The sequence below is a fragment of the Arachis ipaensis genome, chromosome B9 (genome assembly GCF_059453495.1).
Source record: "Arachis ipaensis isolate K30076 ecotype BB chromosome B9, ASM5945349v1, whole genome shotgun sequence".
NCBI classification, from domain to species: domain Eukaryota; kingdom Viridiplantae; phylum Streptophyta; class Magnoliopsida; order Fabales; family Fabaceae; genus Arachis; species Arachis ipaensis.
Window position 1 is genome coordinate 144,272,184 of NC_142444.1, and position 71,840 is coordinate 144,344,023.

The 71,840-nt window shown below is 39.0% G+C and overlaps 4 protein-coding genes and 1 long non-coding RNA gene across 6 annotated transcripts in view; 1 reads left to right on the plus strand and 4 right to left on the minus strand.

The window, feature by feature from the left end:
* The window catches only part of LOC107618219 (protein CHUP1, chloroplastic), a 5,011-nt gene extending 3,036 nt beyond the window's left edge, over window positions 1-1,975 (minus strand). The window contains exons 1-3 of the mRNA XM_088498238.1: window positions 1,377-1,975; window positions 1,113-1,204; window positions 246-974 (exon numbers count right to left, since the gene is read on the minus strand). Of these exons, the coding sequence (XP_088354364.1) occupies window positions 246-974; window positions 1,113-1,204; window positions 1,377-1,461 (906 nt within the window). The 5' untranslated portion in view covers window positions 1,462-1,975. The remainder of the gene's footprint in view (window positions 1-245; window positions 975-1,112; window positions 1,205-1,376) is intronic.
* A 2,322-nt stretch (window positions 1,976-4,297) lies between these two features.
* LOC107618009 (protein decapping 5) lies at window positions 4,298-8,925 on the minus strand. 2 transcript variants are annotated; one of them, XM_016319920.3, is made up of 8 exons: window positions 8,597-8,925; window positions 7,413-7,513; window positions 6,939-7,010; window positions 5,851-6,864; window positions 5,611-5,688; window positions 5,139-5,336; window positions 4,932-5,042; window positions 4,298-4,851 (listed from the first exon to the last, which is right to left on the minus strand). In XM_016319920.3, the coding sequence occupies exons 1-8, from the start codon at window positions 8,745-8,747 to the stop codon at window positions 4,711-4,713; spliced, it is 1,866 nt and encodes a 621-aa protein (XP_016175406.1). In that variant the 5' UTR covers window positions 8,748-8,925; the 3' UTR covers window positions 4,298-4,710. The 2 variants fall into 2 exon arrangements, with proteins under 2 accessions (XP_016175406.1, XP_088356118.1); XM_088499992.1 differs by having other exon boundaries at window positions 5,851-6,858; window positions 8,597-8,917.
* A 1,648-nt stretch (window positions 8,926-10,573) lies between these two features.
* On the plus strand, window positions 10,574-12,203 carry LOC148546650 (uncharacterized). The gene is made up of 4 exons (XM_088499281.1): window positions 10,574-10,673; window positions 10,897-11,153; window positions 11,353-11,584; window positions 11,683-12,203. Exons 1-4 carry the CDS (start codon window positions 10,574-10,576, stop codon window positions 12,201-12,203), a joined length of 1,110 nt encoding a protein of 369 aa, XP_088355407.1.
* Window positions 12,204-24,408: 12,205 nt separating this feature from the next.
* Window positions 24,409-29,086, minus strand: LOC148546651 (serine/threonine-protein phosphatase 7 long form homolog). Its single transcript, XM_088499282.1, has 3 exons — window positions 28,897-29,086; window positions 28,800-28,804; window positions 24,409-25,164 (listed from the first exon to the last, which is right to left on the minus strand). The coding sequence occupies exons 1-3, from the start codon at window positions 29,084-29,086 to the stop codon at window positions 24,409-24,411; spliced, it is 951 nt and encodes a 316-aa protein (XP_088355408.1).
* Window positions 29,087-29,965: 879 nt separating this feature from the next.
* LOC148546652 (uncharacterized) lies at window positions 29,966-31,427 on the minus strand. The gene is made up of 2 exons (XR_015900118.1): window positions 31,108-31,427; window positions 29,966-30,693 (listed from the first exon to the last, which is right to left on the minus strand). It is a non-coding gene; the product is annotated as an uncharacterized LOC148546652 (long non-coding RNA).
* Window positions 31,428-71,840: the final 40,413 nt, after the last annotated feature.

Genomic DNA, 71,840 nt, shown 5'->3' on the forward strand with positions numbered 1-71,840 from the left:
TGTAGTTACAGACAAAACATATATTTATGTAGCTTTTGAAAAGAATTTTCTGCTGAATTAACCCCATTTGTCAACATACTCCAAAGCATTGTAGACAAATGCTAAATGTAAAAACTTATAACATGACACATTCAATTATTATATAATTATATAATGACTAGTGTAGTTCAATGTTTAATATTCATTCTTGTGATGCACTGCAACTTTAGTAATTTCAATTATCAGTTATTGAGATAGACTCTGACCTCTGTAATATTGGATATTTCTGTAATTCTAGATTCAGCAGCATTTAGTTTAACGGTTAGTTCTCGCTTCTCATGTTGAAGTTCTATGTTTTCTCTCTTAAGCTCCGCAACTTCAACCTCCAAATCATTTGCAGCCTTCAATTTCCTTTGAATCTCAGCATCATTCTTAACAGCCTCTTCTTCTTTCGCTTGTAGACCAGAAACTTGTTGTTTAAGCAACAATAGCTGGCCTTTTGTCTGGTTAGCCTCAACCTGTATCTGCCTTTTCAACTCCTTGATCTTGCTTCTAGCCACCTCAAGCTCGTCCCTGGCTGAAGCTCGGTCTGCGAGCTCTTCTTGTAGCTTCTTCCTCTCTTCCAACAAGGAATCAATGGTTACATTAAGCATATCTATTTCCACCATCTTATTTTGTAACTGCCTTTGTAAATCTACAATGTTTGATTCCTGCTCCTTCAAACCATAGTACTCAAGCAATTCGCCTTCAAGTTTCACTTCCCTCTCCTCCAATTCCATGACTAAATTCCTCATCCTTTCCAATTCACTAGCATCGTTTGCCTTTTCATTTTCATGAACCCGGTCTTTCTTCGCTTTATCAATCTCGTCAAACTCAACCTCCCCGGATAGAAAGCGTTCAAATTCAGGTAGAATATCATCTTCAAAATCATTATGCTGATTGATTATATTGCTAATTAACTTAACCTCCTCTTCTTGCTCCTCCTCCTCCTTCCTCTGCAACAATGTCAAATCATACCACAAAGTTCAGGAGAAAGTTCCTGTTTCACTATAGCCATAAAGCAAAATTTGCAAAAGAAATCCACATAACCATTAAAATAAAAAATCAATGTTCTAAAAGCCTAATATACTCACATTGTTCCGGTCAAGACCATTAGTAGAACAAGTTGTCTGTTCATGTTCCGTGCCCCCTTTTTGATGTTCTCTAATCCTTGCTTGGCCATGTTCTGTGCCATATTGATAATGGAGTTTAACATAAAGACCAAGATTATAGTTATACTATAGGATTGAACATAATATGAAACAAGTAGAAAAAACCTCTGTACAATGATTAGTATGTATAATTATAAAATATTCTCAAACAAATAAACAGGTAAAACACTAAAACTCACAAAATACCTGATTTGGAGTTATTCAAATTCAGCTGCTGAATTTTAAAGGCTGCAATTGAAGCAGCTACTAGGAACCCTAACCTAACAATCATGAAGCTACAAGTGATAACAGTGTACTAACAATGCATTCATTAAAAGGGGGAACCCATTTCCAAAACCACCCTCCACCACCCATTTCACCCAACCTCCATAACTATCTTCTCAAAAGCCTCAAACCATTAGAACCCCAGAAAATTGAAGACCCTGAGAGGAACAAAGAATTCGCAACTCAGGCAGACGAGGACAAATGAGCAAGACCCAGATTTGGAAACTTGAACCTTGCAAGAAGATTCCTTGGAAATTTTCAAACTTTATATTCAGCTTACTTATGCGGAGATTTCAACATAGAGACAAAAAGGTAGCTATAAGAAAGAAAGAAGTTGAATTTGTTGCTCAAGTTTGAGTCTATGTGGAACAAGTGGCCAATTTTGGGCCAGAGAGATTATCAATTGAGAAAATTTAGAAACAGGAGTTGGTCTACTATGGTTCTTGTCCCTTCCTTCCTTGTTTGGTTTAAGGTTAATGAAAGTAAATATGATAATGATTTTGGTTGTTTGAATGTTAGATGAAAAAAAGGGAAAAAGGTAAGAATCTTTAGTTTTATTTTTGCTGTTGCCGTTTTTTGCCGTTGGTCTTTACTCTTTACTCCTCACTTGTTAAACGTTGGGAGGACTAAGAACTTTTTAAACAACTTAAAATAATTCTATAATCAACAATTAGAATAAAAATGTGAAAAACTCAAATAAAAAAGATAATGGTAAGAGTAATTTACTTTTCCCACATCTTGATTGTACTTGATGGCTGTATGATTGGATTTAGTTGTTTAAATGTTAATTTAAATTTATTTCCTATATTTTTATTGTAGATGTTGATTGTATGATTTTTTTGTTGTTTAAAGAATAGTTTTCTAATTGATTGAATTCTTGTAAGCAGAGACTGACCTAGAGGGGTGACCCCCAAAATTTTAAGAAATTATACTTTATATATGAGATATGTGTTTAAAAAAATAAAAAATATTATGTAATTTAATAATTTTATATATATTATTTTTTATTATGTGATAAATTTATATCTTAATTGTTTAATTCACTAATATTTTTTATTTAACTAATTTAATATTATATCCTAAAATCTTTGTACTTTTTAAATTAGTTTTTATATAATAATCTCTATATTTATTTTAAAAAGATCATTTGTTTTTTTTATATTAACATATTTAATATTTATATTATTATATTAATAATGACTTACGTAATTATATTTTGGTAACACATTAGGTACTTTAGATATTCTTTTTTTTATAAAAAATACTCTTTTTTTTTCCTAAATTTACGTTGTTAAAAGAAAATTTTTTATAAAGATATCTTATATCTTGTATTCTATAAAGGTACTGTATTTTTTAAATAATTAATAATTTATAATTTATTTTCAATTTTTTAAAAATTTTTGAAAGAATTAATTTAATTAATAAGATATGTGATAATTTTTAACTAAATATGCTATAAATTATTGGTATTTTATAATTTTATAATGTACTATTGATATTGTTGTATTTTTTTATGTAACTATCATATTAAAAATAAAATTGTGAAAAAGAATTTATAATTATATATATATATATATATATATATATATATATATATATTGATAAATCTTTTTAAAAATTAACTCTAATAACTATATGCTAATTATTTTTATAGAATGAAAAAAAAAATCTAAAATTCGGTCCCTTCATATTAAAATTTCTAGATCTGTCCCTACTTGTAGGTTTGAAAAATAATTACTTTGTAAAATTTAGTCTTAAGGGATTCACATAAAGAAAAAAAAAAGCTATTGTAAATTCTTTTAAGAATTTAATTTTAGTATGTAAAACATTTTTGCGAGCAATTATGCATGCTAAAAAAATTGACATGGGACTAGTACATTAAATGACTTGATTCTAGTGATGATCTCTTGTATCCTTTTCTTATTTTTATTTTTTCTAAATCATTCTTCTTTTTAAATATATTTAATGGATTTGATATCTTTATATTTTCAAGTATTAAATTCTCCCTCTAATATCATCCAATAAATTTGTCCGACAACCAACAACAACAACTAAGCAAGATACCAAACTCGAGGAATACAGAGAAGTTTCCCTTACAATCAATACAAATCCAGCAATTAGAAGATAACATCCACATCCGTAAATCTACATTATAGACCAGATCCAGAAATAATAAATATCTAGATCGGTGGCCGTACTTTAGAAAAATACCACTATTATACACTGCTTTAGTAATTAAAATATATTTTTCAAGGTTCAAATGTATTTTCTGTTTCCTATAAATATTTCGAACTATTTGGTTTTCTTTAAGCTTCAAGTGGTTTATAAAATAGGAAGAGTTTTAAGTATAGCGAAAACACCGGTGATCCAATTGTTTTAACTGTTGATCTAAATTATAAAAAATATATATATTATATATTAATTGAAATCAATGGTTAAAACAATTAGAGGGGTGTTCCGGTATACTTAAAATTTTTCCTATAAGATATATAGTTATATACATAAATGTCAAGGACATTTGACGTGATAATAGGTGGGATTTTTGTCCTCATTGTCCTTACATCTAACAGGTTTCTAAAAACACAAGAAATCCATAAAACACAAGAAAGGGGCATGCGTTCAGATTGAGTGATTCGATAGTTTTTTTTTTTTTTTTTCACTGAATTTGTGCTTAATTAAAAGGGTTCACATCAAAATGTAGAATGGAATGTGCTGTATTTTTTTCAACCTATGTGCGGATGCTGCTTCCAAAACACAAATCCACTTGCAATGACCGTACAAGTGTTTCCCATAACTGTGTACTACATTTTAATCATAATGGTCAGCAAATATCACACACCCCATGTTAGAATCTGCTACTTGCATAACAAAAACTGAAACTTGCATTTACAATGCAAACAAATAACAATACAACATAAGACATCCCTGAAATCGAAAACTTGCTCTTCCTTACATGCATAAACAATACACCACGAGACACTAGTCTAAAATCTAAACTTCTGTTTCTTCCTGATCATGAACTAAAAACAAAATGAGTAGACACCTTTTCACCAAGACAGATTCCTTTGAGTAAAGAGATGGTAAGGAGAAAGCGAGATGACAAGAAATGACTATCCTACTTATTCTGTGCCAAAATAGGAAGAGCGGAAATACATGAAGCATAGCCTCAAGAAACACTGCTTCAGTGGGTGGCTTGGCTTGGAGTATGATCCACATCGCCACCACAACTTAATGAACCGCTGGCTGTTGCTGCCACCTAAGGACGACTAGACATGCCGCGGCCCCTTCCTCTTCCTGCATAGCCATAACCGTAACCCCTTCCATAATAACCACCACCTCGAGAGCGTCCACCACGGCCTCCCCAGCCACCACGGTGCCTTGAAAAATCACCAAAAGTCTGCAACACAAAGTAGTAGAACAATTTGAACAATTTGAACATTGTCCATGGATATGAGGTCAAGACAAGATACACATTACCTCAGTATCAATCTTGATTTGTTCAGAATATCTAACCCTTCCATTTTGTGAATCATGATCAAGTGCATTACAAGAAAGCGTGTCGAAGAAATCATCCTTGTTATAAACAGGCTGTGGAAACAATTAAAAACAGTCATAAGACAACAAAATTAAGTTCTCGACATAATTGACAGCAATGAGCTACACACACAATCGTAAGAGAACTACCTTGGCGTCCGTTTTTGATGTATCACCGTTGTCTTCATATTGACTGTCATCTTCATCACTTGCGTCCTCGCCATCTCTATCTTTTGAATGGGACTTATTGCTTTTACCTAGATGACCCCATACTTCATCCTTTTTGAACTTTTCATTCATTGCCATGAAATCAAAGTCTTCAGTGAATTTTGCAACTGGGCGTGAACCCTGTAAAAAATTAATCCAAGATTACAATACCTAAAATGGATTGTTACACTAAGTTATCAATGTAAAAGCATCAAGTTAGTGAGAAAACAACAACAGGCAGAGTTACTCAAATTGCTTAACATCTGATAAAAAAAACTCCGACACAAGAAGAGTGTAAATTCTTAAACCAAAAGGTTAACTACCCTATTGCCTGAAACACACATGAAATTAACTTGAAAATTGCAAAATCTTCTAACAAGTTGATAAAACTTAGAAGTGTTGAAGAGAGCATTACCCCAGTCCCTCTTCCTCTTCCACTTCCACGTCCCCTGTATCCGTAGCCATGTTGAGTATGCATAGGAGCTCCCCCAGGCTGAAGAAAGCATGACCAAATGTCAAGAGAATTTTCTCCGACAAAAAACCAAAGTATGAAAAGGAATAGCTTAATGTGCTCAATTATTTTATAATTGCCACTATTAAGCCCAATTGACATGTGATATCCATTTATTAATTAAAGAGAGAGCAAGAGGTGTACCCTCTGATTAGGCCGCGATGTTACTGGCAGTGGCAGTATTGGTGGCTGAGCTTCAGCAGAAACTGGAACAGATGGCTCTGGAGGTAATGTTGATAATGCAGGAACCACCTCAACATCCTTATGAGTTTGTGAAGGCTGAGATGAAGATACTACAGTTGGTCCAGATTGCAACAATTGACCTGGTGTTACCAAAGGAGGGGCTGGTGCATCCATATGTATAGAATTTGATGATCCAACAAGTGCAGGAGCTAATGGGGATGCACTTTGATATGGCAAGCTTGAACCAGAAATTGCATTAGGTTTGTTGACTGGTGGTACTACAGCACCTATATCGGGAGCTCCATTGGTAAAAGGAGTCAACGATGGTCGGTTAGTGGTGACTGGGGCTGCTGGAAGCGAAACAGCAGCAATCTTGTTTGGAACTGATACTGGCAAAGATTCAGGTGCTAGAGCAGTAGAAGGAGCTGGAGGCAAAGTTGATGGCATATTAGATGGAAATACAGAAGTGGCTGTCACACTAGCAGAACTAGCACTCAGTGGGTGCAAAGTTGATGGGAGATTAGATGGAGGTATAGAAGTAGCTGTTACATTGGCAGAACTAGTACTCAATGGGAGCAAAGCTGATGGGAGTTCTGGCAAATTTGAAGGTGCAGCTGGCAAAGAAGGGCTATAATTAGGAAACTGCATTGGCTGCTGCATAGATGAAGGCATTGATAACCCAGGTGGTGGTCGAAGCAAAGATTGCTGTTGTAACTGAGGAAGCCCATTTGGAGCACCATAATATCCCTGCCAATACATTGGTGGCATAGCTAGTCCACCACCATTTGCATTTGGGGCATTTGGAGAAGCTCCCCATGATCCTATGTTCCCTCCAGGTTGATATAAAGGTAATGGTCCTTGATAATTTGATCCATGGAGTCCTAGCTGTGTGTTTTGAGAACTAAAATCTGTCAAAGATCCAGTTACTGGAGGTATATTTGTAGATGTGGTGGTGACTGGGCGAGGATACTGAGACTACAAGGCAATTTCACATGTTAGTATGTGATTTTAAATCGATGCGTTGCGTATTCAAAAAGTTGCTTATCAACCTGAATAATAGCTGGATCAGCATTTATTGGTGGAGTAGGCTGGACAGGTGGAGAAGATTTAACCTGTAAATCCTGCAAAAAGTATTATAGGATGTTTCAGCCAATCTGGTTTAAATAAATCATTCAGAGTCCACATGCAGTAACATAAAGCAGATGTTGTGTAATAACAACATCGGAATATTCAATAAAATGACATAAGAAAATCCGGATGGGCTTCCTCCCTACTTCAATGTATACAAGATGTGATTTGCTGACAATTACTAGAAATAAACCTCTACATAAAATTGGGGATGAAGATAAATGCTAGAATATTTGCATCAATTACCCATTATTCCAATTCTTGTAGTATTAATTAGTCCTAGAGATAAAAATATCACATAATAACATGCAGTTCTTTCAAAAGAAAATTAACACAATAGACAACACCACATCAGCTATTCAGTAAGGTAATAGTATTTGATCTGTATATGATACCTTGATGTCAGTCCCACGGAATAGTATATACTCGTACACCTTGTCACTTGGAGGAATCTGTGGACCATCTTTTTTCCTTCCTTCAGTTCCAAAAGATCGCACTGCACCACAAAACCCAAAGACTAAAGAATCAGTACATCAAAGCCGCTTTTGACGGTAAGACACCTATGAAGAAACCTTTGTCATTGTTTAATTACGTAAACAGAAATAATAGACTTCAACATTGAAAATGACATCCAATTTTATGCATTCACAAGTTCATGACATCAACTAACACGCTCTTCATGTTCTTCATGAGCCAAATACATGTTATAATCAGCAAAACAAATTAATGCCTACTGCTTCCCCGACCATATGATGGGAATTTTAGAGGCTTTTACCATGACCAACACATAACTAAAGACTCACAACTCACAATCATAATATTAAGTGGGGCACCAAACAAAAACACAAACCAAATGTCCAAAAGCCAAAGCATCGTCCAGTGAGAATGAAAATCGTAAGTCATAAAGAAAGCAACACAACTTAGAAAACCAAAAAGCCAGATAGATTATCAAAAAGCCTTCAAACCACTGAAAACAATCTGAGATGTGGTAAAAACATTTCAATTTTATTGTATAAATAGAAAAATGAAACCTCAATGGTAACAGAAAGTGGAAACCTTTTGAAAATTAGTTAGTGCTTACACCTTTTATAGAAAAGAACCCTAAACAATCAGAAGTACAGAGCAATTTCTTCCCTTCAGAACAGATAATCATTTACAAAGCAGCATCACTAACCCTTTTATCGTTAGTAGCCATAATATAATCAATGATCAAACATACAATTACACTATAAACACTTACACATCAAAATTGCACGAAACAGCAAGAGAAGCACAATAATTCATAAAACTAAAACATAGACAAGTCACCACAAAGCTTTCAAACCAACTAAAAACACAATGACAAGAACCATATAACACCATACGAAGCTCAGATTCAAACTCAAGGTCAATCCACATGATAAAACCTTGCAATAAAAAAATCAACTCTTCATTGGAACACCCAAAAAAAAGGAAATTCACACGAATTTCACTCAAAACAGATAAAACACGAAGTTTCTTTTTACCATCATTTCAAAGATCTAAGACACACATAACACCAAATTAAGCTGAAAATCGAAAGGGTTTTGAGAAAAAGTACCGTTTCGGAGGCCAATACTGGACTCATCGGTGTTGATATTGTAGAGAACACCTTCGTATCTGATCTCGCTCTTGGAGGTCAAGCTGATCAAGCAACCAATGTAGGAATCCGCGGCGGAACTCGAGCGAGAAGAGGCAGTATCGGAAGCCATAGCCTTAGCTTGCGAGGGAGAACAAAAACCATGCACTGCGTTCCGCTGATTTTTGTGACGGGAGAACGAATTTAGGGTTCGATCGGTTTTTGCTGGGTCAGTGAGAGAGAGAGAGTGTGTCTGTAGGGGATAGGAAGTGAGAAAGCATTAACAAAAAAGAAATTAACAATAAAAAAAAAGATTTTTTTTTATTATAAATTAAAAAAAAAACTTTATTTTCCAAAAAAACTAATCGAATTTTAATTTTTTGAAATACGATTTTCTTTTGTTTGACATTTAGGATAAATTTATTGTACTTAACGGCGATTTTTGGTTGAATTTTTTGGTTATGGAAGTTGTGTATGTATTGTGCTTCGTTATGAATTTTGGAGGTGCTAGATAAATATGTGGGACAATTTTTGCTGCATTTTGGTGTGAAAAAATTGGTCCGATTTTTTTGGGTGAAAAATTTTATAAACAAATTAGAGAGTCCGTTTTTCATGAAGGAAATATTTGAATTTTAATGGAAGCTAATCGGACCGTCTGTTTTGTATATGTAGTAATTTTTTTTATTTTCTGAAAATTAAATCGAACGGCCCGAGTTGATTATTATATATTATTTTTGAATGAGCTTAAACTAATCGCTGGGTCCGATATATATATATATATATATATATATATATATATATATATGAAGGTGTGTAACGTGTAAACAGCTTATCAGATCCAATCTTCATCTTCCTCGGCTTGCTCTTCTTCTTTCTTATGCTCCTGTATCTCTCTTGTTGGGTATGAAGAAAAAAAAAATTGATAGTGAAGTTTCTGTTTCTGTTTAAGTGAGTGAGAGAAATGGATGATAGGGTCCTTTTGAAAGTGTATTATTTTGGTCAGATTTTTTTGCAAACATTTGAAGGAGTAAAATTTATTTGTGAAGATCCGTTAGATGTTATTATTCCCTTCACAATCTCATTTGAAGAGTTCAAATGTGTGATTTATGAGAAGATAGATTCGGAGATGTCAAGAAAAATATCATGTATTTTATACAGATATCCCATACCAGTATTTGGTGGATTCGTTCAATTTCAAACCAAATATATAACGGACGAAGCGAGTATGCAAGAGATGTTTTCAATGTATATTGAAAGTCGTGCTCAAATCTCGTTCATCGGTTGTACATTGAATTCGAACAATCTGAGGCCAACCGAAATATTATACGGGAAGATTACAATAGTGACAGTGAGGAAGAGTTCGAAAACAATTACGAAGTTGTTGTCCAAAAAGAGATAAAGATCAAGGTGACGACAATGTGGCTCCAAATGTGACAGACGTGGCAAATGCACTCGCAAACGAAGTGCCGTTTGAGGAGCCATCTTTCATGCGAGTTTTGGATTTGGAAGCCATGCATGCTTCGGAGTTTCCGGAATATATGAGTGCAAGTACATAATTGCCTATATTTATAAGAAGGATTAGAATTTTGTAATAGTTGATATTGATCGATGGACCAAATAGTTAAGTGACATGTAAAAATATACTCAATTGACATTTGTAAAAGTGTTTATTTAGTCAAGTTTAAGATAATAATATTTTTAGTTAATTAGTATTTAGAAATCAGTATTTATTTAGTTATTTAGTTAATTAGTATTTATTTTAGTATTTATTAAGTTATTTAGTTAATTAGTATTTATTTTTAGTTATTTAGTTAATTTGTATTTATTTTTATGTTTTTATTTTGTTAAGATTGAGATAATAACCTAATGTAAAGTTTATTTATATCATTATTAATGTAGTGAGTATTGATTTACTTTTAATTTCGGTTATTAAATAATCGTGTATTAAATATTTATCGTATGGCTGCCGTCGTGGCAGAAATTCCTATTGTCGCAGATATTGAATTCGCTGTGGGATGGAATTTAGTTCTAGGGAAGCTGTTATTAAGGCGACGAAAGAGTATACCCTCCGAAGAAGTGTAGACTACTGGTGTATGAGTCGGAGCCGTTGACATTTTATGCCAAGTGTACACAGTATGGATCAGGGTGTGATTGGCTTATCAGGGTTAGCATGATCAACAGAAAGTACTGTTGGGTTATAAGGAGGTATAACGACAGTCACACTTGTACCAGAGCCACCATTTCTTAGGATCATTCGAAGCTAGATTCGAATACAATTTCAGAAGTCATAAAGCCATTGGTTGAGGGTGACCCCTCGTTAAAGGTAAAATCAGTTATTGCACAAGTGCAATCGAAGTTCAACTACACCATCAGTTATCGAAAAGCTTGGTTGGTTAAGCAAAAGTCAGTAGAAAAAATATTTGGAGGTTGGGAAGCATCGTACGAAGCGTTGCCCATATGGTTTGAGGCCATGTGTCATAAGGAGCCATCAGCTGTCGTCCATTTTGAGACTATGCCTGCATATCAAGGCGATGACTTGGTAAGTGATATCCGAGTATTGCATCGAGTCTTCTGGAGTTATTATCCCCTGCATTAGAACATTCAGACATTGTAAACCAGTTGTCCAGGTAGATGAGACTCACTTGTACGAAAAGTATAAGAGTTGCCTGTTAGTGGCCGTTTCATAGGATGGTAACAACAATATCGTCCCAATTGCATTTGCTATTGTGGACGGATAGACTTCTGAAGTGTGGCACTTTTTTCTTAGTAACCTGCGACAACATGTTGTGACTCGGGATGGTGTGGGACTGATATCGGACCGATACGAATCCATCAATGCAGCTGTGGCACGCAGTAACGGAGCTTGGTCACCTCCTAGAGCGTTCCACATATTTTGCATCAGACATATAGAGTCGAACTTTCTGAGGAAATTCAAGGAACCGTACCTGCAAAAACTTGTCATAAATATAGGTAACGTTAAGTAATTCAAAGTTCGTTATTAACAGAGTTACCATTAATAAGTGTTTGTCATCCTTCTTTTTCTCTGTTTGTTATTTGATATTGTGCAGGATATTCGAGGAAGGTTCGCGAGTATGAAGTGTGTTACCAGCGTTTACGAGAACAGGGCGAGGCTTACACTAACTGGTTAAACCGTATTTCCCGCGAACAGTATACATTGGCATTCGATGGTGGTTACAAATTGGGTCACATGACGACAAACCTAGTGGAATGCATTAACTCAGTCTTGAAGAATGCACGCAATCTCCCCATCACTGCACTTGTCAAAGCAACATTCTACAGGCTTAATGAGTTGTTCATCCGGAAAAGAGCTGAGGCGGAGGCTCGGATTAATGCTGGCCATGTTTTTTCTGAGCTTGTGACCTCAAAATTGCATGCAAATCAACTTGCAGCAGGAAACATCCAGGTTAATTGCTTCGACAGGCAGAATGAGGTCTTTGAAGTGCGTGAGATGCCAAGTAGACTAGAGCATGTCGTCGATTCTGTCGTCAACAATGTGACTGTGGTGAGATCCAGGTGGACCGGATTCCTTGTTGACATGTGTTTGCATGTTGTGCAAATCAATGACTAGATTGGCAAGTGTATGTGCATGATGTTTATAAGATGGACCAAGTTCGACGGGTTTATCAAGCTAGGTTTAGGCCACTCGGGAATCCTACTACATGGCCTGCTTACAACAGGCCTTGATTCGTATCGAATCCGTACCTGAGACGCGTTACCAAAGGTTGTCCCAGGATGACACGCTTCTTGAACGAGATGGACATGCGAATGTTACGTTGTCCTAGGCGATGTAGGCAATGTGGGGCTGAAGGACACAGTCGTAGTAGATGCCGTCAGGCAGGTGGTGCAAGTGCCGACAATAATGCTAAGTAAAATTATATTTTATGATATTTGAAACATTGTAACTTATATCATTCTACTCTATGAAATATTCGACTTTAGATTCTGTCCATACATTTTACAATATTCGAACATAGAATAGTTAATTGGTACTTAGGAAAGTTAACTGATACATAGAAAAAACTAACTACACCATAACTACTTTTTCATTGCCCACTTTACACCTTTCACAAGATTCTTGCATTTCTTGGCGATCTTATTGAACACAGACGGAGTGTATCGACTAGCGCTACGACGCAGCGGATCAACCCTGAGATTGTAGCCTTTGCTTGTCTCATCTGGTGTACACGCCTCACCTGTATACACTTTAATTAATCAGACTATCCTAACAAGAATATAATGACAACAATTGATGAAACAAGTATATGATATAATCCAACTAATAGAGATATCATATATGAATATAACAACATCAACTAACCATGCAGGTATATAATATAATCAATTGACCAAACAAGTAAAGCAATAATAGGACCTGCATCATTACAGGATTCTTCATTCTCGCCTATGTCCTCAGCTTCATCCTCCTCCTCGTCCTCGTCATCTGGTTCATCCACTAGATACTCATCAGTCTCATGCTCAAGCGTCTTAGCATTTTCTTCAATCAGAGTCATGGAAACAAGGTGAGGGTTTTGACTATTAAAAATTCCTCGACCACCGTCACTCCTACTAGAATCACCAGATGCTAACCCTTCAGAAGCACCGGAGGAAGTGCGACATGGATGCCTCGCGTCCAAGGAATACCTACTCGCCATAAAATCAGGCTGATGGCTATATTGTGCTTGGCCGGCATCTGAAGCCATGAACCCAAGCAACTGGCTAAAAGAAGCTCCATCTCCTGAGTCAAAATGTGGCATACCCCAATACTGCTGATGTATTGGAAACGATGGGGTAAACTGTGTTTGAGGTACATATTGGCTTGAGGACTGAGGTTGTCCTTGTGGAGGTGGAGGTGGAGGTGGCGGTGATTGTGGCTCATGCTTTTGATTATCATCATCCATAACCTGATTACCCTGAACATCCTCTTGAACCACAAGATCCGACAAGTTCAAGTGATTGCCATATTTTGAAAGGTACCAGTACATGTAAATATCTAAGGGATGTTGTGGAGCCATGGGAAGCTCGGTGAGAACGTGATTATACCTGTTTGTCCACTGCATCACCCAAAATGGATGAGTCGTGGTTGTGGCCCAGTTAAGATTCTTAGGACCAGTCAAGACTTCTCCGTGTGCCTTGTCTAGATTTCATTCCTGATGAGGAACTCTCTGAACGAAGCTGAACTGTCGTCTAAACCTATCGGTTGCATCCATTCAATACATTCAAAAGACACCAACGGCACCATAGCACTCCACACAACCGAGTGCATTTAGATGTCTATAGCAATTATGTTCGGATCAACGCGATCAACAACATACGCAACCCACACAAACTGGGAAAAATAAAGCAAACAAACGATTACAATCCAAATAACAATATCACTAAACCTGAAACAAATACTACTTTAATGAAAACACACATGGCCTACCTAAAGATCATCCAAGGCCTTCCTAAAGTGAGCAAGCGTAAGATATCTATAGCATTGGTCTCCACGCTCCCAGTTACGCCACCAAATATGACTTATTTTATTAACACAATTGGATTCTAAATATGAAGATACGGGATAAATGTAAGATAATGTTACCTGTTTGCAAGCAGAAAACTGCGGGGTTCCCTAGAAACTAGCGTTAGATATGGTAGGTGTTCCGAAGGTTACCTGAAACTGGAGGTCGATCTCGGACGAGATCTTCTGCACTGGTCGGAGCCGACGTGTCCGGTCGGTGGATGACGGCTGGAGCGGGTGCGTCCGACGTGTTGGATCGACTACACTACTGATCCTTTGTCACCGGAGGGTGGGGGGTACCTGCAAAAGACTCCGATGCTTAAGTTAGCATGGGTATAAAGCAGATTTTATGTAGAATCAGAGTATGAGTTATACCTGGGTGCTCCAGTGTATTTATAGTAGTTGTAGAGTGACCTTTTTAGATAAGATAAGTTAGTTATCTTATCTTATCTTTATCTTTGAGTTGAGGTCAGCTTATCTTCAAGGGAACCGCCTTTATCTCTATAGGCTTGGATTGCCTTTGGACGTGGGTCGTGTTCCTATATTTGGGCCCTTTACTGGGCTTTTCTGTTGTTTTGACCGATCTCTTTAAGAAGAGATCGGGTAGGCGGACCTAAAGAGGTTGGTCATCATGTCGTTAAAACATCCCGGGTCGGATAGCTCGACCCAGGGTATGAACAGTGCCCCTGCTTGAGCTCGGTCTTCTGCTTTGAAGTCGAGTTTTTTGACTTCGAACTTCTTACAGCGAAGCCGAACTCGAGCACTTTTGTCGATTCCTTTCTACGTAGAGCTTTTGAATGTAGAATGTTTTCCTCTAAAAGCGCGCGCTTTTATATCAGCGCTTTGTTCTTGGGAACGTGAGAGGGTTTAATGCCTTCATTAATTGGTTATTAATTGCCCTCATTTTCTCTTGGCTTTTATTTTGATGAGTGCCGGGATGTAGGCTGTAGAAATAACTTAAAGACCTTACTTGTTTACTACCTCCAATGGATGCCCCAAGACTTTTTGTCTTGAGTCTTGGGGTTTTCCCTTTTTTGTTTATCCGCCCGTCGAGATGTTTTGCTCCCTGTCTGGGATGTTTTTAAGTAATCCATTCTTCTTTTCTTTTTGTAGGGTTTAGTTGACCTCATGTCTTCCCGAAATAACGTTGTAGAGATGCCTTCCCGGGTTTCCGCGGGTATGGCCGAATGGGTGGACTCCATGGTTCTCATGTGTGTCTCACTGGTTGATTCTGAATTTTGCGCTCAGCTTAGGCAGTTTCATAGTGTCTGTAGTAATTCTGGTGATGAGAAGAACTATGAACTTGTCCCTCCCTCTTCTGACGAGAGAGTCTGCTTTTCGACTCGGGTTGTTGATGGTCGCCCTTTCTTTTATGCTTATGATTTTTTCTTTGGTCACCTGGGTATCACCCTTCCTTTTACCCAATTTGAAACCGACCTGTTATGGTCTTGTAATGTTGCCCCTTCTCAACTTCACCCCAATTCCTAGGGTTTTATTAAAATTTTCCAATTGTTGTGCAATGGTTTTGGTGTTCCTGCTTCCCAATCTCTCTTCTTCTATCTGTTCGTCTTGACTAAGCCCGGTGTGGTGAAAAAGAAGTCAGCTTGGGTCTCCTTTTGTTCTACCCAGGGAAAGAAAGTTTTTTCCATGTTTGACGAGTCGTTCCGTGATTTTAAAAACTACTTTTTCAAGGTCCGAGCTGTTGAAGGAGCTCGGCCTTTTTTTCTGGATGAGAATGACGAGCCTGCTTTTCCCTTGGAATGGCAAAAAGACGTGAGGGTCTCTAGGTATTCATGGGAAATGTTGGATGAGGCTGAGCGAGCTTTTGTGACTATCTTGAAAGAACGCTGGGGTCAACCTCCCCATCTTGACACAAAGAAATTTCTAACCAATCCTTCTCTTCTTCAACCTGAACTGGGTATCTTTGTGTTTTTTATTATATTGTTTATGTTGCTTGTAGCTGTCTTTCCGACTTGTCCGACTTGTGGCTGAATTTTCTGTTTTATTTGCAGAGGCAATGAAGAACAGTGAATCCATGAAAGCTTTTAAAAGGGCACAGAGGGCGACTGCTGCCAGAAATGTTGCAGCCAAAGCAGCTGGGGAGGGGTCCTCCCAAGTGCGCGAGAAGCCATCAGTGCCGAGTTCTCCCGGGGTGAAGAAGGTGATCCCTACACCCCGAGTCCGTTTGGTGGATCTTCACCCCACTCCTGCTGCTCCCTCTGTTGCTCCTCCCAATAAAAAACAAAAGACTGCTGAGCCCTTTGACCTCGATGCTCCTGATTTTAATGCCATTGAATTTGTGGATCAGCAAATCGGTCCCTACGGCCCCCTTTCATGGATGATGTGTCCATCCTCCATCACTTGGAATTTATGGCCCGAAATCATGTGAAGATGGCATATATGGCGGCTGCCATTCATCAGACTACTCAGAATCTCCCTCTCCACGCCACTAAAGCGTTTATGGAGGAGGTGAAACAAGAGTTTGATTGGATGAAGGAGTTGAAGGAGGAACTTGAGATAAAGGTAGCCAAGCTGGAGAAGGACTTGAAGAACGAGGAGGCGAGTTCTCAATCACTGGCGGCTTCTTTGAGGTTGGCTGAGGACGCAGTCCTGATGCATAAGGATAGTTATGTTACATCTTATCGAGAGGTGATGCGCCTGAGGGGGGAGCTCGACCATGCCCGGGAAGATTATTCTGAGCTTCAAGGTCATCTCGTTGGCAGCGTGACTGCTGCTTACGAGAACTTAAAGGAGCAAGTTCGAGTCATTGCTCCCGAGGCCGATCTCACCCTTTTTAGCCTGGATAATATTGTCAGGGATGGCAAGATTGTCCCTGATGATGAGGGTGATGATGATGAGGTTGTTCTTCCCCCTGTGTCCTCTACCAAAGTGCCGACCTCTTCTGCTCCTCCGGTTGCACCTGATTCGGATTACTAGATTCTGAACCGGGAGGATGGAACTGTAGACGCTGTACCGATTCAGACTCGTCCTCCTTCTCCTTGTCCTGATGCTGCCAAGAAGGCTCCTGATGCTTGCTGATCTCTTTCCTGAGAATTTGTGTAGTTGGCCCGGCTTGTGGGCTTTTTAAAACTTTTTTATTTATTTACTGACGCTTTCCTAGTTGCTTTTCTAGCAACTTTTATTTTGAAAAACAAAAAAGGTAGCTCGCCATCCTTAGATTTTGCTGGCCTTCGAGGCTTTTGCAACTTTTGTAGATTTTATATAATGCCTTTTGATTTGACATTTTTCTGTTTTCTGCTGATGTGTAATATCTTGCGGCTCGACCTCCTTGGGTTATTTTGTTGTTTGTAGCTTGAATCCTTTGAGGTTACGATTTGTGGGGTCCAACTTGTTTCTCGGTTTTCTGTATTTGTGACCGATTCCTTTGCGTTGGTCCCTTTCTAAGTTATTATTGTAATCCTCTCTTTCTGAGATTACTTTTATAACTTGTTTGTAGGAGATTGACTTCATCAGGTCGATCTCTTTTTAAGTTATTTTTGTAATCCTCTTTCTTGGATCTTTGTCAGATCTCTTTCAGGGACTACTTTGATAACTTTTTGGTAGTAGGAGTCCGACTTGGTTATGTCGGTCTCCCTTAAGTTATTTTTTGTAGTCCTCTTTTTTGGATCTTTGTCAGATCTCTTTTAGGGACTACTTTGATAACTTTTTGGTAGTAGGAGTCCGACTTGGTTATGTCGGTCTCCCTTGAGTTATTTTTTGTAGTCCTCTTTTTTGGATCTTTGTCAGATCTCTTTCAGGGACTACTTTGATAATTTTTTGGTAGTAGGAGTCCGACTTGGTTATGTCGGTCTCCCTTAAGTTATTTTTTGTAGTCCTCTTTCTTGGATCTTTGTCAGATCTCTTTCAGGGACTACTTTGATAACTTTTTGGTAGTAGGAGTCCGACTTGGTTATGTCGGTCTCCCTTAAGTTATTTTTTGTAGTCCTCTTTCTTGGATCTTTGTCAGATCTCTTTCAGGGACTACTTTGATAACTTTTTGGTAGTAGGAGTCCGACTTGGTTATACCGGTCTCCCTTAAGTTATTTTTTGTAGTCCTCTTTCTTGGATCTTTGTCAGATCTCTTTCAGGGACTACTTTAATAACTTTTCGTTTTGGGCTGACTTTGTTATGTCGGGCCCTTCTAAGTTAAAGTAATCCTCTTTAATAGGGTTGGCCAGACCTCTTTCCAGGGTTTACTTATAACTTGGTTTGACTTGGTTCGACTTCTTAATGTTCGACCAGTCTTTAAGTTATTATTTTAGCGATCCGTAAGACCTCGTCAGGTTCTTTTTTAGATCACTTTCGATAACTTCTTACATTATTCTGTGTTCATCTTTGTCGATTTGTAGAAAGTGGTTGTCATCTCTAGATCGTCCTTTGGGTGAATCGCGTTTTCACCTTTATCGGACGGTTGTCTTTATCGTGATCGTGCAGTGAAATTCTTTTTCACTCTCTGCCGATCTGTTGCTTTATAATCGGACGATGAATGCTTCAGATTAATGCGTCTTAAAATCTTTGTAGAATATCTAAAATATATTTTATTTAAAGGAAAAGTGCAAATAGATACATATGGGATTGTCTGAGTCTCAACTTGGTGCCTCATTAAAAAACCTTTTCAGGAAAAAGAGTGCATGCAATGATGAGATCTTTTATCTCTTCTTAACTGTAGTACCTTCTTAGGTTGCAAGCGTGCCACGACCTGGGAAGCTCTCGTCCATCGAGTTCAGACAGTCTGTAGTAGCCCTTTCCAAGTACTTCTACAACTCGGTAGGGTCCTTTCCAGTTTGCTGCCAGCTTTCCTTCTCCTGGTCGAGTTGTTCCGATATCATTTCGGATTAGGATGAGATCATTCTCTGCAAAACTTCTCGGCACTACCTTTTGATTATATCTGGAAGCCATTCGGCGCTTTAGAGCTTCTTTCCTGATCCGAGCTCTTTCCTGGAGTTCGGGTAGCAAGTCGAGCTCTTCTCTCTGAAATTGGGAGTTTGCTCCCTCATTGTAGTGAACTACTCTGGGCGATCCTTCCTCAATCTCTACTGAAATCATCGCCTCTATTCCGTATGCTAATCGGAAGGGGGATTCCTTCGTGGTGGAATGTGGCGTTGTTCGATATGCCCATAGGACCTGTGGAAGCTCTTCTGCCCAGGCTCCCTTTGCATCTTGTAATCTCCGTTTTAATCTGGCCAGTATGACTTTGTTAGCAGCTTCGGCTTGTCCGTTGGCTTGTGGATGTTCAACGGAGGTGTACTGGTACTTTATATTCAAGTCGGCTACTAGTCTTCTGAAGCCTGCATCTGTGAATTGAGTGCCATTGTCTGTGGTTATTGAATATGGAACCCCGAACCTCGTGACAATGTTTCTATATAAGAATTTTTGGCTTCTTTGAGCGGTGGCATTGGCTAGGGGCTCTGCCTCGATCCACTTTGTAAAGTAATCTACCATACTATGAGGAATTTAACTTGTCCTGATCCCTGTGGGAAGGGGCCGAGAAGATCGAGTCCCCATTTTGCAAACGGCCAAGGCGAGGTCACGCTGATGAGCTCTTCTGGCGGGGCGATGTGAAAGTTGGCATGTTTCTGACATGGTGGGTATGTCTTTACAAATTCTGTGGCTTCTTTCTGTAGAGTTGGCCAATAAAATCCTGCCCGGAGTACTTTTTTGGTGAGAGCTCGTGCTCCGAGATGATTGCCACAAATGCCGCCGTGTATTTCTTCTAGCACTTCCCTTGTGTTGGAGGTCGGCACGCATTTTAGCAAAGGTGTTGAGATTCCTCTTTTGTACATGATGTTGTTTATGATGGTGTAGTACTGTGCCTCCCTTTTTAACCTCTTTGCCTCCTTTTCTTCTGTGGGGAGCGTTCCTGTTTTGGGGTAGTTGGTTATAGGGGTCATCCATCCTTGGTCCTGACTTGTTATAGTCAGGACTTTTTCTTCTTCCGAGATTGACGGGTTCTGCAACATTTCTTGGATGAGGCTTCTATTGTTACCCCTTGGTTTGGTGCTGGCTAGTTTTGAGAGTGCATCAGCTCGGACATTTTGTTCGCGGGGTATGTGGCAGATCTTATACTCCCCGATTTGTCCGAGCTGTTCCTTGATTTTATCCAAATACTTTTTTAGGGTGGGATCTTTGGCTTGGTAGCTCCCTGTTATTTGTGATGTGACCACTTGTGAATCGCTGTAAATGTTGAGTTTTTGAGCTCCGACCTCTTTAGCCAGCTTCAAACCAGCTAGTAATGCTTTATATTCCGCCTGGTTGTTTGAGGCCGGGAACCCGAACTTAAGGGAGAGCTCAACTTGGGTTCCTTGGTTGCTTTCTATTATTACGCCTGCACCGCTTCCAGTTTTATTTGAAGAATCGTCCACATAAAGGTTCCATTCTGTGGGGGTTTCTAGGGCATTTGTGAATTCTGTGATAAAGTCGGCCAGATATTGTGATTTGATTGCCGTCCGAGCTTCATATTGGAGATCAAACTCTGACAACTCGACTGCCCATTGTAGAATTCTGCCTGCTAGATCTGTTTTCTGCAATATTCCTTTTATGGGCTGGTTAGTTCGACCTTAATGGTGTGAGCCTGGAAGTACGGACGGAGTCGTCGAGATGTTAGGATAAGAGTATAGGCAAATTTTTCTATTTTCTGGTAGTTCAGCTCGGATCCCTGTAGTGCCTTGCTAATGAAGTAGACAGGTTGTTGCCCATTTTTGTCTTCTCTGACTAGTGCCGAGGCTATTGCCCGGTTCCCTACTGCGAGATACAATATGAGCGGTTCTCCTTCTCGTGGTCGGGATAGGATAGGTGGCCGTCCTAAGAACTCCTTGAAGTCTTGGAAGGCTTGCTCACATTCTGTCGTCCATTTGAACTGTTTTCCCTTTCTTAAAGTAGCATAGAAGGGGAGGGATTTTATTCGCAGCTCCTACTAAGAATCGGGATAGGGCGGCCAATCTCCCATTGAGTTGTTGTACTTATTTGACACAGGTTAGGCTCTTCATGTTGAGTATGGCTTGACATTTGTCTGGATTTGCTTCAATTCCCCTTTGTGTGAGCATAAAACCTAAGAATTTGCCTGCTTCTACTGCGAAGGTGCATTTTGCGGGATTGAGTCGCATGTTGTGCTTCCTTATGGTGTCAAATACTTGAGCCAGGTCGGATAATAATGTATCTTCGCTTTGTGTCTTTATCAACATGTCGTCCACATAAACTTCCATGATTTTTCCGATGTGATCTGAGAAGACTTTATTCATTAGCCTTTAATAAGTAGCTCCTGCGTTCTTGAGACCGAAAGGCATCACGATGTGGCAGTAGTTTGCCTTTGGTGTTAAGAATGAGGTCTTTTCCTGATCTGGTGGATACATGGGGATTTGGTTGTATCCCGAGTATGCGTCCATAAACGAAAGGTATTTGTATTCGGAGGAAGCATCTACCAGAGTGTCAATGCTTGGGAGTGGGTATGGATCTTTTGGGCAGGCTTTGTTGAGATCGGTGTAATCGGTGCACATTCGCCACTTCCCGTTTGATTTTTTCACCAAGACGACGTTGGCTAGCCATAGTGGGTACTTGACTTCTCTTATAAATCCTGCCTCCAGTAGTGCTTGTACTTGTTCTTCCATAGCTTTGGATCATTCTGGCCCGAGTTTCCTTCGTCTCTGCTGCACCGGTCGAGATCCTGGGTAGACCGCCAACTTGTGGCATATTAGCTTAGGGTCTATGCCTGGCATGTCCGCGGCTTTCCATGCGAAGAGATTGACATTATCTCGTAAGAATTGTATCAGTAATTCTTTTGAGTCTCCTCTGAGGATCGTGCCAATATTGGTCGTTTTGTCCGAGGTGTCTCCGATTTGAATCTTCTCTATCTCGCCTTCTGGTTGTGGACGGAGTTCTTCTCGTCGCTGGACTCCGCCCAGTTCGATTGTATGAAACTCTTTTCCCCTGCCTCTAAGGTTTAGACTTTCGTTATAACAGCGGCGTGCCATCTTTTGATCTACTTTTATTGTGGCTATCCCCTCTGTGGTTGGGAATTTTATGCATAGATGTGGAGTTGAGACTATTGCGCCGAGTTGATTAAGTGTTGTCCGACCTATTAGATCATTGTAGGCTGAACTTACGTCGACCACAATGTAGTCTATCTTGAGGGTCCGAGATTGGCTCCCTTTTCCGAAGGTTGTGTGTAGCGATATGTATCCCAGTGGTTGTACTGGGGTATCTTCTAATCCGAACAGACTGTTCGGGTATGCTCTAAGCTCCTTTTCGTCTAAGCCGAGTTTGTCGAAGGCTGTTTTGAATAAGATGTCGGCAGAACTCCCTTGGTCCACTAATGTGCAATGCAGATTGGCGTTTGCCAGTATGACAGTAATGACTATGGGATCATCGTGTCCCGAGATGATGCCGGATGCGTCCTCTTTAGTGAATGTTATCGCAGGGATGTCGGGTGCTTCCTCCTTTCCCTCGACCTGATATACTTCTTTGAGATATCTTTTTTGAGATGATTTGGAGATCCCTCCTCCTGCAAATCCACCGTGTATCATGTGGACGTGTCTTTCTGGTGTCCGAGGTGATCGTTCAGTTCGTCCGTCATCCTCGTCCCTTCGTCTTTTTCTCTGGTCATCATCTCGGGTAGCCAGAAATCGATCTATTCTTCCTTCTCTCACCAATTTTTCTATGATATTCTTTAAGTCGAAGCACTCGTTGGTGGAGTGCCCTCGAACTCTATGGTATTCACAATACTCCTTCTGGTTTTCCCCTCCTCTTTTGCCTTTGAGTGGTCGCGCCGAGGGGATTTTCTCTGTATGGCAGACTTCTTTGTACACGTCGACCAGGGATGCCCTGAGAGGAGTGTAATTATGGTACTTTTTTATTTTCTCCCCCTGTCGATCTTCTTTCTTTTTGGATTCCTTGTCTTTATCTCGGTAGGGGTTCCCAGATTTTGAGGTTTCTCCCAACCGAGCGTTTTCTTCCATGTTGATGTATTTTTCTGCTCGCTCCTGTACTTCGTCTAATGAGGTAGGGTACTTCTTTGATATAGATTGGCTAAATGGTCCCTCTCGTAGGCCATTGATGAGTCCCATGATGGCGGCCTCTATTGGTAAGCTTTGTATGTCCATGCATGTTTTGTTGAATCTTTCCATGTAGTTGCGGAGGCTCTCCCGATCTCCTTGCTTGATCCCCAGTAGACTGGGGGCGTGCTTGGTTTTATCTTTCTGGATGGAGAATCTGGCCAAGAACTTTTTGGCCAGGTCGTCGAAGTTTGAGATGGACTTTGGAGGTAAGTTGTCGAACCATCGGATTGCTGTCTTCGTGAGAGTTGTTGGAAAAGCTTTGCAGCGAACGGCGTCTCAGGCGTCGGTAAGGTACATTCTGCTTTTGAAATTGCTGAGATGGTGGTTGGGATCTGTGGTACCGTCATATAAAGTCATATCTGGGAGTTTGAAGTCCTTTGGGATTTTGGTTTTCACGATCTCCCTGGTGAATGGATCCTGTTCTTTACGTGAGCTTTCCTCAGGAGTGATCCGATGGGCCTTCGATTTGAGATCGGCTTCTAATTGCTGTAATTTTTCTTCCAATTCCCGACGTCGCCGTACCTCTCTTTGTAGATCCTTTCTGATTTCTCGTTGTTGTTGGGTTTCTTTTTCAAGTTGCTTCAACCGATCTTGAAGTGCTTCTATTGCTCCCGGATTTGCTGGATTTTTGTCTCCGTTGGATTCCGGGGTGTCTTTTAGTGGGGTGTCCGCATTTTTGTGCGGTATTCTGTTTTCTAGATCTGAATCGTGATCGTTGTCATGGTCGTCCGCCATGGTGTTGGGATGACTTCCAGGTCCCCGGCAACGGCGCCAATATTCCGAGGGTTACCTGAAACTAGAGGTCGATCTCGGACGAGATCTTCTGCACTGGTCGGAGCCGACGTGTCCGGTCGGTGGATGACGGCCGGAGCAGGTGCGTCCGACGTGTTGGATCGACTGCACTGCTGATCCTTCGTCACCGGAGGGTGGGGGGGTACCTGCAAAAGACTCCGATGCTTAAGTTAGTATGGGTATAAAGCAGGTTTTATGTAGAATCAGAGTATGAGTTATACCTAGGTGCTCCAGTGTATTTATAGTAGTTGTAGAGTGACTTTTTTAGATAAGATAAGTTAGTTATCTTATCTTATCTTTATCTTTGAGTTGAGGTCAGCTTATCTTCAAGGGAACCGCCTTTATCTCTATAGGCTTGGATTGCCTTTGGACGTGGGTCGTGTTCCTCTATTTGGGCCCTTTACTGGCCTTTTCTGTTGTTTTGATCGATCTCTTTAAGAAGAGATCGGGTAGGCAGACCTAAAGAGGTCGGTTGTCATGTCGTTAAAACATCCTGGGTCGGATAGCTCGACCCAGGGTATGAACAGTAGGCGGATCCAAGCCCAACCGAGCAGAAGTGTTAGCGGACCATCAGTTTCCTTATAGTCAAAATGTGATGCCCTGCATAATGCCCTGTACAGGTGTGCTAGGCGTGCCGATCCCAAACTGTACTGTCCGATACTAGCAAAATCACGGAGCAGAGGCAGAAACTTCCAATGTACAGATGCCCCAGACTTGTCTCCAAATAATATCGTACCGATCAACAACATAATGTGGCACTTCGCATACCTCTGTATACTATTTTCATCAGTCAACTGTAACCGTTCTTTTAAATCCCGGAGCCACATCAGTTTTATGTAGCTTCCTCTACAGTCCGACTTTCTCGGTGCAACTCCAAATTGGTGCAGACACTCCGCCTCTAAGGCTTCAAAACTACTTAGAGTCATTCCTGTGACTGGAAGACCGTCCGTCAGAAGACCGAGAATTATAGCCACGTTTTCCAGTGTCACGGCACATTCACCAACCGGAAGGTGAAAGGTATGCGTGTCTGGGTGCCACCTTTCGACTAGAGCATTTACTAGTGATTTCTGACATTGGACTACTCCAATTTGGGCCACATGGTAAAAATCAGTAGATCGTAAATGCTCCTCCACCCTCTCATTATAATGACCTGGAGAGACAGGGTGATCAGATGTCAACATTCGTAAACTCTACAAAAGTATAACAAATTATTAGTCAAATCAATAACAATTACTAATTTACTACTGAAATATAATAATTGTCTAACTAAAGCAACTAATATATTAATCTCATGCTAAACTTTTCGTTGATTACCAAATTCAGTATTTACCATGTTAACCTACCAATCAATTAACTGTCATTTTTGAAAAAATTTTACAATTAACTAAACAAGAAATATTAATTGAAATTCCACAATTATCATAGATAATTTTAAAAAATCTAATTAAAACAAATAATTTCTAAAATTATTACAAAAAATTCTAAACAAGTAATTCTTAATACTAATCTATTATATTGGAAAAAATTCTAAACAAAAATTAATTACATTTAAACTTACATATTTCTAATTATTATTTAAACATATATTCCTAAATTTCTAAAATTAATTATAACAGTTAACTACTTAATTATAATTTCTAATATTATTACAAAAAAATCTAAACAAGTATTTTTTTTATTACTAATCTATTATATTACAAAAAAATCTAAACAAGAATTAACTACATTTAAACATAGATATTTCTAACTATTATTTAAGGTGAATTCTATCGTACCCTCTCTAAAATAAAGGATAAATTACTCCTTGTAATATATATATATATATATATATATATATATATATATATATATATATAAAATATTGAAAGTGATTCACCAGATGAGTTTTATGACGTGGAAGAGATTTTTACGAATGCAATTGATGCACTTGAAGGTAGAGGAGAGCTTATGGTCCGTGATGATAGAAGTCATAAAGACATTTGAAAAGATTCTTTAGATCCTCAAGTCATAAACACAGTTAAAGACATTGTTGTTGATGATGTCAAATACAAGTTTCAAGGGATGGTAGATTCGGATCCTCATAAGATTAAAGACATTGTTGTCGATGAGGTGGAGATCAATAGGATTTGCAAGATGATGTGACAATTATACACAAGAATTTAATCACTTTCATGGGACAAAAGTTTTGTGGATAGTGAACTCCGAGGATGTTATCACCATACAGAAGAGGGTGGAGGAGACACAGTGGGTATACGCTGAGGTTGGGAAAGAGTTGTGCCTATGTAGCAGAGATTTTCCGTATCTTGGTAGCACAAATTTTACCACGTGTAATGAGCTGAATACGTACTTGCACCTTGTTAATGGGTTTGTGAGTTCACCAGCGGTGACAGCCACCACCACCACCATAGACTAGTGGTGCTAAACTAAATTTAAATAATCACAAGAGATAGAAAGAAAAATAGAGAACATATACCTAATTATTATGGTTAACATTCAACTTAATTATAATTATAGGCACTATATATATCACAGAGGGTAATTTACCCTTTATTTTAGAGAGGACATGGTAGCATTCACCATTATTTAAACATATATTCCTAAATTTCTAAAGTTAATTATAACAACTAACTACTTAATTATAATTTCTAAAACTATTGCAAAAAATTCTAAACAAGTATTTTTTATTACTAATCTATTATATTACAAAAAATTCTAAACAAGAATCAACTACATTTAACTATTATTTAAACATATATTTCTAAATTTCTATCAATAAAAATAATAAAACAGTCACATATATCTTTTTCAGTTCAACTTCTAACAACAATAATTATAATTAAATTTCTAAAAATAATAATTATAATTTTGAAATATAAAAAAAATTTAACAAATAAACTTACATAATCAAAATAGCTGAGATATTTTACAATGTGAAGTTTAGGACGATTAATATCTCTAAATTTTTGTTTCTTTGAAATTTTAATTTTTTTTAGTGAAGTAGATGAAGCAGAGAACATTCTAGGAGGAAGAAGATGAAGGAATGGATGCTGGGTGGGGATGAAGGAAAAAGTGACTCGGAGGGTGGGTGTGCATGCAGTGAAGGGGTGTGTTGGGTTAAAGGGACACCGTTTGTGGGGAGCAACACGCATGCGACACGTGATTAGGGAGGAACAACTCGTACCGTCCGTTTTGTCAAGAGAAACTCAGATCGTTCGATTAGTCATCTCCAAATCGCACCGTCCGATTACTCCATCGCTGACACCACACGCAGGTAAAGCATGCCTATTCTCCATAACGGGGTCCTATCCCATTCTAATCTCCATAATAAAATTAAAAAGTGGCGAACATTGTTATTTTTAGGTTTAATTACTCTGTTGGTCCCTATAGTTTTACAAAATTTTTAATTAGGTTCCTATGCTTTTTTTTTAATTGAGTCCTTGCACTAATTTTTTTTAATTGGGTCTCTACACTTTTTTTTCTTTTATTTGTGTTCTTGCACCAATTTTTTTTAGTTGGATCCCTATAAAATTAAGCCAATTACTGTTAAAAAGGACCTAATTGAAAAAAAATTTGGTGCAGGGACTCAATTAAAAAAAAATATAAGGATCTAATTAAAATTTTCAAAAAATTATAAGGACTAACAAAATAATTACACCTTATTTTTATAAGATTCGTCATATACACCAGCAAATTTTTAGTTAGTTTTATACGTAGAGTTCGTCACATTTCCGACAAACTTCCATTTCAGATAAAATTAAAACTCCTCTTTCGCAGAGAAAAATAAAGACAATACAAAAAACCTTCTTCTTCATTCAAAAGTATATCAATATCTTAAGTCTTCACAAAAAAGTAGTTCTTTTTTATGATGGTGGTAGCTATAAATTTTAACTCCGATCCATCCTTTCTTTTATCTACAATAAAAACAATTATTTTCTTATGGTCATTAAAATAAAATAAAATTATATATATATGCACCACCTATTAATATTAAAGTAATAAATAAAAAATAAAAAATTTATGTTTTATGACACACACATATATATAAAAACAATTTGAAGAAATTTAATTCTATCTCGAAATAAAGTTTGTCGAAAGTGTGACCAACTCTATATAAAACTAGAAGTTTGTTAGTGGTACGGCAAACTCATCTTAAATACCACAAAAAAATTGTATTTAAAAAATTAAAGTTTAATTAATTTTCTTCGAGAAATAAAGTTTTTTTTTAAATTTATAATAAAAAATCCATAAAAAATAATTGGGATATGAACAACTAATGAAAAGACTTTGATTCCAAAAGAAAAAAAAATTTCTAAAATTATAATTTATTTTTAAATAAATTATAATTTTAATATGTGTATGATGAAATTGAATTTTAAAATCAACTAGTGTATGTGTTTCGCACTCTGTACTAGATAATACATAAAATTATATAAAAAATTTTATTAAAAAATTAAATAAAAAATATATAATAATATTATTATAAATATTTTATAAAGTTATAATTAAAATCAAACTTTTAGGATTTTTAATATTAAAATATTAAAATAATTAGTATTTGTCTTAATTAATTTGAATTTGTTGAGTGATCATCTCACTCGTTCACTTAAACAACTATTAAGAGTTAGAATTTCGTCTTGTGTGTAGCAATCCATTGGCTAGCGGTAAACCCTTAATAAATAGAGCACCAATACGTGGTTAGACTTGGTAGGAGTACCCGAATACACAGGTACCTGATTCGTCCATACCCGGTTGGAGAGCGTAATAACTTGACCTGAGTCGGGGCAGATTTTGCTCAGGACAGGGCATGGTCAAATTTAGGGTATACCCGCCCTGGATATATACATATAAATACTTCAGATTTAGTGATTTAAAGTTTCAGTCCATACTCTATAGCCATGCAAGAGAAACCCAGTCATCCTCACCTAAAGTCTTTTTCTTCTCTGCTTCTTCACAAAAAACCTCATAACTCCCGTCATCGTCATGGCTGAGCGATGCTACCCCTTCACAGCTCATATCGTTATCGCTGTTTATCCCGTTACAGTCGCTGTTGAACCCTTGCCACTTTTCTCCTGCCGAGTCCCTTTTCTCTAGGTAAATTCCTCTCTCTCTCATTGTGAGTCTGTTAACTTCTTTTCTTCTTCTTCTACAGACTCATCATTTAGTCGCCGTCGTTATGAGCCCGGGCATTGCCATTGTAGTTTCATCTGAGTCTGTTACTTAATAAAATAAAATTATTATTCAAGTTGGACCAATTAGAAATAGCATGCATGAAATTATTTTTGCATGTAATTTCTAAATTTTCTCATCCAAATTTGATCTATGTGATTGAGTATTTTAGTATGGCAATCATCGTGGTTCGACACTAATGTGATAAAAGCTATAGTAATTTCATAATTAATATATGGCAGACCAAATTATTAAAGTAATAAGGAAAATAATATTCAAATATGCGCATAAAATTTATAAGATGTAATTATCTCAGGAAAATATATATGTATAGCCCAAGTGGAAGATTGTTAGAAAATTATTATTTCTTAATATATTTATGGTCAATACATATATTAATTATAATCGTAAATTAAATAATTTCACATTAAATGACTTATATAACGGTGATCTCATTTATTGTTATAAATATTGAATTAAATAAGTCATTATTACTTTTGATTTGGATAAATGAGATTAAAACCATAGATTTGTATTAATTGAAATGAGATTATTATTATTAATGCCATATAAATATTAAAAGATGTTTGCTTCGGTACAATGATAAATTCATACGAATCGATACATTTAAAATATGAACAAGTAATAACAAGCCACGTGAAATTTATTTTCCACATCAGCATTTAATTTTTTTTAAATATATATTATATCACCACTTTTACTAATACACCTCTTTAATTAAATAAAAATAAAAATATATTTTTTTATTTAATTTTATAAAAAGTCTTAAACATCCTTACTTTATTTGATTAGACAAAAATACCCTTTTAAATTAATCAAATTTTAGAATTCAATTAATCCTAATTTTATAGTTTCAAATAATTTAAACAACAAAACAAAAACATATAAAAAAACAAAAAATCAATCGTTCTTCGTCTTCTCCAATTCCCCTAATCATTCGTGCCTCCTCTGAAGCAAAGCAAAACATATAAAAAAACAAAAAAAAATCAATCGTTCTTCGTCTTCTCCAATTTCCTTAATCATTCGTGCCCCCTCTGAAGCAAAGCAATGAAAGTCCCAAACCAAAACGGCAAAACTCGAGCCCTAGGTTCTTTGCCGTCGCCATTCCCAGGCGCTCAACGCTTCCTGTTCTTCCTCTTCCCCCTGTTCGGAACCCAGGTAGCTTGACACGTCGTCGCCATCCTCGCTGGCTTCTCTGTCTGTGGCATGGAGCAGCTCGCCGTTGGGTCACCGCTTGCCGTCGTCTCCGCTCTCGCCGTCATCTCGTCGGTTGCCACCGTGTCTCCGTCGAAAGTTAGTAGCCCTGCTTTTAATTTTGCTTTGGTTGCTGAATGCTTGGTTTTTCTTCTTCCTTTTAAGTTCTAAAATTTTTATTCAAATGTTGTTGTAATGTTTATTGCTGTGTTGTAATTGTTGGGTTGTTGAATGATTATTTAATTTTCATCATCGTCATTATCAACAATGTCACTTCTTAGATTTATTGGATGACTATTTGATTTCTTCAATTTCCTGTTGTTGCTTCTTCTGTCATCCTGAAAATTGTAAAAGACCGTACCCACAGAAAATCACAAATCTAAATATCTAATAACCTGTTTTTTGGATAATTCATGAGATGGTTTATAATCAATTAATTAATCTATTTCGGCATAGCCATCAAAGATAATTAATCTTCCATAAGCCAAAATTCACTAACAAAAAGATTACATGATCAACACTACCAAAAAAATCCACCCACCACACATATAGCACCTAAAATATCACCCACTCATGCCAAAAAATCACACTCTCATGCACACATAACCTACATGAATCTCATAGGCACAATAAACCACCCCTTCTAATACCTACCTTTGCTTATAGACATATAGTTATGAAACAGAATGAAACATAAAAAAAAATATAAACTTTTTATGATGAGGTCGGAGAAAGTTGCAAGCTTTACTTACAGTTCTGCAGGGGTGACATCTGTGAGAGCTAATCTAGCACTCTTGATCTTCTCCTTGAGGAAGAAAGAAGCTTGCTTTTGAATTCATGGAACGAAGGGGTACCCATTTTGCTGTTGCTGTACAAAATGGAAATATGTAAAATCCAAAGTTCTTACTTTTAGAGAACGGAAAAATGAGTAAAGATTTAAATGGGACTTAAGAGCTGAGATCACAAGTCACAACTAATCCTATCGGATTATTAAAACAAACCAAAACCATAATCCTATTTCTTTTTTTTAATTTATTGAAGTGAAATTGGGAGGCTTCATGATCTATGAAGAAGAACAATTCAACTTTAAAGAGTAGGTTGAAGTAAAGATGACAGATGTGAAATGGGACAATGGATTTTGGAATAGAGAATTTTATAATTTGCATATAAAATTTAGAAATTTTTTTTGTTTAGTTTAAATTGCCGTTTTTAGAGGACAATTTTAATTTTTTAATTTAATTTTTTATTATTTTTTAAAATATTTTTGACATTGTAAATGTTCATTAACATAGGCACATAGCATTTTATGGAGTCAACCTTTATGAAGTTAATACTTTAATTGGACTACTGGATGTCTTTTTTGAACTTTGAAATTAGTTATTTATATTTTATTTTTATTATACATATACAAATAAAATTATGACCTATGATTATTGATTATTCTATAAGTAGTATCTTTCTCACTCCTTCTAGACATAAGACTATGCTATAAGAGCATGTTATGTTATGGGTGAGGTTGAGCCTAACATTATGGACGACTATGTCAATGATGTTCTGCCATTGGATCACAGCTAATCTAAGAGTTTCAGTAACCTTATTGAACGAAAAGAAAATTAGATTAGATATTACTAATAACTATAGCAATTCTCAGCCTATATAAATCAACTAAAAAATGTTAGGTTAAAACTTAATAGGTCTCAATTTGATTTGAAACTAACTTTAAAACAAATTAAACTAATTCGGCTAACTAGCAAGAGAAAAAAAGTGATAGTATGGAAAGAAAAATGAGATAAATAAAAATATTTAACCTTTTTTCAATTTTTAAAAAATGGAAAGATGTAGGTGGTAAATATTTAAAAAATCTTTCTGTATGGACAAAAAAAAGAGTTAATTAGATGCTATCATAGTTAATTTGAACTACCATATCCATAGTGTCTAGCCAATTAGAATAAGAAGAAAGAAAATATCATGCCAACAATACATATACTTGGTTTTAAACAAGCAATAATCAATCCCACTTAGCTTACATAAAAATGAGATGTTTAACATAATAGTTGAGTCATATAAAGATGATGTTTTTAGATAATAAGTCATATCATATTTATTTGAATCCGTTGTATTCTTGTTTTCAAAAGAAAAACCATAGAAAGTTAATAAGTCAGAGAATTTTTTTCTGTAACTCTTGATTGTCATATAAATAACATTTTTATGCACTAATAGCTCTTAGGTTTCATAGAATTTGATTGACCAATAATTTTAATCATAAAAAATTGAGTTCATTTTGCCTATTTCATTCTCCTAGCATTTTTTTAGTACCTAACATTTTAAAATTTTAAGTTCAGTCATGGAGAATGATGGCAAAGAGTCGTATAAGGATGGTGATCAATCTGAGGATTTAAGTGTTGAGTATGAGTGCAGTTATGATGAAAGTGATGATATGGTGAATGTAACTATAGATGAAGCAGAGGAAGATATAATTAATGTTGATGGTTTTGAAAAGTTGATAACTGATTTGACCATTGAAGACATATGGAGACTGGTGTTTGATACAGAATCTCAAGTTTGTGAATTTTATGCCAAATATGCCAAGTGCTATGGATTTATGTCCCGAAAAGACTTGAAGACGGTGGATGCTAATGGCAATATTAATACAAGACAATTGGTTTGCAATAAAGCAGGAGAAAGACATTAGAAGCACCTTAAAAGGGACAATCGGCAAAGGGAGCTTAGGACAATGAATTTCAGACTTGTCTTAATGCCTATTTTGGTCCTGAAGTAAGTTGAATCAGGGATGCAGTGTCTCTGCTATATTGATAGCACTCAAAAAAGAGCTTGATAATTTATATGCCTCTATGAAAAATGGCGTCAAGGAGATTCCAACAACTGTGACTATTGAAAAATAACTTTTCATTGGACGATTGTTGTTTGCATTTCAGAACCATTCGAAGCATATACCCTTGATACTTGGTTCTCCCAAATTTTGGATCAGTGGGAATGCATCTGGTGTTGGGAAAGTCCTTTCTCTGGTGAAACATTCTAGATTTGGATTCGAGCCTTCAGGCTCTGATAGTCTAGGAAGACAAACAAGCCTTAGCTCTAAAAGGCAAACTTCATTTGCTGCAGCTGCCTTGCTTGGAGCAAGAGAAGGTACCACCCATAAATTAGAAGAACTCAATAGAACTATAGGGATCTTTGCATTAGAGCTTATAACTTATGGATATTATGGCTATCTGATGAACTTTCTGCCATTGTCTCACGAGATCTCAAACAGGATGATGCTTTATCTTTGAGTACACCCTGGAGGGTAAGCACATTTGCTTTTATAATTTGATGTGTGTAGATGAGTTTATTTATTACGAGTTTGTAGATTTACTTTATTTCTAGTTAATACTGAGACAATTTGAATTGAAATGTTTTTAAAATAAGTACTAGATCTCAATTATCATCTCCTTTGCAGTTATATATAAATAGATCTCCTGGAGTAATAGATCCAAGAAGCTTGCTTAATTTTTGTTTGCTTGAACAGGGCTGGGAGGATACCATAGTTAAGCAAGATTAGTCTTATGAGAACCAATCAGATATGAGAAGAAGAAGAAGAAGAAGAAGAAGGCTATTGCTATTTTTTAAGGCCTTCAGGCATATCTATCTAGAGTGGAAGCATGTTATGACATTTATTTTTTTTCTTTTTGTGGTGATTATTCTTTATGTGAGAACTAGCTCAGGAACACAATCATTTAATATATTATTCTTTATTATTAAAGTTTAAGGGACAGAACATCTTTATTATAGATTCTCCTAACTTCAATTAATTTAAAAGCTGCACTCAAATTATAGATTCTTCTAATATATTATTCTTTATTATATTTGGTTCAAAGGCAGTGTTCATACCCTGGGTCGAGCTATGCGACCCGGGCCGATTGAAGACAAGAGCGACTGACCTCTTCAGGTTGGGTCGCCCCCGATCTCTCCTTAAAAAGTTCGGCCAAATTACCATAGAGGCCCAAGCAGGCCCAAATGAAGGAGCGCAGCCCATTCTAAAGGCAGCAAAGCCTAGAAAGATAAGGCGGTTCCCCTAAAAGATAAGATAAGATAACTAACTTATCTTAAAGGACACCCCACACTACTATAAATATACTGGAGCACCCAGGTATAACTCACACTCTGATTCTACACAAAAATACCTGCTCAAATCCCATGCTAACTTAAGCATCAGAGTCTCTTGCAGGTACCACCACCCTCCGGTGATCAAGCATCAGCGGCACCAGCTCCAACAAGTCGGACACGACTGTTTCGGCCACCACAGCAGATCTCCTCCGAGATCGACCTTCAGTTTCAGGTAACCCTCGGAACATTGGCGCCGTTGCCGAGAAACCTGGAAGTCATCCCTTCATCATGGCGAACAACTTTGACAACAATCACAACTCCGATTTGGAAGAAAGAACCCCGCTTAAAAATATGGATGCCACATCAAAGGATGTACCTCAAATCAAGGGGGACAATCAATCTCTAAACACCGAAATCTTAGATGCCTCCGTGAACAGTAGAATCACCTCAAACAGCTGGAACAAGAGGCCGAACATCAGCGCAAGGTCGAGAGAGACCTCCGAAGAGAAGCGAGATGTCGCTGAGAGCTAGAGAACAAGCTCGCAAAGCTCGAGGCCGATCTCAAAACCAAAACTGCTCATTCCAACCATGAAGATAGCTCCCACAAGGATCAAGATCCATTCACTAAAGAGATCATGAAAACTAAAGTTCCAAAGGACTTCAAAGCTCCTGACATGACCCCATATGATGGTACCTCTGATCCAAGCCATCATCTCAGCAATTTCAGAAGCAGGATGTATCTCACAGACGCCTCAGATGCAATTCGATGCAAAGCTTTTCCGACTACCCTGACAAAAATAGCAATAAAGTGGTTCCGACAGCCTGCTGAGAAGCCTCGAAAGTACCACAGCTACACTCCGCTCAGAGTGTCCCTTGTGGATGTATACAGAGAGATATGTAACACTGAAAAGATCCCACCCCCTCGTTCGATTAAACATAAAAGAGGAGGAGAAAATCGGACACATTATTACAAATATCACCGAATCATGGACATTCCACCAATGAATGCTTTGATCTAAAGAATGTCATTGAAAAACTAGCACGAGAAGGGAGACTAGATCGGTTTTTGGCTAATAAAGCAGACGAGCCAAGGAAAAGAAGAAGGGATGAAGAGATCGAACGAGTTGAACGTCCCAATCGCACCCCTAAAAGGCATGTCCACATGATCAATGGAGGATTCGCAGGAGGAGGGATCTCTAAGTCGTCACGCAAAAGACACCTTAAGGAGGTGTATCATGTTGGAGAAGGAGACAGGTTGGTCGACCTCTCCAATATCACCTTCACACAAGAAGATGCTGCGGGTATCATCCCAGGGCATGATGACCCCATGGTCATTACCATAATACTCACCAATGCCAACCTCCATAGAACATTAATCGACCAGGGAAGTTCCGCGGACATCTTATTCAAATCCGTCTTCGACAAGCTTGACTTACAAGAAAAAGAGCTCAGAGCGTATCCGAATAGCTTGTTCGGACTTGGAGACACCCCGATTCAACCACTAGGATACATCTCCTTGCATACAACCTTTGGGAAAAGAACTCGGTCCAGGACGTTGAGCATAGACTATATTGTAGTCGACGTAAGCTCGGCCTACAATGCGTTAATAGGTCGGACAACGTTAAACCAGCTCGCCACCGTGGTCTCTACTCCACACCTATGCATGAAGTTTCCCACTCTAGAAGGGATCGCTACCATAAAAAGAGACCAAAAACTCGCACAACACTGTTACAACGAAAGTTTGAACCTTAAAGGAGATCCCAGAGGAAAAAAAACCAATACTATAGAACTCGGGGGAATTCGAGCTCGCGAAGAACTCCGCCAACAGCCAAAAGGTGAGACTCAAGAAGTTCAAATTGGAGATGATCCAAACAAAACGACAAATATAGGAGCAAATCTGAGAGAAGACTTAAAGGAATTATTAATAAAACTCCTAAGAGATAATTCCGACCTCTTTGCATGGAAGGCCACTGACATGCCTGGTATTGATCCCAAACTAATGTGCCACAAGTTAGCTGTATACCCAGGGTCTCGGCCAGTACAACAAAAATGCAGGAAGCTCGGCCCAGAAAGGTCGCAAGCTGTAGAGGAACATGTACAGGCTTTGCTGGAAGCAGGGTTCATAAGGGAGGTAAAATACCCACTATGGCTAGCCAATGTGGTGCTGGTCAAAAAGTCAAACGGGAAGTGGCGGATATACACCGATTACACCGACCTCAACAAAGCCTGCCCAAAAAATCCCTACCCACTCCCGAACATCGACACACTAGTCGACGCTTCGTCAGGCTATCAATACCTCTCCTTCATAGACGCTTACTCGGGATACAACCAGATCCCAATGTATCAACCCGACCAAGAGAAGACATCATTCTTAACCCCAAAAGCAAACTATTGCTATATAGTTATGCCCTTTGGACTTAAGAACGCAGGGGCTACCTACCAAAGACTAATGAACAAAGTCTTCGCCGGTCACATTGGAAAGCTAATGGAGGTTTATGTAGACGACATGCTGGTAAAAACACAAAGTGAAGAATCATTGTTACCCGACCTCACTAAAGTGTTCGACACCATAAGAAAACATGGCATGCGACTTAACCCCGCAAAGTGCACCTTTGCAGTAGGAGCTGGCAAATTCCTGGGCTTCATGCTCACCCAAAGAGGAATCAAAGCAAACCCAGATAAGTGCCAGGCCATACTTCACATGAAAAGTCCGACCTGTGTAAAAGAGGTCCAGCAGCTCAATGGAAGACTAGCGGCTCTGTTTAGGTTCCTAGCTAGATCAGCCTTAAGATCTATCCCCTTCTATGCAACATTAAGGAAGGGAAAGAGGTTCAGGTGGACCCCAGAATGCGAACAAGCCTTCCAAGATTTCAAGAAATTTCTGAGGCAACCAACTATCCTTACTCGACCTCGGGAAGGTGAAGAGCTCATACTATACCTCGCCATAGGGAGTCGGGCAATAGCCTCAGCGTTGGTCAGAGAGGACGAAAGTGGGAAACAATCTATCTACTTCATCAGTAAGGCTTTACAAGGGGCAGAATTAAACTATCAAAAGATAGAAAAGTTTGCCTACGCCCTCATACTCACTTACCGACGACTCCGACCATACTTTCAAGCTCACACCATCAGAGTGCAGACCAACCAACCCATAAAGGGGATCTTGCAGAAAACAGACTTAGCTGGAAGAATCCTACAATGGGCAGTTGAGTTGTCCAAATTTGACATCAAGTATGAAGCTCGGACAGCTATTAAATCCCAGTACTTGGCCAATTTCATTGCAGAATATACGGACATCCCAGGCACCCCCACAAAGTGAGCCTTTATGTATATGGCTCCTCAAACAAAACCAGTAGTGGCGCAGGCGTCATTTTAGAGAGCGATCAGGGAACCCAAATTGAACTCTCCTTAAAATTCGAGTTTCCTGCCTCGAATAATCAAGCTGAATATGAAGCACTACTGGCTGGTTTGAGACTAGCTAGGGAAGTGGGAGCTCAAAGACTGACCATCTTTAGCGACTCCCAAGTAGTCATTTCGCAAATAGAAAGGAGCTATCAAGCTAAGGATCCCACTATGAAAAAATATCTTGACAAAACCAAAGAACAGCTTGGACAATTCAAGGGATATGAGGTCTGACACATACCCCGAGAGCAGAATGTCCGAGCTGTTGCACTCTCAAAACTAGCTAGCACCAAACCAGGGGGCAACAATAGAAGTCTCATCCAAGAAATGCTCCAAAATCCATCAACCCTGGAGGCAGAAAAGATCCTAGCCATATCAGGACAGGATCAAGGATGGATGACTCCCATAATCAACTATCTCAAGTCAGAAACACTTACCACAGATAAAAAGGAGGCAAAAAGGCTAGTACAAGAAGCACAGTACTACACCATAATACAAGACGTCTTATATAAGAGAGGAATCTCTATACCTCTCCTAAAATGCGTCCCGACCTCCGCTACAAAGGAAGTTCTCGAAGAAGTCCACAATAGCATGTATGGCAACCACCTTGGGGCACGAGCCCTTGCCAAAAAGGTACTCTGAGCTGGTTTCAACTGGCCGACCTTGCAAAGGAAAGCAACAGAGTTCGTCAAGACATGCCCACCTTGCCAGAAGCATGCCAACTTCCACATAGCTCCACCTGAGTAGCTCATCTGCGTTATTTCACCCTGGCCATTCGCGAAGTGGGGGCTCGACCTCCTTGGACCCTTCCCCCAGGGGTCCGGACAAGTCAAGTTTCTCATTGTAGGTATAGACTACTTCACAAAGTGGATTGAAGCAGAGCCATTAGCTAATGCCACAGCCCAAAGAAGTTGGAAATTTCTATATAGAAATATTATCACAAGGTTTGGGGTCCCATGCTCCATCATCACAGATAACGGTACTCAATTCACCGACAAAGGCTTTAGAAATCTGGTAGCTGATCTAAAAATCAAGCAGCAGTTCACCTCTGTAGAGCACCCACAAGCCAATGAACAAGCAGAAGCTGCCAACAAAGTCATACTGGCCAGGTTAAAATGGAGGTTACAGTACACCAAAGGAGCTTGGGTTGAAGAGCTCCCGCAAGTTCTGTGGGCATATCGGACAACACCACACTCAACTATTGGAGAATCACCATTCTGACTTGCTTACGGAATGAAGGCAATGATTCCCGTAGAGATAGAAGAAGAATCTCCTAGAATGATCCTCTATAAGGAAGATACCAACTCCCAAGCTCAAAGGGAAGAACTCGACTTACTTCCAGAAGTCCGAGAAAGAGTTCGGATTAAAGAGGAAGTCGTAAAGCATCGAATAGCTCTGAGGTATAATCAGAAGGTTGTCCAGTGAAGCTTTATCATCAATGATTTCATCTTAATTCGAAATGATATAGGAGCAGGACGGTCAGGAGAAGGGAAGCTAGCAGCTAACTAGAAAGGACCATACCGAGTAACAGAGGTACTGGGGAAAGGTTACTACAAGGTGTCCGACCTCGAGGGACGAGATCTACCAAGGTCATGGCATGCCTGTAACCTAAGAAGGTACTATAGTTATAAAATAATAAAAGATCTTAGGGCTAGGTACACTCTTTTTCCTGAAAAGGTTTTTTAATGAGGCGCCAGGCCAAGATCTATAAAATTGCTCGACCTAGAAGGGTAAGCATTCATATGTATACACTCTTGTTCATATTTCTATCTTTTATTATTATTTGAATAAAGTTTTTAGATTCCCTAAAAAGTTTCCTACCAAGACGCATTAATCTAAGCTAATAAAATGCAAAAATTCATCGACTGATTACAAAGAGGTCGGCAAGGTGAAAACCAAATTCATCGACCGATTACAAAGAGGTCGGCAAGGTGAAAATCAAATTCATTGACCGATTACAAAGAGGTCAGCAAGGTGAAAATCAAATTCATCGACCGATTACAAAAAGATCGGTAAGGTGAAAATCAAATTCATCGACCGACTACAAAGAGGTCGACAAGGTGAAAGCGTAGAAGCAGATTAATGCAAGAAGTTATAAAAAGTAATCTATAGAAAGCGACCTAACGAGGTCTGACTAAAAATGGATTGCTAAAAATAACTTAAGAAGGCCCGACAGAGAAGTCGGACCAGTGAAAGGATCACTAAAAAGGGACAAAGACATCTCGCAAAGGCCATAGAAAAGACCAAAAGTGCTTTGCTGAAAGGTACGAAGACTTGAAAAAAGATACTACTTAAAAAGCAAAAGCACAAGATGAAACGACGCTAAAAAAGTCATCCAAATAAACTATAAAGAAAAGGTTCCCCTTGGAACACTACCTGAAAATTTGTTGGAATATGACTAAAAAGCCCAGACGGATCGACATCAGCCAAAGGTGCGATCCAAAGCAACAAACTCGAAAAGAGAACGAGTCAAAAGCCAAAAAGGTTGAAGACAACTTAAGGCTCAAAAAGCTCTGAAAGGGGAACAACTCCGGTCGAAAAAGGAACGATCTCAAAGCAGGGCTACAAAGAAGATGATAACTAAAAAGGTTCTATAAGAACAATAAAAAGTTGTCGGACAAGTTAGCCCAGACACCAAAGGATCACCTCGCCCAAGCAGAGAGCAAGGCATGATCCAAAAAGGGCCAAAAACCCACACTGAAAAAGAGGTCGAACAAGAAAGGTATCAAAACCTCTGTAAAGATCCACAAGAATTATATATCAGCAAAAGCATATCTATCATAAAGGAATAAAGACTCACAAGGCCACCCAAAAAGGCAGCCTTAGAGTTTAAAGTGTTTGGTTTAGCAAAATAAAGTTGCTAAGAAGCAACCAAGTGTCAACGAAGTCAACCATAAAGAAATTTACAAAAAATAAGTCTAAAGGCCACAAACCGGACTATAATACAAGCACCAGAAATTATAAAGGATCTAAATTCTCCCCAGTAGTGGCATCCTTGGCTAGAGGAGGAGGAATGGTCGCGATCGGGACAGCATCAACAGTTCAATCCAGCCTGTTCAAGATCTGCACGTCGGGATCAAACTCTGGCTAGTCGGTCTCAGAAGGAACAAAGGAGGCTGAAGTAGCTATGGCTTTTCCTGGCGGCACAGGAGGAGGGCTCTCATCCTCATCATCAGGGGTAGGCACTATCTTGCCATTCTCGACCACATTATCCAAACTAAAAAGAGTCAGGTCGAGCTCAGGGGCCAGAACTCGGACTTGGGCCTTCAAGTTCTCATATGCATCAGTCACACTGCCCACCAGATGACCCTGGAGCTCGGCATAATCGGTCTGGGCAGACTCAAGCCTTTCCTTAAATTCCAGCAGCTCGCCATAAGTGCGAGTATAGCTCTCCTTATATTTTTTGCCGCCTCCTCAGCTAGGTTTGCAGCAATAGCTCGGGATTTCTCCCTTTCCACATCCAGCTCCAGCTTAATTACCTTAGCATCAAGCTCATCCTTCAAACCCTTGATTCTGTCAAATTCAGACTTGGCATCTTCCATAAAAGCCTTAGTGGCATGAACGGGAGACTCCCTAACAACTTGCGATAAAGCCGCACCAATATTGGCCATCCGAATACTATTAGTTGTGACAAAATTAAGGTGATGGAGAATAGACACATCATCCAAAGGAATCTTACCATGTGGTGCAATTAGCTCAGTAGCAAAACCCACACCATCAAAATCCTTGGCATTTAGATCATAAGAACCAAGAGTTTTTTGTCGCTTTGGAGGAGGACCAGCAGCAGTAGGAGAGGAGTTAGCACCAAAGGTCGGCTGAACAGGGTCAGAGGGAAGCGTCCGAACTCGTGGGGTTAGGATGATTTTTTTCAGCTTAGCAGTATCAGAAGTCGGCTGCTGCACCTGAGAAGACCCCTCTCCTGAAGTCTTCGCTGTCAAATTCTGTACAGCTGTTGCTTTCTTAGCCCTACGAAAGGCTTTCATGGAGTCCGTAGATTTCACCATTTCTGAAAAAGAAACCAGTAAGACAAGTCACAAATAAGAAAAATCAGCAAGCAAACAAAAAAGTTTACTGTCAGAAAAGAAGTCGGACACTACCCAGTTCAGCACGGAGGAGGAAAGGATCTCCTAGAAACCTCTTCGTGTCTAGATGAGGAGGCGCCCCCAGTTCTCCTCTAACACACTCACAAAGGCCTGCTCGACCTCATCCAAACTCTCCTAAGAGTACTTAGTAACTACTATATTCTCTTGCCAACATAAGGGGAAGGTGGGCTCATTGTTCTCATCTAAGAAAAAAGAGTGAACACCCTCAACAGCGCGAACCTTGAAATAGTAATTCTTAAAGTCCCTAAAGGACTCATCAAACATAGAGAACATTTTACTCCCCTGGGTAGCTCGGAATAAAATCCAAGAAGCTTTCTTCTTAGCTACCCCAGGCTTGGTCAGCACAAAAAGATACAGAAAGAGAGTTACGGTAGGTCAGACACCTAACTCTTGACACAACAATTGAAAAATCTTTATAAAACTCCATGAGTTCGGATGGAGCTGAGAAGGGGCCACATTACAAGACCACAACAGGTCAGTCTCGAAGGCGGAAAAAAGGGATAGTGATATTCATTTGACTAAAAAAGTAGTCGTAAACATAGAAAAAGGGATGTTCCCCCTGAGTCAAGGAAGGAAAACTGACCCTCTCCTCAGGGTCAGGCGACACCAATTCATACTTCTTCTCTTCATCCCTATCACTACAAATTCTATGGAATCTCCTAAGCCTTACACAGTACTCGGGATCAGCCACTGTAACACACATTAAGACTATAGAGTCCAGCCAGTCAGACATGCCATCAGGGATCTTAATAGACATCTCAACAATATTTTTTCGTGAAGACATATGTCAAACTATACCTACAGCAAAGGAAGATAACAAGGGTCACTACTAAACAACTCGGACAAAATCAAAAAAGAGAAGGAACAACCAATAAACAGAGGTGGGGTAACAAAAAGGGCACCCCTAGCAGTAACCCAGGGGCACGCTTTGGAGGCAACAACACAGCAAAAAAAAGGGAAAAGCGACGCAAAAATAAGAAGCCCTAACCACCAGTAACCCCCTCGAAACATGCAAGGAATTCAACCTAAGTGCCAGCATTTTTTCGAACAAACGGCAAACAAAAGCAAAAGGCTCTACGAAAGCAAAAACCACCAAGAAACCTAAAAGGCGCACATCTTTCCCAAACAGGAGCAGTAAAGAAAATCACAACATCGACCAGGCACAAAGAGACAATCTCTTACAAGAAAGAATCAAGCTTCTTAAGGCAAATGCAATAAAAATCAAACATACAACAGTGAAGACATACATGAAGATGGCTATCGAAAAGGAAGGAAAATACCAACCTGCGGAAGAAGAGGAAACAAGCGCGAGGGAAGAAGAAAACGACGAAATCCACACCAACAATCGCTTCCGAGAAAAATAAGTGGGAAACAGAGAAAACAAGATGAACGAAGCACTTCAAGCAGATAACAAAGCGAAGAGCGAAGAGAAAGGAAAGAAGAAACTGAAAATGATTCTTTAAAATTTAAAATGAAATGCAAAAGAGGGAAAAGGGGAAACGGCAAAGGGAAATTAATGAGCTTTTAAACCCTCGCACATTCCCAAGGAAGCGCAACACACAAAGCAATTAAAAAAGAAAAAAGAAAGAAAATGTTTCGCATTCAAGGAATCCCAGCAGGAGTTATACAGGAGATCGACTAAAGGCAAAATGCTCGAGCACGACTTCCTCAAAGGGGTCGAAGTCTAAAGACACGACCTCAACGGAAAGATCGAACTCGAGCAGGGGCACTATTCATACCCTGGGTCGAGCTATGCGACCCGGGCTGATTGAAGACGAGCGACCGACCTCTTCAGGTTGGGTCGCCCCCGATCTCTCCTTAAAGAGTTCGGCCAAATCACCATAGAGGCCCAAGCAGGCCCAAATGAAGGAGCGCAGCCCATTCTAAAGGCGGCAAAGCCTAAAAAGATAAGGCGGTTCCCCTAAAAGATAAGATAAGATAACTAACTTATCTTAAAGGACACCCCACACTACTATAAATATACTGGAGCACCAGGTATAACTCACACTTTGATTCTACACAAAAATACCTACTCAAAGTCCATGCTAACTTAAACATCGGAGTCTCTTGCAGGTACCACTATCCTCCGGTGATCAAGGATCAGCGGCACCAGCTCCAACAAGTCGGACACAACTGTTTCGGCCACCACAGCAAATCTCCTCCGAGATCGACCTTCAGTTTCAGGTAACCCTCGGAACAGGCAGTGTATGCATTGCCGTCAGACATATGTAAATTCAATAATCAAATTCAACATCACAGATCAAAATATGTGTGTATATATATAAAACAGAAAAAAGACCTAGACAGGGGCGGAGTTTCAAATCTGATGGTACTTACATAATTGAATGGATTCACTTGTCAATTTACGGGCAATAAAGAGCTACACTAGAGAAAAATCATACTGCAATCATAAAACATAGAAGTAATAATAATGGCCAAGAAAACCCACCTTTAAAAATAAAAATAATTATATCTCTAGTCAAATGGAAACATTAAATAATCCAGCAAACAAATACGAACACAAATGTAAACAAAATATAATGCGTATGTCACTAGACGGTTTATATGCCCACAAAAAAATAATAAAAATAAAAATAAAAAAAGGGAATGTTGTAAATCTAATCTTGTGGGAATTCATAATCATCACGATGGTAATTATTATGCAGCTTTCTAAGATTTTCAATGGCATTTCTTTTGACCCTATACTTGATCATATTGTGATTCTTTGACACGAGTGAGACTGCAATCTTCATTCAAACCCCATCATCAACCTAATAAAATTTGAATAATTACACATTAGGCATAACTACCTAAATATAAAAGAAAGAATGAAGGAAAAGATTAATGCATAATATTACCTTTATGTTAAAATGATCATCTTCAAAACAAGCTATCATCCAACTTGCAACCCACACACCCGCGTCATTCCTACATATCGAGCAAGCTGTATTAGAGTATTATATAATTGCATAAATTTCATATCAATAACCACTAATTATATGATCTTACGATCCATCTTCGAGGGTGGGAAGGCCTTCTGGCTCTTCAAATTTAAATTGTGAAGAAATCAGATTTGGAGTAGTCTCAAAGTCATAGAATGAACGATCTTCCAATGCCTCGTCCAAATAAATAGCCTGTTTATGTCTATGTTAGAGTTTGCTTGTTTAGGCATATATGTAGATAATTAAAAAAAATATAGTTACTAATTTCAAGGCTATCCTCTTTTGCTTGAACTATTTCTCAATGGAAAATGGGTCTAGCAAAATGATTTGGCTTTTAACACGATCAATCACTACGAGATACCAGTGTTCATGACCTTCATCAGTAGTTTCAGATACAGGGATAAAGACCTAATCAAGAGAAAGTTATTTTAGTTATTAAAATTATTTTATGCCAATATTTGCTAATATGAATTTAAAATGATATAAAATTACTCTTTTTAAGCAGTCAACTTTGCCAAAATAAACATCTGTGATACAAGACGGCAGACGATTGGGATCCAATTTTGTCTTCTCTGACAGCTACATTATTTCAGCCATTAGTTTATATGCGCAATACAAATAACAACTACCAATATTATTTTAGTATACACTCCTATATAGTTACCGCAAAAGTTGTAGGTAAAAACCAATAACCACTTTCTCTGGTCAACTATGTCTTTATCATATCTGCTACTAAGTCTAGCACAAGAGAAATGATTGGTTTTCCTGGCATCAAGCTCCTGAATACATCTCTGTGAGCTGTAAGCTCTGAAAATACTATATCCTCCTTGTAGCTGCCAAAGATAAATTAACATAAATAAAAATAGCTAAACAAATCAACAACACCGTTAAAAAATAATATTTTTTTTGAGTTTACTTACTTATCCATCAAATGATTACCATACAAGTATGCTGCAATTGCAAGTTTAGTATCGTCCAAACCCATCGAAGCTGTTAGTCTAAAACACACTTGCACTCACTAAATATATAAAAAAACTGTTATTATTGAAATAATAATAATAATAATAATAATAATAATAATAATAATAATAATAATAATAATAATAATAATAATAATAATAATAATAATAATAATAATAAACTACTTATTACTTAGTACTCACACTAGGTAGCTCTAATCCAGGAATATTGATTGGAGCAAGTGAATTTGTTCTCCTTTTTTTAGCAATGGATAGATCTGTCTTGGCCTTCTCAAAATAGCATAGCAACAATGGATTATTTGACGCACTACTATGTTTGTTAAGAGTCTTAGAATTGGAACCAAAGACCTTAAACACCTTAGAGAGAGAGCTGACATTATTTTCCAACCGTTGAACAAGAGATTGGACTATTTGAGTCAATTGCTCAACAGAATTAGCTAATGAGTCTAAAGTCACTTTGTCCTTCAATGATGGATTGAGTTCACTGTAACATTAAAAAAGTTAACAAGGATGTTAAAATAAAGATAACCATACCCGAAAATAACTGCTTTAACTGCTTTAATTATTTAATTTCTAAGTTATCCTGTTTAGAAAAGAGGTCAATTTGTAGGCTGAATAAAACTTAAAAAATATTCACATGAATAATTTTGGAACAGAATAGCAGTGTTAAAAAATATGGACTCTTTGCTAATAAGATTCACTTATATAAACTTTAAATATTTTATAAACAATTGGTCTAAAGAAGCAGTTTCCTAACAATGGAAGGTGCTTACTGCTTAAACCAAGGTCTAAAACCAGAATATATAAATGGCTGCTAGGCTTAGTACTGTCAATTTGATATAAAATTTATTTTGATGGAGATGCGAAAACAAAGGTCCAAAATCAAAGTATATGGGTATTGGCAGAAAATTTATAGCATGTTCTGCTTATTAGACCATGCATGACAAAATATATTATTCATCATAATAATATGGACTATATAACATTAGAACATTGAATGCAGGGTCAAATTTTCATTTTATTCACTATGAAAAAACTAAAGTCCATTTAGCTTTTACATAAAAGAATACAAAAATATAATTAACTTGAAGAATATGTACAACTAACTGAGAACAAAACTCCAAGATTCAAATCAATAGTACAAAAATTCAGATCAAAGTACAAAATTAACTCCGAAATTTGAAAAAAATCAATAATAATTAACTCAACAAAAATAACAATCAACAATTCTTCCTGTTAACAACAATCAACAATCAAAGAAATTAACTCAGAAAAATAAGAATACTCAAAGAAATTGAATGAAGGAGGAGGGTTGGAGCGCGGCAGAACAGGGGATCTGCGATAGACAAATGAGACCGAGGAGACGAGATGCGATGCCACATAAGTTGCGACGCAAGACGCATTACAATGGAGGAGGCGAGCTTGAGCAGTGGTACCGGCAAAACAGGGGCAGTGCAGCGAAATAGGAATGAGACAGAGACAAGTTGTAAAGCGAGACACGTTGTGACGGAGGAGAGGAGCTTGAGCAGTGGGGATTGCGGCTGGAGGAGATGCGACGACGACACCGATAGTGGTGAGGATGCTTAGCTGCTATTCTGCTCTAATGGGGTTTTTACTTTTTAGGGTTGGATTTGGTCCGCTTTTAGAGAAAGAAGGGGGAGGGGGTATTAACTATTAGCTGCATTTGTCTTTTTTATTTTTTTTATTTTTTTTAAAGAATCAACATAATTTCTATTTTATTCTTTTAATCGAAGATGTGAATAAATATACTCATTATCAAAAAATAATAGAAGACCATTGAGAATAAATTTATAACACAAGAACCTAAAAAAAAATAATACGTACTTGTTCAGAATTTCAGTTGGTTCTTGACAGATCTTCATGTTATAGGAATAGAACTTGCCTCAACAAAAGCAGCTCGATTATTTTTTTGCATTTTTATCATTGTAATTAGCTTGTAGTGTTATGTGTTTGAGGAAAAAAATACATAACAATGATAAAAGAGAGTTGTTATTATATATCAATTTACGCTAAATCTATATTAAATGCAAATTCATTCTAATTATTGACGATAATCTAATTACTTTATAATCAATATGAATCACACCAATTATATTATTTATAAGTAAATCATATATTTTGTCAAAATTAATATTATATCTAAATCAATATTACAAATTTAAATGCTAGTATTACGTAGTGTAATAAGTTAGAATAAGTTAAAATAATAATATCTATTTTAAATCATGTTTAAATAAAAATAATAAATTTTCAGTTATATATGATTTAAAAATATTATATATTTATTGTCACGTTGAATAATAAATTTAAATAATAATATCTATTATGAATAATTTCGACATAAAAATAATAAGTTTACAATAATATATAATTTTAAAAATATTATATATTTATTATTAAATATTATGTATTTATTATCACATAGAATAATAAATTTAAAAATAGCAAGTTTCCGGTAATGTTATGATCTTTAAAAAAATTAAAAATTATTATTAAATATTATGAATTATATTATCACGTACATTATAATATCAATTTAAAATAATAAATTTGAATAATAATATCTATTTTAAATAATTTTTAAATAAAAATAATATCCACTTTGAATAGTAAATATTTTTAAATTACAACTGTTCCGAGGTTTACCTGAAACTGTATGTCGATCTCGGACGAGATCTTCTGTGCTGGTCGGAACCGATGTGTCCGGTTGGTGAATGGTGACCGGAGCTGGTACGTCCGACTTGTTTGGATTTGATCGTGCTACTGATCCTTTGTCACCGAAGGGTGGGGGGTACCTGCAAGAGACTCCGATGCTTAAGTTAGCATGGGTATTAAACAGGTGTTATGTAGAATCAGAGTATGAGTTATACCTGGGTGCTCCAGTGTATTTATAATGGTGAGATGTGACCTTTTGGATAAGATAAGTTAGTTATCTTATCTTATCTTTATCTTTGAGTTGAGGTCAGCGTATCTTCAACGGAACCGCCTTCATCTCTATAGGCTTAGGCCGCCTTAGGATTCGGGTCGTGCTCCTCTATTTGGGCCCTTAATCTGGGCTCTCCTGTTGATTTGGCCAAGCTCTTTGAAAAGAGGTCGGATAGTCTGACCTGAAGAGGTTGGTCGCTCTATCTCGAATCATCCCAGGTCGGATAGCTCGACCCAGGATATGAATAGTGCCCCTGCTTGAGCTCGATCTTCTTTTTGAGGTCGAGTCCTTGACTTCGGTCCTTCTTAAAGTCGAACTCAAGCATTTGTCGATTCCTTTCTTTGTAAAGTCTTTTTTGAATGTAAAACGTTTTCCTCTAAAAGCGCGCGCTTTTGTATTAGCGCTTTTTTGGGAACGCAAGCGGTTTTAATATCCGCATTTAATTGGCATTAATTTGCCCTTCATTCTCTCTTGGCTTTTATTTTGAATTTCGCGATCAAAAATGGTTTCTCTTCTTCATTTCTTCTTCGTAACTTCTCCCTTTACTCTCTCGTTTTCTGTTTCTCTCATCTGCTCTCTGTCTTTCGCTTTCTGCTTCCTTGTGTTTGCGGCGTCGCTTGGCGTTTTTCTGGGCAGCCCTTATCTCTGCGCTTCCACTCTTCCTCGAAGCTTCTTCCGTCTCCAGGTTAGTCCCATTTCGTATTTTCCTTGTTGTTTTTGACTTTGCGATGGAGTTTTCCTTTTGATCTTCTTTTTGGAGAAAATTTGGATCTTTCTATTTTTATCATTCTTGATTTGTTGCATGCTCTGGAATTTTTTCGTTTTTGTTTTTGTGCAAATCTTTTTCTTGTTGCTTGAATCTTTTTTCTTTTGCATGTTGCCGCCGTTTCTGTTTGTGCCTTGGCTGATGATTTTTTGCTTGATTAAAAAAAAAGTTTGCGCCTTTGCTGCTTGGCCTTTTTGGTATTTCTGATATACTATAGAAGTAGTGCTTTTTGCTAGTAAACTATAGGAGCAATGCTTTTCCTGATAAACTGTAGAAGGGTGGACCTTTTTGCGTTTTTGCTTCCTTTGTTTTCTTTCTGGATTTTATTTTGATGAGTGTTGGGATGTAGGCTGTAGAAATAACTTGAAGACCTTGTTTGTTTACTGCCTCCAAGGGATGCCCCGAGACTTTTTGTCTTAAGTCTTGGGGTTTTCCCTTTTTTGTTTATCCGCCCGTCGAGATGTTTTGCCCCCTGTCCGAGATGTTTTTAAGTAATCCATTCTTCTTTTCTTTTTGTAGGATTTAGTTGACCTCATGTCTTTCCGAAATAACGTTGTAGAGATGCCTTCCCAGGTCCCTGCGGGTATGGCCGATTGGGTGGACTCCATGGTTCTCATGTGTGTCTCGCTGGTTGATTCTGAGTTTTGTGCTCAGCTTAGGCAGTTTCATAGTGTCTGTAGTAATTCTGGTGACGAGAAGAACTATGAGCTTGTTCCTCCTTCTTCTGACGAGAGAGTCTGCTTCTCGACTCGAGTTGTTGACAATCGCCCCTTCTTTTATGCTTACGATTTTTTCTTTGGTCAACTGGGTATTACCCTTCCTTTTACTCAATTTGAAACCGACCTGTTATGGTCTTGTAATGTTGCCCCTTCTCAACTTCACCCCAACTCCTGGGGTTTCATAAAAATTTTCCAATTGCTGTGCGACGATTTTGGTATTCCTGCTTCCCAATCTCTCTTTTTCTATCTGTTTGTTTTGACTAAGCCCGGTGTGGTAAAAAAGAAGTCAGCTTGGGTCTCCTTTCGTTCTACCCAAGGAAAGAAGGTTTTTTCCATGTTTGACGAGTCGTTCCGTGATTTTAAGAACTACTTTTTCAAGGTCTGAGCTGTTGAAGGAGCTTGGCCCTTTTTTCTGGATGAGAATGACGAACCTGCTTTTTCCTTGGAATGGCAAAAAGATGTGAGGGTCTCCCGGTATTCGTGGGAGATGTTGGATGAGGCCGAGCGAGCCTTTGTGACTATCTTGGAAGAACGCTGGGGTCAACCTCCCCATCTTGACACAAAGAAATTTCTGACCAATCATTCTCTTCTTCAAACTGAACTGGGTATCTTGTGTTTCTTGTTTATGTTGCTTGTAGATGTCTTTTCCGACTTATCCGACTTGTAGCTGAATTTTCTGTTTTGCTTGTAGAGGCAATGAAGAATAATGAAGCTATGAAAGCTTTTAAGAGGGCACAGAGGGCGACTGCTGCCAGAAATGTTGCTGCCAGGGCAGCTGGGGAGGGATCCTCCCAAGCGCGCGAGAAGCCATCAGTGCAGAGTTTCGCCGGGGTGAAAAAAGTGATCCCTACACCCCGAGTTCGTTTGGTAGATCCTCACGTCGCCTCTGCTGCTCCTTCTGTTGCTCCTCCCAATAAAAAACAAAAGACTGCTGAGCCCTTCGACCTCGATGCTCCTGATTTTAATGCTATTGAATTCGTGGATCAACAAATCGGTCCCTACGGTGCTCTCTCCATGGACGATGTGTCCATCCTTCATCACTTGGAATTCATGGCCCGAAATCATGTGAAGATGGCATATATGTCGGCTGCCATATATCGGACTGCTCATAATCTCCCTCTCCACGCCACTAAAGCGTTTATGGAGGAGGCGAAACAAGAGTTTGATCGGATGAAGGAGTTAAAGGAGGAGCTTGAGACGAAGGTGGCCAAGCTGGAGAAGGACTTGAAGAATGAGGAGGCGAGTTCTCAGTCATTGGCAGCTTCATTGAGGTTGGCTGAGGACGCAGTCTTAATGCACAAGGATAGTTATGTTACCTCTTATCGAGAGGTGCTGCGCCTGAGGGAGGAGCTCGACCATGCCCGGGAAGATTATTCTGAGCTTCAAGGTCATCTCGTTGGCAGCGTGACTGCTGCTTACGAGAACTTGAAGGAGCAAGTTCGGGTCATTGCTCCTGAGGCCGATCTCACCCTTTTTAGCCTGGATAATATAGTCAGGGATGGCAAGATTGTCCCTGATGATGAGGGTGATGATGATGATGTTGTTCCTCCTCCTGTGTCTTCTACCAAAGTGCCGACCTCTTCGATTCCTCCTGCTGTGCCCGACTCGGATTGCCAGATTCTGAATCGGGAGGATGGAACTGTGGATGCTGTGCCGATCCAGACTCGCCCTCCTTCTCCTTGTCCTGATGCTGCCAAGAAGGTTCCTGATGCTTGCTGATCTCTTCTTGAAAATTTGTGTAGTAGGCCCGGCTTGTGGGCTCTTTTAGAACTTTTTTATTTATTTGCTGACGCTTTCTAGTTGCTTGTCTAGCAACTTTTTATTTTGAAAAACAAAAGGTGACTTGTTATCTCTTTGTGGTAGGTTTTGGTGGCCTTCCAGGCCTTATAACTTTATAAAGTAGAAGTAGTTGTTTGACTTGACATCTTTTTTGTTTTTCTATTGATGCTCGAAATCTTGCTGCTCGACCTCCTTGGATTACTTTGTTGTTTGTAGCTTGAATCCTTTGAGGTTACGATTTGTGGGGTCCAACTTGTTTCTCAGTTTTCCGTATTTGTGGCCGGTTCCTTTGCGTTGGTCCCTTTCTAAGTTATTATTGTAATCCCCTCTTTCAGAGATTACTTTTATAACTTGTTTGTAGGAGATTGACTTTGTCAGGTCGATCTCTTTTTAAGTTATTTTTGTAATCCTCTTTCTTGGACCTTTGTCAGGTCTCTTTCAGGGATTACTTTGATAACTTCTTGGTAGTAGGAGTCCGACTTGGTTATGTCGGTCTCCCTTAAGTTATTTTTTGTAGTCCTCTTTCTTGGATCTTTGTCAGATCTCTTTCAGGGACTACTTTGATAACTTTTTGGTAGTAGGAGTCCGACTTGGTTGTGTTGGTATCCCTTAAGTTATTTTTTATAGTCCTCTTTCTTGGATCTTTGTCAGATCTCTTTCAGGGACTACTTTGATAACTTTTTGGTAGTAGGAGTCCGACTTGGTTATGTCGGTCTCCCTTAAGTTATTTTTTGTAGTCCTCTTTCTTGGATCTTTGTCAGATCTCTTTCAGGGACTACTTTGATAACTTTTTTGTAGTAGGAGTCCGACTTGGTTATGTCGGTCTCCCTTAAGTTATTTTTTGTAGTCCTCTTTCTTGGATCTTTGTCAGATCTCTTTCAGGGACTACTTTAATAACTTTTCGTTTTGGGCTGACTTTGTTATGTCGGGCCCTTCTAAGTTAAAGTAATCCTCTTTAATAGGGTTGGCCAGACCTCTTTCCAGGGTTTACTTATAACTTGGTTTGACTTCTTAACGTTCGACCAGTCTTTAAGTTATTATTTTAGCGATCCGTAAGACCTCGTCAGGTTCTTTTTTAGATCACTTTCGATAACTTCTTACATTATTCTGTGTTTATCTTTGCCGATTTGTAGAAAGTGGTTGTCATCTCTAGATCGTCCTTTGGGTGAATCGCGTTTTCACCTTTATCGGACGGTTGTTTTTATCGTGATCGTGCAGTGAAATTCTTTTTCACTTTCTGCCGATCTGTTGCTTTATAATCGAACGATAAATGCTTCAGATTAATGCATCTTGAAATCTTTGTAGAATATCTAAAATATATTTTATTTAAAGGAAAAGTGCAAATAGATACATATGGGATTGTCTGAGTCTCAACTTGGTGCCTCATTAAAAAACCTTTTCAGGAAAAAGAGTGCATCCAATGATGAGATCTTTTATCTCTTCTTAACTGTAGTACCTTCTTAGGTTGCAAGCGTGCCACGACCTGGGAAGCTCTCATCCATCGAGTTCAGATAGTCTGTAGTAGCCCTTTCCAAGCACTTCTACAACTCGGTAGGGTCCTTTCCAGTTTGCTGACAGCTTTCCTTCTCCTGGTCGAGTTGTTCCGATATCGTTTCGGATTAGGATGAGATCATTCTCTGCAAAACTTCTCGGCACTACCTTTCGATTATATCTGGAAGCTATTCGGCGCTTTAGAGCTTCTTCCCTGATCCGAGCTCTTTCCTGGAGTTCGGGTAACAAGTCGAGCTCTTCTCTCTGAAGTTGGGAGTTTGCTCCCTCGTTGTAGTGAACTACTCTGGGCGACCCTTCCTCGATTTCTACTGGAATCATTGCCTCTATTCCGTATGCTAATCGGAAGGGGGATTCCTTCGTGGTGGAATGTGGCGTTGTTCGATATGCCCATAAGACCTGTGGAAGCTCTTCTGCCCAGGCTCCCTTTGCATCTTGTAATCTCCATTTTAATCCGGCCAGTATGACTTTGTTAGCAGTTTCGGCCTGTCTGTTAGCTTGTGGATGTTCAACGGAGGTGTACTGGTGCTTTATATTCAAGTCGGCTACTAGTTTTCTGAAGCCTGCGTCTGCGAATTGGGTGCCATTGTCTATGGTTATTGAATATGGAACTCCGAACCTTGTGACAATGTTTCTATATAAGAATTTCCGACTTCTTTGAGCGGTGGCATTGGCTAGGGGCTCTGCCTCAATCCACTTTGTAAAGTAATCTACCCCTACTATGAGGAATTTAACTTGTCCTGATCCCTGTGGGAAGGGGCCGAGAAGATCGAGTCCCCATTTTGCGAACGGCCAATAGGGGTGGAAACAGGTCAGGCCAGGCCAAGCTTTACTCTTAACAGGTCAGGCCTGTAATAGAGTATATTGGCCTTAGCCTGACCTGTAGCCTGGTATAGGCTTTTTAATGAGTACTGAGCCTGACCTGTTGTTAAATCTGGCCTGGCCTGAAGCCTGTCAATAGGCCTGTTTTTTTTTAATAATAATTAAATTTAAGATATAATTTAATTTTTAAAATTATAAAATATAAAATAATAAATTTATGAATAATATTGATACAAAATACACATATATAATTAAAGAGACAAATGTCTGAGTGGATAAAGGTATTTTCATAATATAGAAGACCCAAGTTCAAATCTTTCCAATAGTATTTTTACTAGTATAATAAAACTCTCTCTATATATATATTTGCAAGCTTAGGCCGGCCTGACAGGCCCAACAGGCTATTTCAAAAGCCTAGGCCTGGCCTTTTAAAGAATATAGGCTTTTTTAATAGCCTGAGCTTGGGCCTATTTCCTATCAGGCCAGGCCAGGCCAGGCCCAACACAGGCCAGGCTGGAGGCCCCTGGCAGGCCGCCTGGCCTATTTCCACCCCTAACGGCCAAGGCGAGGTCACGCTGATGAGCTCTTCTGGCGGGGCGATGTGAAAGTTGGCATGTTTCTGACATGGTGGGCATGTCTTTACAAATTCTGTGGTTTCTTTCTGTAGAGTTGGCCAATAAAATCCCGCCCGGAGCACTTTTTTGGCGAGAGCTCGTGCTCCGAGATGATTGCCACAGATACCACCGTGTATTTCCTCTAGCACTTCTCTTGTGTTGGAGGTTGGCACGCATTTTAGTAAAGGTGTTGAGATTCTTCTTTTGTACATGATGTTGTTTATGATGGTGTAGTACTGTGCCTCCCTTTTTAGCCTTTTTGCGTCCTTTTCTTCTGTGGGGAGCGTTCCTGTTCTGAGGTAGTTGGCTATAGGGGTCATCCATCCTTGGTCCTGACTTGTTATAGTCAGGACTTTTTCCTCTTCCGAGATTGACGGGTTTTGCAATATTTCCTGGATGAGGCTTCTATTGTTGCCCCCTGGTTTGGTGCTGGCTAGTTTTGAGAGTGCGTCAGCTCGGGCATTTTGTTCGCGGGGTATGTGGCAGATCTTATACTCCCCTATTTGTCCGAGCTGTTCCTTTGTTTTATCCAAATACTTTTTCATGGTGGGATCTTTGGTTTGGTAGCTCCTTGTTATTTGTGATGTGACCACTTGTGAATCGCTGTAAATGTTGAGTTTTTGAGCTCCGACTTCTTTAGCCAGCTTTAAACCAGCTAATAATGCTTCATATTCCGCCTGGTTGTTTGAGGCCGGGAACCCGAACTTGAGGGAGAGCTCAACTTGGGTTCCTTGGTTGCTTTCTATTATCACGCCCGCACCACTTCCAGTTTTATTTGAAGAACCGTCCACGTAAAGATTCCATTCTGTGGGGGTTTCTAGGGCATCTGTGAATTCTGCGATAAAATCGGGCCAGATACTATGATTTGATGGCCGTCCAAGCTTCATATTGGAGGTCAAACTCTGACAACTCGACTGCCCATTGTAGAATTCTGCCTGCTAGATCTGTTTTCTGCAATATTCCTTTTATGGGCTGGTTAGTTCGAACCTTAATGGTGTGAGCCTGGAAGTACGGGCGAAGTCGTCGAGATGTTAGGATAGGAGTATAGGCAAATTTTTCTATTTTCTGGTAGTTCAGCTCGGATCCCTGTAGTGCCTTGCTAATGAAGTAGACGGGTTGTTGTCCATTTTTGTCTTCTTTGACTAGTGCTGATGCTACTGCCTTGCTTCCCACCGCGAGGTATAATATGAGTGGTTCTCCAACTCGCGGTCGGGATAGGATAGGTGGCTATCCTAAGAACTTCTTGAGGTCTTGGAAGGCTTGTTCGCACTCTATTGTCCATTCGAATTGTTTTCCCTTTCTTAAAGTAGCATAAAAGGGAAGAGATCTTATCGCGGCTCCCGCTAAGAATCGGGATAGGGCGGCCAGTCTCCCGTTGAGTTGCTGTACTTCTTTAACACAGGTTGGGCTCTTCATGTTGAGTATGGCCTGACATTTGTCTGGATTTGCTTCAATTCCTCTTTGAGTGAGCATGAAGCCTAAGAATTTGCCTGCTTCTACTGCAAAGGTGCATTTCGCGGGATTGAGTCGCATGTCATGCTTCCTAATGGTGTCGAATACTTGAGACAGGTCGGACAATAGTGTCTCTTCGCTTTGTGTTTTTATTAGCATGTCGTCCACATAGACCTCCATGATGTTTCCGATGTGATCCGAAAAAACTTTATTCATTAGTCTTTGATTAGTAGCTCCTGTATTCTTGAGACCGAAGGGCATCACGATGTAACAGTAGTTTGCCTTTGGTGTTAAAAACGAGGTCTTTTCTTGATCTGGTGGATACATGGGAATTTGGTTGTATCCTGAATATGCGTCCATAAACGAGAGATATTTATATCCAGAGGAAGCATCTACCAGGGCGTCAATACTTGGGAGTGGGTATGGATATTTTGGACAAGCTTTGTTGAGATCGGTGTAATCGGTGCACATTCGCCACTTCCCATTCAATTTTTTCACCAAGACGACATTGGCTAGCCATAGCGGGTATTTAACTTCTCTTATAAATCCGGCTTCCAGTAGTGCCTGTACTTGCTCTTCCACAGCCTAGGATCGCTCTGGCCCAAGCTTTCTTCATCTCTGCTGTACCGGTCGAGATCCTGGGTAGACCGCCAACTTGTGGCATATTAGCTTAGGGTCTATGCCTGGCATGTCCGCGGCTTTCCATGCAAAGAGGTCGACATTATCTCGTAAGAATTGTATTAGCAATTCTTTAAATCTCCTTTAAGGATTGTGCCGATATTAGTTGTTTTTTCCGAGGTGTCCCCGATCTGAATTTTTTCTATCTCGCCCTCTGGTTGGGGGCGAAGATCTTCTCGTCGTTGAACTCCGCCCAACTCGATTGCGTAGAACTCTTCTCCTTTGCCTCTGAGGTTTAGGCTTTCGTTATAACAGTGACGTGCCATCTTTTGGTCAGCTTTTATCGTGGCTATCCCTTTTGGAGTTGGGAACTTCATACATAGGTGTGGGGTCGAGACTATTGCGCCGAGTTGTATGTAGTGATATATATCCTAGTGGTCGAACCGGGATATCTCCTAACCCGAACAGACTGTTTGGATATGCCTTAAGTTCTTTTTCTTCTAAGCCGAGTTTGTCAAAGGCTGTCTTGAATAAGATGTCGGCAGAACTCCCTTGGTCTATTAAGGTGCGGTGTAGGTTGGCGTTTGCCAATATGATGGTGATGACCATGGGATCGCCGTGTCCTGTGATGATGCCGGACGCGTCCTCCTCAGTGAATGTTATCGCTGAGATGTTGAGTGCTTCCTCCTCTCCTTCGACATGATATACTTCTTTGAGATACCTTTTGCGGGAAGATTTGGAGATCCCTCCTGCTGCGAATCCGCCATGTATCATGTGGACATGTCTTTCTGGTGTCCGAGGTGATCGTTCTGTTCGCTCGGTATCTTCATCCCTTCGTCTTTTTCTTTGATCATCATCTCGGGTGGTCAGGAATCGATCTAATTTTCCTTCCCTTACCAATTTTTCTATGATATTTTTTAAGTCGAAGCATTCGTTGGTGGCGTGTTTTCTGACCCGATGATATTCACAATATTCCTTCCGATTTTCTCCTCCCCTTTTTCCTTTGAGGGGCCGTGCTAGGGGGATTTTTTCTGTATGGCAGACTTCTTTGTATACTTCGACTAGGGATGCTCTGAGGGGAGTATAATTATGGTATTTTTTAATTTTCTCCCCTTGTCGGTCTTCTTTTCTTTTGGATTCCTTGTCTCTGTCGCGGTAGGAGGGCCCCGATTTTGAAGTCTCTCCTAACCGAGCATTTTCTTCTATGTTGATGTATTTTTCTGCCCGTTCCTGCACTTCGTCTAAGGAGGTCGGGTACTTTTTTGATATAGACTGGCTGAAAGGTCCCTCTCGTAGGCCGTTGATAAGTCCCATGATGGCGGCCTCTGTGGGTAAGCTTTGTATGTCCATGCATGTTTTGTTGAATCTTTCCATGTAGTTGCGGAGGCTCTCCCAATCTCCTTGTTTGATCCCTAGTAGACTGGGGGCGTGTTTAGCTTTATCTTTTTGGATGGAGAATCTGGTAAGGAACTTTCCAGCTAGGTCGTCGAAGTTTGAGATGGACTTGGGAGGTAAGCTGTCGAACCATCTGATCGCCGTCTTCGTGGGGGTTGTTGGGAAGGCTTTGCAGCGAATGGCATCTGAGGCATCGGTAAGGTACATTCTACTTCTGAAATTGCTGAGATAATGATTGGGATCGGTGGTGCCATCGTACAAAATCATATCTGGGAGTTTGAAGTCTTTTGGAATTTTAGTTTTCATGATTTCCCTGGTGAACGGATCCTGTTCTTTGCGTGAGCTTTTCTCAAGAGTGACCCGAGGGGCTTTTAGATCGGCTTCTAATTGCTGTAACTTGTCTTCCAATTCTCGACGTCGCCGTACTTCCTTTTGTAGATCTTTTCCGATTTCTCGTTGTCGTTGGGTTTCTTCTTCAAGTTGTTTCAAGTGATTTTGAAGGGCTTCTATTGCTCCCGGTTTAGCTGAATTTTTGTCTCCATTGGATTCTGGAGTGTCTTTTGGTGGGGCGTTCGCATTTTTGTGCAGTGTTCTATTTTCTAGATCTGAGTCGTGGTCATTATCATGGTTGTCCGCCATGGTGATGGGATGACTTCCAGGTTCCCCGGCAATGGCGCCAATGTTCCGAGGTTTACCTGAAACTGTATGTCGATCTCGGACGAGATCTTCTGTGCTGGTCAGAACCGATGTGTCCAGTTGGTGAATGGTGATCGGAGCTGGTACATCCGACTTGTTCGGATTTGATCGTGCTACTGATCCTCTGTCACCGAAGGGTGGGGGGTACCTGCAAGAGACTCTGATGCTTAAGTTAGCATGGGTATTAAACAGGTGTTATGTAGAATCAGAGTATGAGTTATACCTGGGTGCTCCAGTGTATTTATAATGGTGAGATGTGACCTTTTGGATAAGATAAGTTAGTTATCTTATCTTATCTTTATCTTTGAGTTGAGGTCAGCGTATCTTCAATGGAACCGCCTTCATCTCTATAGGCTTAGGCCGCCTTAGGATTCGGGTTGTGCTCCTCTATTTGGGCCCTTAATCTGGGCTCTCCTGTTGATTTGGCCGAGCTCTTTGATAAGAGGTCGGATAGTCTGACCTGAAGAGGTTGGTCGCTCTATCTCGAATCATCCCAGGTTGGATAGCTCAACCCAGGGTATGAACAACAACCATAAAAGATACGCATACTTTATAATTATATTATATGATATAAATATAAAACAATAAAATCTTTTTGAAAGATATTTTTCAATAATAAAGAACGAACAAACAAAATTTTATTCTATATATAAAAACACTGTTGAACATGTTATTAGCAAATTATATTCACATTATAATTCTAATTGTGTTACATATATGCTTGAGTGTTTGACATGGGTAAGCGAGAATCATCTGTATCACCTCAACGTAGCGAGAACAAAAGAGACACAAGAGAGGTTAAAATTAATGCTATTGATAACCAACTCTTACATTATCCGTACTTCAACCATATACCTCACATACCCCAATTTTTCTATTTTATGTACCACGGTTTTTATACTGCTGCAGTATATTCTAACCAATTTTCGACAACCATACATCCATCACCATACAATATATTCCCACCATCATTTATTATAGGTCCAACTGTCACAAATTTTCAGCCTCCTACTCTCTTATATCCTTTTCAACCTACTAATCCAAGAGATACAGATGAAATTCTTAAACTGCTAAAGTCTCTACAACATCATCAGTCTAACTCTGGTACAAATAAGAAAGCATCAAAGCAAACAAATGTACGCGATAAGAAGATATCTACAGCCAAGAGAAGAATTGTCTGGAATTCATATTTGTCTAAAAATATAGTTGGTGTGAATACTGCTTCCATTAAAGACAAATTTTCAAAAAATAAAAAAACTACACTAGGGACCTCACACAAATATCTAACTGAGGAGCAAAAGGCACTCTTAAAAAAGAGTACACCAAGTGGATATTCTATTAGCATGCCTACCCTAAACCAAAAAAAAAATCGAGCACAATAAACAGAGAATTGAATGGCTATATGTAAGTTCTCATATCACAAGCATTCGCGTCAATCATCTACGGTTACATAACTTAATAATCTCATCAATTTTTTTATTTTGCAGTGGATCCCGATTTTATTTAAGCCTCCTGCATACATGGATTTGGATGACTTGTATATTAAAATGGCAACCTATGTGTTTGCATTAAATAAAAGAAGGTTAAATATCTCATTATCTATCTACTAAAAATAAAAAAAAAAGTACAATATTAATGTGATTCGTGTTTGTAGTGATGAGGTATTGGCGACAACAAACAAATTTAGCGGAACTCGTGACAATTTCAAGTCATTAATTCCCAAGGCTTGGGTGCATGGGATGTAAGTGCATAATTAAACTACTATCTCTAGCATACTTTCAATTCCTAATAAATTTATTAATTATCACATAGGTGTTGGATTTGGTGGCTACTATGCTAACCATGCAGGAGAAAGAAATAGGATGTCAAACACACTGGTATTTGCCAGCTGTATTTTCGGTACGCAATGTCTTTTTCAGGCTTGTTACAGTTTTTATTTATTTTATCTTATTGCTTAATTGGTGTCACCGACTTAGCCCCTAACTATTAAATTCAGCAATTCATACTGCAATGTGATACCAAAATTAAAGTTTTGTTGAAATATTATCAAAAAGAATTTCATAGAAAAAATTGACGAAGGTCTAAAAAAGTATATGATTTATTGTATTTTTTATTATTTAATGGCATTTATCTTTATGAACTGATCTATATTTTTTATTTTTTTTTAAAAAAAATTATATCTAGTAATATTCTAATACATGAAAGTTGGTACTAGATTTTTTTACCTGTCAACGAGAATAATAAGCATTGGTATTTGGTTGTTTTTGATTTATGCAATCATCAAATAATTCTGCTAGACTCCCTACCGATTGCTTCAAATAAAGAGGGAAAGAGATCGGGTATAGTAAAGCTGGTAAATTAACTTTTCCCATTTTCACTTTTATGACATTTTTTTAAGGTTTCAAATATCGTCCTTTATTTAATTTTTTTCCTATATGAATAGGAAAAATATCTGGAAGATATGCTCAAGTATGACTCGTTCTATAAATACAACACTCCGTTCAGGCTAAGGATACTTGATTTTGCATTTGTGGATACGCTAGAAACATGAGAACAAGCTCCTGGCTCGTAAGAAATATCTGTATTTGTGTTTTTCTCTTTGAAATTTTTATCTGCATAAGCTAACTGCGTCTTATTTAACACAGTAATGATTGTGGGGTATGGGTGGCAACCTGGATGACAAACTACAGGAAGACGTATAATTATATAATAAATATAATTTTCTTTTGCTAAAAAAAATAGTACTTCATTTGCTAATGTGTATGGTTTTGTTGGTAACCTAATATATTTATATTTTTTAGGTTAATGATGGTACAAGGATGCGACTTGCATTGGATTTGATTCTAAGGCCCCACAACTTGATGCTGCATAATGTCATTGACTCTGCTACCAGGAATTACAATAAGTATAAACAAAAGGATTCAAACAAAAATTAAAAAATCGTAATTGTCATGTAGTCATGTTTAGTTTATATTAACTATTAAGAGTTGTTAGTTTCATCTCTTTTACTTAAAAAATTATTATGCACTATATTTTTTATGGACTCTTTTTGAAACTTAATGTTTCTGTCTTTAGTACTATTATATTTGAATTTAGGTGAAACTTAATTTTCACTCTAGCATTTCGATTCCTTGAACTACTTCTGTGCAAGGTTCTGAAAACCGATTCAAATCGGCCGTTGAACCGGTCGAACCGTGAACCAACAAGAAAGACGGATCGAATAAATAGCATAACCGCTGAATTTAAAAACTGGTGTTGAACTGTCGAACCGACCGGGAACCGCTCGATCGAATCGAACCGGGACCCGGCCAGTTTCTTTTTATTTTTTCGCCCAATCAGCGTTGTTTCATTCATTGAAACCCTAACCAAAGCTACGCACTCTCTCAACTCTCAAGTCTCACTCACTCAGTCACTCTTTCTCCTTCCTCTCACCTGCGCCTCCCTTACTCCCACATTCTTCTTCTTCAACCTTTGAACTGGAAAGTTTTGCCACCGCCGCCGTTCTTCTTCGTCGCCGTTCTTCAACGTCAAACCTCCGCTGTCGTCCGCACTGCAACAGGCCAACAACGTCGTCACAACGCGTGTTCCACCTCCTTTTTGGCTGATCTTCCACCGCTATCTTGCCGAGGTTCTACCGCACTTCAAGCTTTGTTCCCCCGCGCTCCAGCCTATGTCTTTCTGTTCGAGCTGCTTGGCCCTCTGTTCCGACCTCTCCTTGCGTGTTAGAGTTTCCGTTCAACGACCGTTCTGTTTCTGTTCAACCATCTCCGTCGCATTTCAAAGCTCCAGCTCCTTCTCCCTATTCTATTCGAATTTTAGAACATGCTCCAGCTTAAGGTAATTTATTTTCCTTTACTTGTTCTTTCTTGTATTAATTATTCAGTTATTATTTTATTTAATTGTTGTTTTTAATGATTAGTATGTTGTTCCAATTTTTGTTTTGTTGTTGGTTTGTTGTATTTTAAAGCTTTAGTTGTTCTTGTTATTTTAATTTTCAGTTCTAATTGATCTTATTAACTTGTTAATTTGATAAATTAATGTTTAAGTGTTGTTCTTAACTTTTAAATTTTAGATTGTTAAGTTGTTATGTTGTTCTTGACCTTTTGATAATTTGTTAATTTTATAAATTGTTCTTGTTATGGTTTTCTGTTCTTGATTTGATAAATTGTTCATGTTATTAATGTTGATTTGATAAATTATTCATGTTGTTGATCTTAATTTGATAAATTGTTCATGATGTTGATCTTAATTAATTGTTCTTGTTATTAGGAAGAGAATAGAATTGAGGTATATCAATTTACAGGTAGCTATAAATTGAAAAGAGGACACTCACTAGGCAGAGCTCCTTTGTTACTTCATTAAATAATTTTTTAGATTTTTGATGCAACACCTGAAATTAAGAATAACTGAATGGAAGATGAGTAATATTGACTTTCTTTTCGTTTGTTTGTTTGAATATGAATTCAAGATTCTATAAAACTGAATTTTACTAGGAATCTTACAGCTTGCTCAATATGTTTCAGTTCCTCTCAAATGGTTAATTGGTGCTCACCTCAACAGTAGCCTCAATACACCATCTCTCTAATTCACCCAATTCTGCCTTTACATACTCTCTATTGCTGAATGAATAACGCTCATGACGCAACAGAAGACTGGTGGTGCACAAATTGTGAATCACACTTTTCACAACGCGTACCACTAACCAGCAAGTGCACTGGGTCGTCCAAGTAATACCTTACGTGAGTAAGGGTCGAATCCCACGGAGATTGTTGGTTTGAAGCAATCTATGGTTATCTTGTAAATCTTAGTCAGGAAGTCAATTATGTTTATCAGTTGAATTGCGAATAACCAAGAGAGCATAAATTAAAGGTTACTTGTTTTACAGTAATGGAGAATATGTTGGAATTTTGGAGATGCTTTGTCTTTCGAATCTCTGCTTTCTTCTGTCTTCTGATTCACGCACGCACGTCCTCCTATGGCAAGCTGTGTGTTGGAGGATCACCGTTGTCAATGGCTACCTTCCATCCTTCCAGTGAAAACTACGCTCACGCGCTCTGTCACAGCACGGCTAATCACCGATTGGTTCTCGATCCGGTTGGAATAGGATTTACTATCCTTTTGCGTCTGTCACCAACGCCCAGCCTTCAGGAGTTTGAAGCTCATCACAGTCGTTCAATCCTTGAATCCTACTCGGAATACCACAGACAAGGTTTAGACTTTCCGGATTCTCATGAATGCCGCCATCAGTTCTATCTTATACCACGGAGATTCTGATTAAGAGATCTCAGAGATACTCATTCAATTGGATATAGAACAGAGGTGGTTGTCAGGCACACGTTCATAGTTTGAGGAAGGTGATGAATGTCACAGTCATCACCTTCATCACAGTTAAGCGCGAATGAACATCTTAGATAGGAACAAGCGTGTTTGAATGGAAAACAGAAATACTTGCATTAATTCATCGAGACGCAGCAGAGCTCCTCACCCCCAACAATGGGGTTTAGAGACTCATGCCGTCAGAGAATACAAAGTTTAGATCTAAAATATCATGAGATACAAAATAAGTCTCTAAAAGTTGTTTAAATACTAAACTAGTAGCCTATGTTTACAACAAATGAGTGAACTATGATGGATGATGCAGAGGCCCACTTCTGGGGCCCACTTGGTGTGTGCTGGGGCTGAGAATTAAGCAATCCACGTGCAGAGGCCATTTGTGGAGTTGAACGCCAGTTTTTGTGCCAGTTTGGGCGTTCAACTCCAGCTTTTGATCCTTTTCTGGCGCTGGACGCTAGAATTGGGCAGAGAACTGGCGTTGAACGCCAGTTTACGTCATCTATCTTTGTGCAAAGTATGGACTTTTATATATTGCTGGAAAGCCCGGGATGTCTACTTTCCAACACAATTGGAAGCATGCCATTTCGAGTTCTGTAGCTCCAGAAAATCCATTTTGAGTGCAGGGAGGTCAGAATCCAACAGCATCAGCAGTCCTTTTTCAGCCTGAATCAGATTTTTGCTCAGCTCCTTCAATTTCAGCCAGAAAAATACCTGAAATTACAGAAAAACACACAACTCATAGTAAAGTCCAGAAATATGAATTTTCCCTAAAAACTAATGGAAATAAACCAAAAACTAACTAAAACATACTAAAAACTATATGAAATTAACCCCAAAAAGCGTATAAAATATCCGCTCATCACAACACCAAACTTAAACTGTTGCTTGTCCTCAAGCAACTAGACAAATAAAATAGAAGACTAATAGGTTGAGAAGCAATAATATCTCAGAGTTTTTTGCATGAAGCTCAGATTCTAATTAGATGAGCGGGGCTAGTAGCTTTTTGCTTCCGAACAGTTTTGGCATCTCACTTTATCCATTGAAGCTCAGAGTGATTGGCATCTATAGGAACTCAGAATTTAGATAGTGCTATTGATTCTCCTAGTTCAGTATGTTGATTCTTGAACACAGCTACTTTATGAGTCTTGGCCGTGGCCCTAAGCACTTTGTTTTCCAGTATTACCACTGGATACATAAATGCCACAGACACATAATTGGGTGAACCTTTTTAGATTGTGACTCAGCTTTGCTAAAGTCCCCAATTAGAGGTGTCCAGAGTTCTTAAGCACACTCTTCTTTTTGCTTTGGACCTTGACTTTAACCGCTCAGTCTCAAGTTTTCACTTGACACCTTCACGCCACAAGCACATGGTTAGGGACAGCTTGGTTTAGCCGCTTAGGCCAGGATTTTATTCCCTTAGGCCCTCCTATCCATGATGCTCAAAGCCTTGGGATCCTTTTTATTACCCTTGCCTTTTAGTTTTAAGAGCTTTGGCTTTTTCTGCTTGCTTTCTCTCTTTTTTTTTTTTTTTTTTGCAAGCTTTGTTCTTTGCTGCTTTTTCTTGCTTCAAGAATCATTTTTATGATTTTTCAGATTATCAATAACATGTTTCATGTTCATCATTCTTTCAAGAGCCAACATATTTAACAGTCTTAAACAACAAATTCAAAAGACATATGCACTGTTCAAGCATTCATTCAAAAGACAGAAAGCATTGCCACCACATTTAACTAATTAGAATTTCTCTTATTAAAACTCAAAATTTTATTGCTTCTTATTCAAAAGATCTACTATTTTATTCATGTTTAATGATGATGAGAAAAATAAACTATAGCTTAATTGGAGATAAAATCAAATAGATACTAATTACTATTATTTGACTTCTAAGGTAAACTTTTATAAGGACACTGTCACAGAGTTAAGGCAGAAATTGGAAATTAACAACCTTTATTCTGGGGGCACGGGGGTTCCTCTGATCCTTGGGGTGCTTGGTCCTACAAGAGAAGACTTTTGGCGCTTCAGTTCCCTTAAGTCACGCCCCTGCTCCTCTTGTTCTTTAAACATATAGGTCAGCATTTGACTGTGTTCTTTCTGTTCTTTTATTATTTGCTCCATAGCTTCCCGTATCTTGGTGACGGACGTCTCAAGATATTCCCAGTATTCAACTTGAGGGATTTATGGGAGGAATTCCTGTACTCTCTTCTTGATGGGATCCTCCTGTGCTTGTTGTCTCTCCATTGATGCTTTGGTGATTGACTTTTCAATTAGGATATATTCAGTTATTCCCATCCTTACTCCAGCGTCCTTGCAGAGCAGAGAAATCACGCTTGGATAAGCCAACCTGGCCTCTTTTGAATTTTTGTTAGCAATCTTGTAGAGTTCAGTGGAAATCAGCTGATGAACCTCCACTTCCTTCCCCCATCATGATGCAATGAATCATCACTGCTCTTTTAACTGTGACTTCCGATCGGTTGCTAGTGGGCAACAGAGAACGCCCAACGAAGTCCAGCCATCCTCTGGCGGCTGGTTTGAGATCCTCTCTCTTGAGTTGATTTGAGACACCCTTTGTGTTGGTGGTCCACCTGGCTCCAGGGATACATATGTCCTCTAGAATCTTATCCAGGTCAATGTCTGCTCTCATCATCCTCCTGTTGAAGGAGTCTGGATCGTCCTTTAGTTGAGGTAGCTTTAAGATCTCTCTAATCTTGTCAGGGGTGGTATGAACAATCTTCCCTCTGACCATGGTCCGAAATTCATAGAAGGCAGTTCCAGATAGTTTTTGCTTGTCAGTCTGCCACATATTAGCATAGAACTCCTGGACCATGTTCCTTCCTACTTTCGTTTCAGGATTAGCTAGGACTTCCCAGTTCCTGATTCGAATTTGTTCCTGGATCTCCGGATATTCATCTTCTTTCAGATCGAATCTAACTTCCGGGATCACTGATCTCAGACCCATTACTTTAAGATAATGGTCTGAATGTTCTTTAGATAAGAACTTCCCTTGATTCCAAAGTGGTTTTGGAACGCTCTCTTTCTTGCCTCTTGGAGTGGGTTGTTTTCCTTTGGGAGCCATGATCTTAGTGATCTCGGATAAACACACCAAACTTAGAGGTTTGCTTGTCCTCAAGCAAAAGAAAAGAAAAGGGAGAGATAGAAGGAGAGCTTAGGTGCAATTGTTGATGGAGGAGGGGAGAGGCCGAATCCAAATTTAAAGGGATGGGGGGGTGGGTTTTCGAAAAATTGGAAAAGATAAGATAAAAAGATTGAGTTGAAAAAGATAAGATAGAAGATATAGTTTAATTTTGAAAAGATATGATAGATTTTTGAAAAAGATAAATCAGAATTTTGAAAAAGATAATATGGAGATTTGAAAAAGATATGGATTAGTTGAAAAGATTTTTTTGAGTGAAAAAGATAGATTTGTTTTCAGAAAAGATTTGAAAAGAGTTGGATTGAATTTGCAAAGATGCCTGGTGCTTATGGATTAAAATACATTTGATAATTTTTTTGTGGTAGGGTTTTTTTAGAAATTATGGAATTTAGAAATCAGGGTTTTTGACATGTTTATGTAAAAATCATGCATTGAAGCATAAAATTTGAAATTAAAATGGAAATACGTGTGGGAAAAATTGAATCTGGCTCCTCCCTGCCTTCCTGGCGTTTGAACGCCCAAACACTGCCTGTTTTGGGCGTTCAGCGCCCAATTGCTGCTCTCCTGGGCGTTCAACACCCAGCTGCTGCCATTACTGGCGTTCAACGCCCAGTGGGTGCCCCTTTCTGGCGTTGAACGCCCAGCTGCTATCATCACTAGCGTTCAGCGCCCAGTGGATGCCCATTTTGGGCGTTGAATGCCCAAAATGCTCTTTTACTGGCGTTTTCTTGCCAGTGAGATCTTTTTCTCTGTTTTGTGTGCCGAGGTCTTCTGTAAATGATTATTTACCCTGTTGTCAATGAACTCTATATAAACAAATAAAAATAATAATAGAAATAGGGCAAAAATGCTCAGAGGATTGTTGCCCCATGGCTGGGTTGCCTCCCAGCAAGCGCTTCTTTATTGTCTTTAGCTGGACCTTGCTGAGCTTTTAATCTAGCTTCAGCCTTGAGCATTCTAGCTCAATGTTGCCTTCAAGATAATGCTTGATTCTCTGTCCATTGACAATGAACTTCTTATCAGAATCAATATCTTGAAGCTCCACATAACCATATGGTGACACACTTGTAATCACGTATGATCCCCTTCACCGGGATTTCAGTTTCCCGGGGAATAGCCTGAGTCTAGAGTTAAACAACAGGACCTTCTGTCCTGGTTCAAAGATTCTAGATGACAGCTTTTTGTCATGCCATTTCTTTGATTTTTCTTTATAAAGCTTGGCATTTTCGAAAGCTGTGAATCTGAATTCCTCTAGCTCATTTAGCTGGAGCAATCGTTTTTCTCCTGCTAGTTTGGCATCAAAGTTTAGGAATATGGTTGCCAAGTAGGCCTTATGTTCCAGTTCCACGGGCAGGTGGCATGCCTTACCATACACGAGTTGGTATGGAGAGGTCCCTATAGGGGTCTTGAATGCTGTTCTGTAAGCCCACAGAGCATCATCCAAGCTCCGTGTCCAATCCTTTCTACGGGTATTTACTGTCCGTTCCAGGATTCTCTTTAATTCTCTGTTAGAGACTTCAGCTTGCCCATTGGTTTGTGGATGATATGGAGTGGCCACCTTGTGGCGAATTCCATACCGAACCATGGCAGAGTAAAGCTGTTTATTGCAGAAGTGAGTGCCCCCATCACTGATTAACACTCTAGGGACACCAAACCTGCTAAAGATATGTTTCTGGAGGAACTTCAGCACTGTTTTAGTATCATTGGTGGGTGTGGCAATAGCCTCAACCCATTTTGATACATAGTCAACTGCCACCAGAATATAAGTGTTCGAATATGATGGTGGAAAAGGTCCCATGAAGTCAATTCCCCATACGTCAAACAACTCAATCTCTAAGATTCCTTGTTGAGGCATGGCGTAACCATGAGGCAGATTACCAGCTCTTTGGCAACTGTCACAATTACGTACAAACTCTCGGGAATCTTTATAGAGTGTGGGCCAATAGAAGCCACATTGGAGGACCTTGGTGGCGGTTCGCTCACCTCCGAAATGGCCTCCATATTGAGATCCGTGGCAATGCCACAGGATCCTCTGTGCTTCTTCTCTAGGCACACACCTACGGATAATTCCGTCTGCACATCTCTTAAAGAGATAAGGTTCATCCCACAAGTAGTACTTTGCATCAGTAATTAATTTCTTCTTTTGTATCCTGTTGTACTCCTTGGGTATGAACCTTGCAGCTTTATAGTTTGCAATATCGGCAAACCATGGTGCTTCCTGAATGGCGAATAAATGCTCATCAGGAAACGTCTCAGAGATCTCAAGAGAAGGGAGGGACGTCCCTTCCACTGGCTCTATCCGGGACAGATGATCAGCCACTTGGTTCTCTGTCCCTTTTTTGTCTCTTATTTCTATATCAAACTCTTGTAGAAGCAATACCCATCTGATGAGCCTGGGTTTTGAATCCTGCTTTGTGAGTAGATATTTAAGAGCAGCATGGTCAGTATACACAATCACTTTTGATCCTACTAAGTATGATCTGAACTTGTCAATGGCGTAAACCACTGCAAGTAGTTCTTTTTCTGTGGTTGTGTAATTTTTCTGGGCATCATTTAGAACGCGACTGGCATAATAAATGACATGCAGAAGCTTGTCATGCCTCTGTCCCAATACTGCACCAATGGCATGATCACTGGCATCACACATTAGCTCAAATGGTAATGTCCAGTCTGGTGCAGAAATGACTGGTGCTGTGACCAGCTTAGCTTTCAGCGTTTCAAACGCTTGCAGGCACTCTGTGTCAAACACAAATGGCGTGTCAGCAGCTAGCAGATTACTTAGAGGTTTTGCGATTTTTGAAAAATCCTTTATAAACCTCCTATAGAATCCTGCATGCCCCAGAAAGCTTCTGATTGCCTTAACATTGGCAGGTGGTGGTAATTTTTCAATTACCTCTATTTTTGCTTGATCCACCTCTATTCCCTTGTTTGAGATTTTATGCCCAAAAACAATTCCTTCAGTCAACATGAAGTGACACTTTTCCCAGTTTAAAACTAGGTTGGTTTCTTGGCATCTTTTCAAAACAAGTTTCAGGTGATCAAGACAGGAGCTGAATGAGTCTCTATATACTGAGAAGTCATCCATGAAGACTTCTAGAAATTTTTCCACCATGTCAGAGAAAATAGAGAGCATGCATCTCTGGAAGGTTGCAGGCGCATTACATAGCCCAAATGGCATCCTTTTATAAGCAAACACTCCGGATGGACATGTGAATGCTGTTTTCTCTTGATCCTGGGGATCTACTGCAATCTGGTTATAGCCTGAGTAGCCATCCAAAAAGTAGTAATAATCATGACCTGCTAGTCTTTCTAGCATCTGGTCTATGAATGGTAAAGGAAAATGGTCCTTTCTGGTGGCTGTATTGAGCCTTCTGTAGTTAATACACATGCGCCGCCCTGTAACTGTTCTTGTAGGAATCAGTTCATTTTTTTCATTATGAATCACTGTCATGCCTCCCTTTTTTGGGACGACTTGAACAGGGCTCACTCAGGGGCTATCAGAAATGGGATAAATAATCCCAGCCTCCAGTAATTTGGTGACCTCTTTCTGCACCACTTCCTTCATGGCTGGATTTAGCCGCCTCTGTGGTTGAACCACTGGTTTGGCATTATCCTCCAATAGGATTTTGTGCATGCATCTAGCTGGGCTTATACTCTTAAGGTCACCTATGGACCACCCAAGAGCTGTCTTGTGTGTCCTTAGCACATGAATAAGTGCTTCCTCTTCCTGTGAATTTAAAGCAGAGCTTATGATCACTGGAAAAGTGTCACCTTCTCCCAGAAATGCATATTTCAAGGATGGTGGTAGTGGCTTGAGCTCGGGTTTAGGAGGTTTTTCCTCTTTCAGAAGAGAGTTCAGAGGCTCTTTCATGTCCCCTGAATCCTCCAAATCAGGCTGAACATCTTTAAAGATGTCTTCCAACTCTGATTCGAGACTCTCAGCCATGTTGATCTCTTCTACCAAAGAGTCAATAAGATCAACTTTCATGCAGTCTGTTGGTGTGTCTGGATGCTGCATGGCTTTGACAGCGTTCAACTTGAACTCATCATCATTGACTCTCAGGGTTATTTCCCCCTGTTGGACGTCAATGAGGGATCGTCCAATTACTAGGAAGGGTCTTCCTAGAATGAGAGTAGCACTCTTGTGCTCCTCCA

Coding starts and splice junctions, on each gene's coding strand:
- LOC148546650 (XM_088499281.1), top strand. CDS start 10,574: ATGGCTGCCGTCGTGGCAGAAATTCCTATTGTCGCAGATATTGAATTC. Junction 10,674..10,896: donor GTTATTAAGGCGACGAAAGA/GTATACCCTCCG, acceptor ATACAATTTCAG/AAGTCATAAAGCCATTGGTT. Junction 11,154..11,352: donor CATATCAAGGCGATGACTTG/GTAAGTGATATC, acceptor GTGGACGGATAG/ACTTCTGAAGTGTGGCACTT.
- LOC148546651 (XM_088499282.1), bottom strand. CDS start 29,086: ATGAGAGAGAGAGGAATTTACCTAGAGAAAAGGGACTCGGCAGGAGAA.
- LOC107618009 (XM_016319920.3), bottom strand. CDS start 8,747: ATGGCTTCCGATACTGCCTCTTCTCGCTCGAGTTCCGCCGCGGATTCC. Junction 5,689..5,850: donor CATCGCGGCCTAATCAGAGG/GTACACCTCTTG, acceptor TGCTTTCTTCAG/CCTGGGGGAGCTCCTATGCA. Junction 5,337..5,610: donor GAAGAGGAAGAGGGACTGGG/GTAATGCTCTCT, acceptor AATTTTTTACAG/GGTTCACGCCCAGTTGCAAA.